This window comes from Symphalangus syndactylus, chromosome 10 (genome assembly GCF_028878055.3).
Source record: "Symphalangus syndactylus isolate Jambi chromosome 10, NHGRI_mSymSyn1-v2.1_pri, whole genome shotgun sequence".
In the NCBI taxonomy this organism is placed as follows: domain Eukaryota; kingdom Metazoa; phylum Chordata; class Mammalia; order Primates; family Hylobatidae; genus Symphalangus; species Symphalangus syndactylus.
Genome location: NC_072432.2, coordinates 38,160,252 through 38,232,340, shown reverse-complemented (window position 1 = coordinate 38,232,340; position 72,089 = coordinate 38,160,252). Strand labels below are relative to the sequence as shown.

At 39.1% G+C, this 72,089-nt stretch overlaps 1 long non-coding RNA gene across 2 annotated transcripts; it reads right to left on the bottom strand.

The window, feature by feature from the left end:
- Positions 1–13,369: 13,369 nt before the first annotated feature.
- LOC129492071 (uncharacterized) lies at positions 13,370–24,607 on the bottom strand. 2 transcript variants are annotated; one of them, XR_008660719.2, is made up of 3 exons: positions 22,921–24,607; positions 17,985–18,380; positions 13,370–13,483 (listed from the first exon to the last, which is right to left on the bottom strand). It is a non-coding gene; the product is annotated as an uncharacterized lncRNA (long non-coding RNA). The 2 variants fall into 2 exon arrangements; XR_008660720.2 differs by having other exon boundaries at positions 17,985–18,377.
- Positions 24,608–72,089: the final 47,482 nt, after the last annotated feature.

The window sequence follows — 72,089 nt, the reverse complement described above, 5'->3', positions numbered from 1 at the left end:
TAAAAAAATCTAGCTCTCCTCTCCACTGCCAAGTACAAAAATCCCAGGAAAGTCTACGCTTTAAGGGAAAATGGGATGTATGGGTGAAGGAAGCGTTTGGCTGTAGTCCTTTAGTCAGGGGAGGCCTCAACATGAGTTTCCTTCTTAAAACTCCCACCAGCAAAATTGCAGACCTGCTGGCTCCTTTACTAGATGTTTTAGTTCATTTTGTGCTGCCATGACAGAATACACAGGCTGGGTAATTTATAATGAACAGAAATTTCAGAAATTTTTTATGGTCCTGGAGTCTGGGAAGTTCAAGATAGAGGGGCCAGCAACTTGTGAGGACCTTCTTGCTGTGCCATCCAATGGCAGAAGGTGTAAGGGCAAGAGAGAGCAAGAGGGGGCTGAAGTTTTCGTTCACAAGGGCACCGACCCCACCCACAAGGGTGGAACTCTCATGGCTTCTTAAAAGTGTCACTTCTTAATTTGGTCATATTGGCAAATAATTTCAAAATGAGTTTTGGAGGGGATAAAAATTCAAACCATAGTACTGGCTAACCTATAATGTAAGCAACAGCTTCTAAGAGAAAGTATTAATGTTATTCTCAGAAATGGTAAAGTCTAAACTGATATTGAAGTAAGAACATTTTCTTTATTAGTGAGAAACCTGCCCAGAGCAGCTCTAGGCATTCATAACCACCAGAGTAGTACAGAATGACAGTTTTTTGTTACTCTGGGATGGGTGCAGCCTAGGTTATAGTCTATACTTAGCAATGGGGTTTTGTCTGATTAAAGGCTGTGAGTGTGGGGACAGGGTTCCTCTGCTAATTCCTCCAGCCACATAAAGATGAAGTCCATGGCCCTCTACTCCCAGCCTAATGAGAAGTCAAGTAAACACCTCAACACAATCCAATGGACTATGTAATGTTAGGCAGAAGTGCCATAGGAGGTACAGAAGAAATCTCATCATCCCTGGGGTTATTAGATGGACAGCCTCAAGAACAGCCTTGGGTGGAAGTGACATTTAAGCTCAGTCCTTAAGGATAGTCATTAAGGTAGATATTTGTCAGAAAACAAAAGGGTGATTGGGAAAAATGATACAGAGGCATGGAGAAGAAAAGTCTTAGATAGTTTTCTCAGTTTATTAGAATTTATTTTATTCGGACAAATGTCTTCAGTGGCTTTGAATATGGTATTAAAATATAATAAAATATCAGAGGATAATCCATTTATCACATTCTTTTTTCATTGTTTGCCTCTATACTTTCTTCTTCAATTTCCAAAAAAAAAATTATGACATACCTGTTATGAATGAAACTACAAACTATGTGTACTGGAGTTGAAACAAAGATCAATAATGAAATAAACTTCTGACTTTAAGCAGCTTACCTCAGGTGAGGCAAAGGCAAATGCATTGAAATATAGACAAGTTAGAAAGTCAGCTCTATTAGAAGCTAAATATTGGCAAGAGGCTAGGGGATTTCAGGAGAAACAAGGATAGTGGGAGATCAAGAAAGTCTTTATAGAGAAGGTACCATTTAAGTTGAGACTTGAAGGCTGTATATGGGATTCAGAAATGCAGAGGTGGGGACAGGCAGAAGGAAGAGAATAGGGAAGCAGGGAGCGTAATGATTCAGAACATTGCCCTGGAGCTAAACTTGTCTGGGATCACAGCCAGGCTTTCCTACATACTGTGGGACCTTAAGCAAGGTGCCTCAAGTTCTTCATTTCTAAAACAGGGATAATAGTGATAGCCACCTGACAATGTTTTTGTAAAGATTAAATGAGTTAACACATGTAAAGCACTTAGAAGAGGGGCTGGCATATAATGAAGACTCTTTGTGGGTTGGTTATTATCATTATGATCAAAGATTGCACATATTAGGGAATAACAAATTGATTTGCCTAGAATACTGACTGTGATGGGTTGGGAAGAAAGGGCTGAAAGGGTAGGAAGGTGAAAGATTATGACTAGCCTTAAATATCAGCCTCAGAAATATGGACTATTATTTTACAGATATTAAGGGATCACTGGAAGTTTTGAGCAGATAAGAAACATGATCAGTCTATTTATATATTTAAATAAATTATCACATGAATAAACTACCATAATTCTACCATTCTCTCCAACAAATTACTTACTGAAGATACAATTGATGGCAAGAAATCCAGAAGTGTTAATTTATTTTGGAATTGGGATAGGTAGGTTGGTTTTGTTTATATCCACAGGATTGTATAGCTGTTGCTTTTGCAACAAATGCAGAATTTGTGGTTTATGTTTTAGAACTGGGCAACTCAGAGCAGGCCATTAATCAGTGTTGAAAGCATACCTCCATAGTTATTGTCCAGGTCTATAATAAATAGTCAATACATTTTTAAATACATACGAACATGAATACTTATTTTGGTTGCTTTTGATGCAGAAAATAAACCAAGAGAAAACACAGTCCTCACTGTTCTAAAGCGTATAATCCACTGGGCATTACAGACAAATGTATATCACTTTCATAACATAGTATGGTAAATGATTACTGACTAGATACCTGGATTTAGAGAGATACGAAAGCTGAGATGTGATAGATGGTTGAGAATTTGCTAGGCAGAAGCAGGCTGCAGGTTTCAGACAGAGGGACAGAATGTGTAGAGACCTGAAGGCAAGAGAAAACATGGACAGGGTTTTACAAATATGTATATATGAGCGGGAATATCATTTATCAGTGTGAATATTTTCACTTATTGTTTCTGAAGTTGTATTGTGGACAGCGTCACAAAGCCAGGTGGGCTGCATGAAGTCTGTTGGCCGTGAGTTGCTTATCAATACATTAGATGAAAGACACTTGAGAAATAAGTCAGTGAAAACCCAAGGAGGTAGCTTGAGTTAATAATCTGAAACTCAAGTGAGGAGGAAGAGTATCCATAACACATATCAAAATTTGGATGTGGAAGGAGAAGAGCTCAAGAAATCTTATGATTCATGCTTACCAATTTGCTGGTAGAAGATTTTGTATGTAATTTATATATACATAGTGTATGTTGCCAGACACAGTGAGTTTCAAACATAGGGCATTCTAGTGTGTTTGGTTTTACAGTATTAGGTTAGCATAGTGTTCCTTAGTGTTTTATTTTGATGGCTCTGCTTGGCATATAGTAAGCACTCAATAAATATTTGCTATGACTCTATTATCATTTCATCATTATTAAGGACAATGTGATTCAAGATAATTTAACAAAGAAGTCGTGTAGAAGCCACAGTTGGAAAACACCACAAATATAGTCAGCTCTTGATTATTTTTTCTCTCTCCCATAGTCATTTTATTTTTCATGGTTTTTTACACAAAAGAAATACAGAAAGATGTGACTCAACTCCAGTAAAAGATTAGTGTTGGGAGTTGTTCAGTTTTGATTCCCTGAACAAGGCCTATTACCATCACCTCTAAACAGAAAGTGCTGGTAAATTACACATCAGGGGATTTTTCAATAAAGCTGCAGATAGAAGACTGTTGAAGTTAGAGGGATGAAATTGTTGTCTATATTGTTAGAATGACATCAGACTGGCTGAAATACTAAAGGAAGGCTGCTACTTTGATTAGAGTATATTTAGGAAATGTATTCAAGGATGACTCAATGCAAAAATTTAAAGACACCTGCAAAGGAGCTTGGGAATAAAGGAGAAAACACCTGGGAAGATTAAAAATAGAAATAAAACTCCCCCACTGCCTCATGCCCAAATTCACTAATATAAGCAACCACTCCATATCCCTCTTCCCCAAAAAAGCTTCAGAGTTTCCAGATTATGGACAAGAAAATATTCATATTTTTATTTTGTATACAATCATAATTTAGGCAAGCTAAATGGAAAAAAAAACCTTTGTAATTAGTCACACATCTTATACATCTTATATTTATCACAAATATGTTTTTGTTTACCTTCTAACTTTTATTTTAGGTTGAAGGGGATATGTGCACAGGTTTGTTACATGGTTATGAGTAAATGGCATGTCACTAGAGTTTGGTGTACAAATGATTTTTTCACCCTCCTCCCACCTTCCACTCTCAAGTAGGCCCCAGTGTCTGTTGTTGCCATCTTTATGTCCATGAGCACCCAATGTTTGGCTCCTATTTATAAGTGAGAACATGCAGTATTTGGTTTTCTGTTCCTAAATTAATTTGCTTAGGATAATGGCTTCCAGCTCCATCCATGTTGCTGCAAAGTACATAATTTCATTCTTTTTTATGGCTGCATAGTATTCCATGATGTATATATACCACATTTTCTCTATCCAATCTACTGTTAGTAAGCATCTAGGTTGATTCCATGTCTTTGCTATTGTGAATAGTGCTGCAGTGAATGCATGTATACAGGTGTCTTTATGGCAGAATGATTTATAGTCCTTTGGGTATATATCAAGTAATGGGATTGCTGGGTCCAGTGATATTTTTAAGTTCTTTGAGATGTCTCCAAACTGCTTTCCACAGTGACAGAACTAATTTACATTCCCATCAGCGTGTATAAACATTCCTTTTCTCTGCAACCTCACCAGTCTCTGTTATTTTTTGAATTTTTTTAATAATAGCTATTCTGACTAGTGTGAAATGGTGTCTCATGCAGTTTTGATTTGCATTTCTCTAATGATTAGTGATGTTGAGCATTTTTTCATATGCTTGCTAGCCACATTTATGTCTTCTTTTGAGAAGTTTCTGTTCATGTCTTTTGCCCCAAAAATACTTTTTTTGGGGGAACTTTGCACCATGTTTGTAAAGCAGACTTTTAAATGGTATTAACTTGTTTAACTCATATTTACTGGACACCTTCTAAGCACCAGGTATTAAGCAAAGTGCTAGAGATACAGTAGTGAATAAGACTGACTTACTGCCTGAAGGAGGAGATAATCATTAATCAACTAACCATACAAGTAAATGTCAAACTATAACAGTGATAAGTACTACAAACAAGAAGGGTATGCTCCCTGAGACTGTATAGTGGGGCATTCGACCTAGTTTGAGGTAAAGGAAGGTTTTCCTCTGAAGGTGTTGTTTTGAGTCAGATCTGAAGGATAGATGGGGTTTATTAATAGATAGATAAGGAGGGTAGGCCACGGGAGAAGAGTGGCTCAGACAACAAAAGAGAACATACAAAGACTCTCTGTTGTAAGGGAGCCTGATCTAATCAAGGCACTGGGAGCAGGCCAGTGTGGCAGAGCTCAAAGAGTGGGGGGTGAGCACAGTGAGATGAGGCTACTGAGGTACACAGGGGTCAGCAATACAATACCTAATTTTAAGCTGGCACATGACTACTTGGAAAAAAGACTACATTTCTCAACTTCCTGCAGCTGGGTTTGGCCACATGGTTAAGTTTTGGCCAATGAGGTGTAAAATGAAGTACAGGTTGCAATTTCAAGCAAGTGTCTTTAAAGTGAGAAGGCATGTCCTTTCCCCCTACTTCATCCTTCCTATTGACAGAAATTTGGATTACATGGTTGGCGCTCAAGTAGCTCTTTTGAAACACGAGGTGATCTTGGGATAGAAACTCTGCATGGCAGAACCACAAGGTGAGACAGGAACCTGGGTCCTAACACTTAGAGTGCCATGGTGGTTGTGGCCTGACTACACGACTTTTTAGGGAGGGGAATTAAAGTGTCCTTCTCTCTTGTTTATGCCACTATTAATCCTGATTTTTTTTTCTGTTACAGAAAATGCAGACTAAAATTAGCCCAGCTAAATCCACTGAATTTACTCTACTGCCACTTTTTTTTTAATTTGTCAATGATTGTAGAGTGGAGAAGATTACTAGCTTTGTTAGTCAGTTTTTGTATCACTATAAAGAAGTACTTGAGAGTATTCTGCTTCTGGTGAGGGCCCCCCAAATCTCATGACCTTTTCACATTTTGAAATACAGTCATACATTCATGATAGTTCCCCCAATTCTTAATTCAGTCCAGCCTAACTAAAAAGTCCCAGCCTAACTAAAAAGTCCCAGCCTAACTAAAAAGTTGAAATAGCTCTTTCAACTATGTGCCTATCAGATAAAAAATAAGTTATGTACTTCCAAGATACAATGGTGGTAGAGGCATTGGGTATACATTCCAAAAGGAAGAAATTGGCCAAAAGAAGGGATAACGGGCCCTAACCAAGTCAGAAACTCAGCAGTGCAGGCATTACATTTTAGAGCTTTAACATAATTCTTGACTTCATGTCCCACATCTTCTTGTGAGGCTTGGGATCTCAAGGTTCTGGGAAGCCCCACTGCTGTGGTTTTGCAGGGTGCAGGCTATGTGGCTGCTCTCACAGGTTGGAGTTGAGAGAGTGTAGCTTTTCTAGGTAAAGGGTGCAAGCTGCCAGTGAATCTACCATTCTGCAACTCCACTAGGCTTCCTTCCTGCAACTCCACTAGGCAGTGCGCTGGTGGAGATGCTGTGTGGGGGCTCCAAACCCGCATTTCCTCTTAGTATTGCCCTAATAGTGCTTCTCTATGAGGGCTCCACTCCTATGGCAGTCTTCTGCCGGGCACCCAGGCTTTTCCATACATCTTCTGAAATCTAGGTGGAAGCCACCAAGCCTCCTTCATTCTTGCATTGTGAGCATCTTCAGGCTTAACATCATATGGCAGCCACCAAGGCTTATGGCTTGCACCCTCCAGAATGGTGGTCCAAGCTGGACCTGGGCCTTTTTGAGCTGAAGCTGAAACTGGACTAGTCAGAATGTGGGGTGCAGTGTCCCAAGGCTGCTCAGGGGACACTGCACCCAGGAGGGCCCTGGGCCTGGCCACCAACATCATGCTTTCCTCCTAGGCCTCTGGGCCTCTGAGGGGAGGCTGCCCTGAAAACTTCTGAAATGCCTTCAAAGCCCTTCATCCATTGTCTTGGATATTATTAGCACTTGGCCTCCCTTTTAGTCATGCGAATCTCTACAACATAGCCTGCTTGGATTCCTTTCCTGAAAATGCTTTTGCTTTCTTTACCACATGGCCAGGAGGCAAACTTTTCCATTTTTTTGCTCTGCTTCCCTTTTCATTATAAATTCCAACTTTAAGTCATTTCTTCACTCCTGTATCTAATCGTAGGTTGTTGGAAGCATCCAGGTCACATCTTGGACCACTTTGCTGCTTATAAATTTCTTCTGCCAAATATCTTAGGTCATCACTCTTAAATTCAAACTTCCACAGATCTCTAGGTCATGAATCCAACCCAACCACATTCTTTGCTAGGGTCTAACATGGGTGACCTTAACTCCAGTTCCCAATAAGTTCCTCACTCCCATCTTCCTTACTTCATCAGGCTCATTTTCACTCCGTATTTCGATCACCATTTTGGTCACAACCACTTAACTTTCTAAGACGTTCCAAACTTTCCTTCATCTTCCTGTCTACTGAGTCCTTCAAACTCTTCCAACCTCTGCCCATTACTAAAAGCCACTTTCACATTTTCAGGTATCTTTTTTTTTATATTATTATTATACTTTAAGTTTTAGGGTACATGTGTACAATGTGCAGGTTTGTTACATATGTACACATGTGCCATGTTGGTGTGCTGCACCCACCAACTCGTCATTTAGCATTAGGTATATCTCCTAATGCTATCCCTCCCCCCTCCCCCCCCACAACAGTCCCTGGTGTGTGATGTTCCCCTTCCTGTGTCCATATGTTCTCATTGTTCAATTCCCACCTATGAGTGAGAACATGCGGTGTTTGGTTTTTTGTCCTTGAGATAGTTTATTGAGAATGATGGTTTCCAGTTTCATCCATGTCCCTACAAAGGACATGAACTCATCATTTTTTATGGCTGCATAGTATTCCATGGTGTATATGTGCCACATTTCATTTTCAGGTATCTTTATAGCAACATCCCTCTGCTCAGTACTAATTTTCTGTGTTAGTCAGTTTCTGCATTGCTATAAAGGAGTATCTGAAACTAGGTAACTTGTAAAGAAAAGAGGTTTAATTGGCTCACAGTTCTGCAGGCTGTACAAGCATGGCTCCAGAATCTACTTCTAGCGAGGGTCTTAGGAAGCTTATAATCACGGCAGAAGGCAAAGGGAGAGCAGATGATGTCACATGGTGAGAGTGGGAGCAAGAGAGAGAGAAGGGGGAGGTCCCAGAGTCTTTTAAACAATCACATCTCACATGAACCAACTGAGCAAGAACTCACTCATCACCAAGGGGATGGTGCTAAACCACTCATGAAGCATCTGCTCCCATGATCCAATCTCTTCCCACCAGGCCCCACCTCCAACATTGGGCATTATTTCAACATGAGATTTGGAGGGGACAAACATCCAAGCCCTATCACCAGCTAACAGGAAGTTCTATTTGTCTGCCTCCTTGACTTTATTTTAGCACAGCTGTGAAGCAACTGTAGCATGTTACACAGGGTAGGGATTCTTCAAAAAATATTTAGGCAAAGTGTGAAAACATGAACGATTGTATAATGAGTTAAAAAAAACTCAGATAATCAATATGTATTTTTCAGTTAAGTAAAGTCTCCTTCCTTGAGGAATGGCTCTCAATTAAAGGGAGACAGGAATCCAGGAGGAAGGAGAAAACATTCTATGTCCTTGTTTAGTCTATGTACATCCTGATGAACTAATGGCTGTACTTTGAAACGTAGAAGGCCCTGGATAAAACATTCTCTACGTTAGTGTAATTTCACATTTCCTAGGCTACATCAACTTAGGGCAGTGGTTTTCAAATTTTCTCAGTTGCAAAACAGTTTCTTAGGCAAAAGCTTACATGGAAGCTATAATATAGAAAGTTGGAGGGCATATAGCTGCTCTGATTAACAGAGATATCAGGGACAAAGAACCCTGCCTGAGTCTCCTCCAGCCCCCCTCCAGCTGTGTGTGGCTCCCGCACAGGTTTTAGTGACACATCTTAGGGTTCCAAATAGTATAGTTTGAAAAACAATTTTGGGGATTTTAAAGGCACAAAGTAATGGTTGCAAAATGGCATTTTTTTTCTGGCTTTACACTGACCTCTTAAAAAGTCCAACGCCCCTAAGATTCTTCTCAAATTTTTCTGGGTATTTCTGGATGGAATCAGCTAAAATGTCACCTACTCTTGCCTAATAATCCTGTCTCGAGTTGCATCCCTCAATTATGTTTTAAATATTGGTAAATGTTTCTATTTAAAATTTTTAAATTTCAATAGCCTTTGGGGTATAGGCGGTTTTTGGTTATGTGGATGAATTGCATAGTGCTGAAGTCTGAGATTTTAGTGCACCTGTCACCTGAGTAATGTATATTGTACCCAATATGTAGGTTTTTTTTATTCCTCACCCTCCTCCCACCCTTTCCGTTCTGAGTCTCCAGAGTTCCTTATTCCACTCTGTATACCTTCGTGTGCCCATAGTTTAGCTCTCACTTATAAGTGAGAACATACAGTTTTTGGTTTTCTATTCCCGAGTTACTTCACTTAGAATAGTGGCTTCCAGTTCCATCCAAGTTGCTGCAAAAGACATTGTTTTGTTCTTTTTTAATGGCTGAGTAGTATTCCATGGTGTATTTATACCACATATTCTTTATCCTTTCATAAGTTGATGGGCACTTAGGTTGGTTTTCTATCTTTGCAATCATGAATTGTGCTGCAATAAACATGCTTGCAAGTGTTTTTTGTTTCTTTGTTTGTTTTGTTTTGTTTTTTTGAGATGGAGTCGCACTCTGTCACCCAGGCTGGAGTGCAGTGGTGCGATCTCGGCTCACTGCAAGCTCCGCCTCCCAGGTTCACATCATTCTCCTGCCTCAACCTCCCGAGTAGCTGGGACTACAGGCGCCCACCACTACGTCCGGCTAATTTATTTTTGTATTTTTAGTAGAGACAGGGTTTCACTGTATTAGCCAGGATGGTCTCGATCTCCTGACTTCGTGATCCGCCCGCCTCGGCCTCCCAAAGTGCTGGGATTACAGGCGTGAGCCACAGCGCCTGGCCAAGTGTTTTTTGGATATAATGACTTCTTTTCCTTTGAGTAGATACCCAGTAGTGGGATTTCTTGATTGAGTGGTAGATCTACTTTTAGTTCTTTAAGAAATCTCAATTCTGTTTTCTATAGAGGTTGATCTAATTTACATTCCCACCAGCAGTGTAAACGTGCTCTCTTTTCACCACATTCACACCAGCATCTATTGTTCTTTGACTTTTTAATAGTGGCCAGTCTGGCAGGGGTAAGGTGGTATTTCATTGTGGTTTTAATTTGTGTTTCCCTGATGATTAGTGATATTGAACAGTTTTTCATGTTTGTTGGCCATCTATATGTCTTCTTTTAAGAAATATCTATTCTGGACATTAATCCTTTGTCTGATGCAAAGTTTGCAAATATTTTCTCCCATTCTGTGAGCTGTCTGTTTACTCTGATGATTATGTGTTTTGCTGTGCAGAAGATTTTTAGTTTAATTAGGTCCCTTTTATTTTTGTTGTTGTTGCTTTTGCTTTTGTGGTCATAAGATCTTTGCCTAGGTCAGTATCCAGAAGAAAGTTTTTCCTAGGTTTTCTTCTAGAATTTTTATGGTTTCAAGTCTTAGATTTAAGTCTTTGATCTATCTTGAGTTGATTTTTTATACAGTGAGAGAGACGGATCCAGTTTCATTCATTCTTCTAAATGTGGCTATTCAGTTTTCCCAGCACCATTTATTACATAGGATGTCCTTTCTTCAATTTATGTTTTTGTATGCTTTGTCAAAGATCAGTTGGTTGCAAGTATTTGTCTTTCTTTCTTTCTGGGTTCACTATTCTGTTCCATTGTTCTATGTATCTACTTTTATACCAATACATGCTATTTGGTAACTATAACTTTGTAGTATAGCTTGAAGTCAGGTAATGTGATGCCTTCAAATTTGTTCTTTTTGTTTAGAATTGCTTTGGATATTAGGGCTCTTTTTTGGTTGAATATGAATTTTAGGTTTTTTAAAATTCTGTGAGAAATGATGCTGATATTTTGATAGAAACTGCATTGAATCTGTATATTGCTTTGGGCAGTATGGTCATTTTCATGATATTGGTTCTTCCATTCTGTGAACATGTGTTTCCATTTATTTGTGTCATCCATGATTCCTTTCAGCAGTGTTTTGTAGTTCTCCTTGTATTAGGAGGTCTTTCACCTCCTTGGTTAAGTATATTCCTAGTTTTTTTTTTTTTTTTTTTTTTTTTTTTTTTTTTTGCAGCTATTGTAAAAGAGATTGAGTTCTTAATTTTATTTTCACCTTGGTCTTTGTTGGGGTATGGCAGTGCTACTGATTTCTGTACATTGATTTTGTAACCTGAAACTTTGCTGAATTCATTTATCAAATTTAGGTGTCTTTTGGAGGGGTCTTTACAGTTTTCTAGGTATATGATCTTTACCACAGGGCCATGTTTGACATATTTATTTGCAGGACTTTTCACTCTCAAAAAAATTTTTTTTTGTTTGTCTGTTTGGCAGTGTATAATCTCTTTTTTCTTTGTAAAATAAGCTCCATGAGAGTAGGGCCTTTGTTTGGTTTACTGATGTATCACTGGTGTCTGGCATGGAGAAGGTGTTCAGTCCATTTCTTTGAAAGTGTATTCATTTCTTAGGGCTGCCTTAAAAATTATCATAAACTGGGTGATGGAAAACAACAGAAATTTATTCTCCTCTAGTTCTGGAGGCCAGAAGTCAAGCTGAGGTGTTGGCAGGCCAATGTCCCCTCCACAGACTATTAAAGAAAAATCCTTTCCTGCCTCTTCCAGCTTCTGGTGGCTCCAGGCATTCCTTGGTTTGCGGCTGTGTAATTCCAATACTTGCTTTAGTCTCTATATGTCTTTCATATCTGTCTCTCTATATCTCACCCCTGTACCGTTCTCTTTTTTCTCTCTTGTGGCCCAGGCTGGAGGGCAATGGCGTGATGTTGGCTCACCGCAACCTCCACCTCCCAGATTCAAACGGTTCTCTTGCCTCAGCTTCCTGAGTAGCTGGGATTACAGGCATGCACCACAACGGCAGACTAATTTTGTATTTTTAATAGAGAAGGGGTTTCTCCATGTTGGTCAGGCTGATCCCTGTGTCTTTCATAAGGATATTTGTCATTGAGTTTAGGGGTCACCTGGATAATCCAGAATGATCTCATCTCAAGACCTTTAATTTAATGACATCAGCAAAATCCCTTTTTCCAAATAAGATCATGTTCGTGGGTTCCAAGAGATTGGACATAGACATATCTTTCTGAGGTGTAACCATTGAACCCACTACAGAAAGCATGCTTAAAAGATTCATGAATGACAAGCTAGCCCTTGGAAACCTGTGCTGTCTGCCATTTTCCTTTTCTATCCTGGCTGCCTGGGGTGATGTTTCCTGTCACAGCTAATGCCAAAAGTGATAGCTCTACCTCCAGTGACCACTAAGGCAGGGCAGTCAGCAGGGAAGCCAGAGATACTGTTATAGAAGAATTTTAGACAAATTCATTTAACAGACTTTATTTGATCAAAGAACAACTCATGAATTGAGCAACACTCAGAACCAGAACAGGTTTTAGGGAGCTCCACCCAGCAGTGTGAGCAGTAAGCTTTTATAGGGTGAACACAGAAGAAAAAAAGAAAAAATCAGCTGATTGACTTCGGCTAGGCATTTGCCTTTCTGGGCCATGGCGTGTTGAGGCATCTGCCTTATTTGAGCATGATCTGATCAGTTGGCTCCCTGTGATTGGCTTGAGTGTCAGCTGTTTGTGATTGGTTAAAACTTAGCTACTTGCAAAGAAGAAAATATACTCCTAAGTTAGGTTTTGGCTTGTTTATGTACTAGATTAGGTTGCGGTTTGTTATGTAGGACCTCAAAGTATGAGACAGCCCCAGGCCAATTGTCTCCTGCTTATTTAATTTAACAACACCAAGATTGCAAATCTCTGAAAGTATGCCTAGGGTGCTGTCTCTAGGTTATGCTGAAGCTGCTGGTGCCTCATCTGTTAGTGGATGTCAAGCGTGGTGTTGCACCGTCTTCTCTAATTGCCAGAAGAGGAGTTAGCTTTGGCCTCATCATTGCAAGGAAAGAACTGAGGCTTGGAGGGCTGAATTGAAGATTAATCTGAATGACTAAAACTATGTTGTTTCCAAAATCACCCCGTTCCGCTTTGAAACAAACTTGTGTTTTCTCAGTTTCTCCCCAAAAGGAAAAGTTTCTCACCAGGAGTGTCGTGGTGCTTTGTGTATATAAATCCCTGCTGGGTCCATATCTATTCTCCACACATGCCTGGAGTCGAGGCTGAATCATTTATTATTTATTCCCCAGCATGATATAGCTTTATTGCTTATGTTCACTGGGGTTTGGGAAATAAAGACTCAGGAAGCAGAAACACACCAGCTACAAGAGTCTGACATTTGTTTATGAGCAGGACAGCCTTGACTTATTATTCTACTTCTTCTCTTGCGTCTCTGGGAACAGATCTAAGAAGTGGGCCCTTGTATGCAGTCACTGAGACAGCTGTTCCCATGAAAATCAGGGCTCATGGAGGACATGCAAATGCTTCTCTGTCAGTCTTCAGCCTGCTTGCTCTGCCTTCTGCTTTCCTGGTGAGGATTAAAAGAGGATTTCAGAGCTCTCTTCCAATTTGATGCCATCATTTTGATGTCTATGCCACCCATAATTCCAATTTCTAAACTTGAGAGCTGTACAGGCCTGTTACAAAGTGGTTACCTTCTAACCACTAACTTCCGAGAAAAAACTTGGATCACTGAGAGAACGAAGACAAATATAATTGAAGCCCAGGTAATTTTCCTGAGGCCTCATGATTTCTTTTTGCAGAGAAACCTATGATAGCTGGTGGCCACTAGGGGTCCCCAGCAGGCTTTTTTAATGAACCAGAGGCACCCGTGCTCCTCACCCCTCCCTTTCCTTCCCACAGATGCCAGGGGTAAAAACAACTTTAAGCTCTGACGTCAGCCAGCCAGGGGAGCCACCCTGTTGTGCCCATAGGTATAGCTAAGCTTCTGAGAACTGGGGCCTGGTGCTTTCCCTGCCAGCCCAATTTTCAGCTTAAATCATTGCCTTAATGTTATTTTAATGTGCTTGGGGTCCCTGGGGGACGGAGTGGGTGGCAGGGGAACAGCGGTTAATTTCCTTTGGAGTTTGGAATGTGCCTGACACCTCTCAAGTACTCGGGTGAATATGAGAGTCTGTAATCCTTGCAAGAGCAAGCAACTTTGGGGGCTTTCTTATTTGGCAAACTTCAAGGCAAAGTTAAATTTTTGATAGGGGAGAGGAAAAAAAAGGAAAAATTTATTAGAAGTCTGATATATGCCATGGGCTTTACATTTATTATATTATTTAATCTTAAAAATAACCTCATCAAGTTGGAGTTATTGTTCTAAGTGCTCATATTAGGAAGGAGACATTCAGATTAAACAATTTGCCTACTGTTTACAGCTGATAAATGACCCAGGTAAGACCACAGCAGTGGTCAATTCGGATCCGCAATCCAGGCTATGCTCTCGGTATCCTTCAGCCTTCTGGTTTTACTGTGAGGGCTCTAGCAAAGGAATCTACTCATTGTTTTACCTGAAGCTTTTAAAGTACATAACCAAATCCAAATCTATAAAGGTGAAATAGCACTTTTCTAGATAACAAAATTAAAGCCTGAATGTAATCAAGCAAATGCTTATTAGGGATATTTTGTCCACCAGGTGCGATGTCTAATGCAGGTTCTGTTGAGGGCCTCGTGCTTAATTCAGAGTAAGAACAAACAAACAAACAAAAAACACTATTGTTAGGGCAAACGTATTATTTTGACCAGAATGACATAGATTGGCTGTGTCCACATCAATTAAAGTGAGCAATTATCTGATGAATTGCTGCTGAAGAGAAACACGTGATTCTTTACCACATTACCAAAAGGGTAGATTGACAAATAAAGAAGAATGTATCAGGCTTGAAGGTTGGCCAAAAATTGCCAGTCAATACCCTGGAAGTTTAGCAATAGGGAAATATCATAAGGGTTTATTTTAATCAGCCCTGTCACAGTGCCCAACCCAGTGCCTGGTGTAGTGTAGGCTCTCCGTAAAGGCAGAACCAAGTTGAATGATGTTTTTAAAAATGTTTATAGGCCCACTGTGAACATCCCAGTCTCCCTTCAGCTGAAGTCATTTTATGTTGACTCAAAACAATCTGCCCTCCAAACGAAAGTGTAAAATAAGAAACCAAGGCTTAGACGCTTCAAACACCAAAGCACCCTCTTCTCCTATACCTCCTAATTGTGAGTAGAGTAAGGTGTTTGGCTATTATTAGTCTCCCAGTGCTTATGTATTTGCAGGAAATATGCCTCATCCTCAAGTATTACACCTTCTGCATAATCTAGTTTTATCATGTAGAAATTCCAAGGATTTATGAAGGTGAAATGACTCTGAAGTCCCTTGGATGAGGCTTATTAAGTGGCCCATTTCTTCTGAAATTCAGGGAGCTGAACTACAGGAAGAAGGATGGATGGTCAAAATACATAGTATGTAATTTTAAGTCACTTGCACATGACTAAAACCTTAACCATGGTCAACGTAGGAGAAAATGATAATGATGTAATTTATTTGTGCTCACGTTACCATCTTTCCACCCAACAGTGCCTTAAAATAGATACAACGGATAAACTAGTAGGATCCTTTGTAAAAACGTCAATGGCCACTTTCAAAGGAAAACAGAGTAAGGAAAGGAAAAAGAAGATCTGAAAAGGAACATTCAAAGGTGGGATCTTAATTTCATCTGTGCTTATGGGAGACAGGGTGTCATCATTTGGTAGAGAAGATGTCTGAAAATTCAGACTCTTGAAAAGAACAATGTCAATCTATTCTCACTTTTAAAATTTGGAAAAGAGGAATGGTAATAACAACATTTACCATTTATTGAGCCCTTCTTATGTGCCAGGTTCTAACCTGAACTGAACTCTAAAATAATTTCTCTTGATCATTAGAAGTTTGATGTTATTATCCCGATGTGTATGAGGAAAAAACTTAAAGAAGTTAGTATCTGCCTACCCTCCTACAGCTCATGAGTTTTGATGGTTTCTTGAGTTGTTGGGAAGATTTGCTAATGCTGGTGGTCTTACTGTGCTTTTTCATTTTGGCATGTGGTTGTGGGTTAAAAAGTGGTGGCCCTGGCTTAGGGTTAACAAAAGTAATATTAATAATAGTTGCAAGTTATTGAGTGTCCACTGTGAGCCAGTCTCTTCACACTTATCATCTCTTAATTTTCACCAAATTATCTGCAAGGTAAGTTTTATCTTTTCATTTTCACAGAGGAAAGATTCACTTGACTGAGGAAACCGAGGTTTATGTTGCAAGAAAGTGATGAAACCAGGATCAAAGCTGGCTTTGCCTGTGTTCTTTCCACCTTCCAGGCCCCGCTGTCCTGTGAGGATAATTAGCAAACGCAGACGTGCTCGCTCGCACAGAACACGCTCCCTCTGGTGGAAGTCAGAGAGGTACACAATGAGGCCCTTGTATGAGTCAACCCTTTCTGGGTTTCAGGAGAATCTGACCTTGTTTCTTACTTTGTCATCTCCTGTTCCTTAGCTAGAGACCTGAAATATGCATCTTCTATTTGTGACTCTGTTTTTCTGTTTTGCTTATTATTATTAAAAATAGCTGACAAAACAAACAGTAGGGCAACTTACAAAATATGAATGAATGACACATACCCACAGTCTCTCCTTTTTTTGTTTTATTTTGTTTTCTTTCCCATTTTAGACACTTTGGGTGGTTAGCAAAATCTACCAGAATATATCTTACTTGTTTTCAAGATCTGTCAGAAAATTGTTATGTTGTCTTGGATCCTGAGCCTGCTGTTTAGCCCACACCCTTGTTTGGCATGAGGTGAGACTAGGAATAAGAGAATAAACAGTTGCTTGTATAACATTTTCATAGAGAGGAAGTTATTATATGACACCCAAGCAGAGAAACTCTTCTTCTTAATCCAGGATGACTGAGGAGGCCAGAGCTCTCCTTTCTGCTCTGGAACCATGAGCCTGCATTCCCTCGCTGCCTTTGGCACCTTGGCTTTCTACCTTCATGTTCTGAATATGTTGTTTTTCTCTCCCATTATGCTGTAAACTTTGCAATAGTGGGGACTGAGTTCCCTAACTGTTTTTATCCTGTTTCTAGTAGTAACCGGTTTTCAGTCAGGCTTGGTGGAAACAAATATAAAGAAGATAAATAGATTGGATATGAGTTCAAGTACCTGACAAGGAATTTGGACATTATTTTATAGTCCAGTAGTTCTTAACCTTTTTTTTTCCCTAGGCCAGCGCCTGGGGATGTGATACACTATGGCCAGTGATTATTATCCTCTTTTCTTGAGTGCATGTGAGTGTGTTTTCGGGGGAGGGGAGAAGGACAGACACAGGCAGCCATCTAGTAAGAACTTCCAAAGAGAGGCATCTAGTTTTTGAAAAAAAAAAAAAGAAAAAAAAATCCCTTCATGGCATGTGAAAACCATCCTTCCAGCCCCAACCAGGGCAGTGGAGAGTGAAGAGCCACTGAAGTTTTTGAGTGGGAACATATTTTTGATGCCATTGTTCAGGTGTACTGGGCTGGGAGTAGGCATGAACTCAGAGATAGGAGGAAACTGTAGTCCCTTTATTTTAACACTGTGAAAATCTGAGCTATATTGTGGATAAGGAGCTGAAGAGGAGAGGTGAATGTGAGACATACAATGAAGGAATAGTTGATAAGAGGAAGAAAGGAAGAATCATTACTACCTTTAGAGAATCTGAGCTTCTCTGATGGGGAAAGAAAGATTCCATTAACAGTTACAGGGTAGTAAAATGGAAAAGCCAGAGCAGAAAACATTTTCACTTTCTTAAGTTGACATCAGTTAGAATTAACTCTTGTTTAACTTTCATATTTGTAAATAGTTTTGTAGTCAAGTATTCCTCCTTACAAATATTTATTTTGTTGGAGGATGTTTAGTTTGCTAGGTACAAATAATTTGATGGCACAACTGTTTTTGCATGTTTCATCCTCTCTGAATTAAGACTATTTTTCATGAAATCTTTATTGATGCTAACATGTGAGAGTGAATACTTACAGAAATATGTGTAAGTGATGACAGTTTGAACAGATGGAATTTGTCAAATTCTCTTAAGTTCAGATTCATGTCTATAGATCAATTTCTACAATCCAGATCATAGTCCTTTCTTTCATGGGGAAAATATCCCATGGCTTAATGGGGCAGATACTCTTCAGAGATAGCTGTCAAATCCTCTCCTTTCTTTATGCGTGTGCAGCTTTTTTCTAACAGGAGGTGGGTTCTATCTCTCTTTTTCAGAATCTTGACAGGCTTTGTGACAGGCTTTAACCAATAGGAGGTGGCAGAAGTGAAGCTCTGCTGCTTCAGGGCCTTGCCATTAAGAGGCTTGGCAGTGTCTGCTTTTGCTGTCTTGGATCTCGGCCTCGATGCTGTAAGGAACTCTAGGCCATCCTGCTGAAGAGGAAGGTCATGAGGTAAAGCTCTTGAAGATGAGAAATCATGTAGAAACAGAAGGCATGTGAGGGAGAATCACAATGCCCCAGCTAAGAGCCAACACCACAACTGGAGACACGCTCAGCCCCTCCACCTGCTGAGTGTACCACACAGAGCAGACACGATCCAAGCAATAATAAATCACTGTTTGCATCATTAAGTGTTAGACTGGTTTGTACATATTGGTTAACTTACTTACTTATCTACTTAAAATTCCTTTTTATCATGTAATGATTAAAAGAAAAAAATAAATGTAGGTTACAATGCATGATAATAAAACAAGCACTTATGTGAACTCCCCAAGTGAGAACTAGAATATTTACAAAACTATTGAAGCTAAACCTGTGGCCCAATCAGAGATAATCATCATCTTCAATTTGGCTATCCCCTTGCTTAAAAAAAAAGCATCGTCATTTATCTGTCACCAAATAACATAGCAATTAATTGAAGCAGGAATCTTTGGAGAAAGCTGTGTTCTGAGCCCTATCTCTTTGCTAATCTCTGAAAGGGAGGATATATGGGGATTATAGGTCAACTTCAAGGCTTGAAAAAGAGATTTCAAGTGGATGACTCAGAGAGCTCTGCGTGTGCCCCCTGCCTCTGGGAGTTGAGTGGACGGAGATGGACTGGCTAACTGCTTTATTGCTGGCTAACTGCTTTCTTTGGTGGCTAACTGCTTTCTTTGGTGGCATAGCCAGGAAAGTTTCTGTTGCTGAGGGATTAGCCTGCATTCCCAAGGTTTATCAAAGAAAATTAGTGCCAGAGTTTTTCATGGACCAGGGACATTGAGAGAGAGAGAGAGAGAGAAGTTTTTAGTCGTGACCAGTATGAGCATCCAGAGAGCCAAAGAGACCCCAACAGCAAGAAACCAAGTTCTGAGGTTCTCAAGGGTTGGTGAAGGAAAATCAAATAATAACCCAGAAGAGAGACTCACAAGCTTAGTTAGGGTAACTGCAGGACAGAGGGCCCCAATGATACAAATCTCTGAAAAGCCCAGGAAAGCCCCCACAAGATAGTTTTCTTTAAACACCTGCCACGTCCAGAAGGCCCAAAGACAACTCACGATCATACTAGTCCAAGTCACACATTTCTTACACTCTTTCATCTCCTCTCTCTGTTCAAAGAGAGAGGAGATGAGCAGACCCTCTTTCTGCTCAAAGTGTGGTACTAGGACCAGTAGTAAGAGCATCACTTTAGGGCTTGTTAGAAATGCTGAAACACAGGTCCCACCCAGATCTATTGAATCATCTGCATTTTAACAAGATCTCCAAGTGATCTGAATATGCATTAGGGTCTGAGAAGTATGGAAAACCCAAGTTGGTGTTCACAAATTGATAGAGGTGCGGTGGGGAAAGCTTCCTGGGAATGAGGAAAATCAACTGCCCTCTCCCACTTGAAATAGATGAAAGCCTTTCTCATTAAACAAATCTTAGAGAGAAAGTGGGCAGTGAAAGTAAAGTTGCATTTCATTTATATCCCTCGTGTTGTGTGTGTTTTAAATATCAAGCACAGGCATTTGATAAAGGCTAGTTTATTTCTTCCCTTTTCGACTTTTATAATAGTTGTTTCTCAAACTGTAGTCTGCTTCAGAATCTCCTGGGCTGCCTGAGCTTCAGAGCTAATGACTCGGACTTTGGACTCCACCTGTTTTGGTTTATTTTTGTTTTTTTTTTTTTGTAGCGAAAGAGTCATGCTCTGTCACCTAGGCTGGTATGTAGTGGCATGATCTTGGCTCACTGCAGCCTTAAACTCCTGGGTTTAAGCAATCCTCCTGCCTAGGCCTCTCAAAGTGCTGGGATTATAGGCATGATCTGCTACTCCAGGCCTCATCTGCACTTTCTATAAGCATCCTAGGTAATTCTTATATACACCAACACTTAAGATGACTGATCTAGCACTTGCTGGGTCCTTAGACTTTGCCCTGTGGCTACCATTTCTTTCTCACCCCAGTGTTCCTGTATTATTACTCTAAAGCTTGTCATATCAAAACCATGGGGGAGGGGAGAACCAGCAATGAGAGGAAGGGAGGGTTAATTCCATACTGTTGCTGAATGAAGACCATTACCCTCAATCTTTTCCCGGCTTCTGCTCTCTTGCTTTGTGTATACATAATCCCATCTTTCTGTCCTAGCCCACCTGATTTCCCTGTCTCCTAACCCTCTGATAGCCTTAACACACACTAGGAAGCACAACCTGAAAATGGGGTAAATCCACTTGCCCTGCAGCACTTCTGGGGAGTGGGAGGACCAGCTCTCCCTGCCAGGGCTGTATTTGTAGGTGGAGGTTTGCTCTGAAGCCCAGGTTGGAATGCCAAATGAATTTTGTTACAGAACGTAATGGAGGGTCCTTACTTACACTTTAGATCAGAACTGTGGACTGATCTGAGAAAAAGGCCAATATTAGCAAGGGTTTTTAGTGAAAAATCTATCAATTTGACTTACAAATTTGGGAGACTTTAACCCATTTTCAAACAGGCGACTGCTTCTGATACTGTGCCAAAGCTTGCAGAAGTTAAGGTGAATCTGTTCATTCACAGCCTCCTTGGGACATGATAACGTCTTTCTAAACAAAAGAAGCTTAGAGACATCTCAGTAACACCTGCAGATGCCTCAGTCATTGGCACATGGCCACTCTGAATATGATATGGCATTAAATTCACCAGAAAGACCAGCTTGTCATAAAAAGTATATTTGTGGTTCTGAATGCAACTATCATTTGTAAAAAGGGTTCCAGAATCAAATGTCTAATCATTTCTTTTTGTTTAAGATAGGCTTTGTGATATTTCTTAGGCTGTAGGGGAGGTGGAAGGCTGAAGGCTGCAGGAAGGTAATGGGCATGTGGAGAGCCCTGCTGGGGCTCTGTCTGAGCTCCTCCTGGGAGTAGCTTCCCTAGAGAATGGAACTCCATGGCCTCCACATTTCTGAGGGATTACCACAAACCTGGTTGCTGTCAGGAACAAAGCAAAAGGCAGAGTGATCCCAAAGCCCTCTTGCCCAGAATGTCCTGTTGCTGACATGAAATGCAACTTACAGAGGAGGGAAATGTCATTTTCACACACTTAACCACAGGTGTACAGAGGGCTCCTTGGTGTCTTTCTTATCTTTTCCGTGAGCACCTCACATCCACAGGGAGAGAAGCCAATTCTCTCTAACAGCCTTGGAAAAATACTTGCTCACCAGTGAAGGTTATGTGAGTCCTACATACAGTTTTATATAGAATTTGGAAAGAAGCAATTTGGAAGACTTGATCTGGGAAACTAATGTTTCTCATATAAAATAGAGTCATGTATATTGCATTTTGATAAAATAATGTGTTATGTGGATAAATGTAACATATTATGCTTGAATATTTATAAAATATTTCTTCTCTGAAGCAATGTGGTTTAGTGAAAGAAACACGCATGTTAGAATGAGTCAGAGATAGGTACAAATTCTGATTTGCTTACTAGGGAGTTCAGTGTTTTGGGGCAAATCATTTGCAGTCTATCAGAAGATTTCATCTACAAAATAGAAATAGTAATAGCAATCTCACAGGGCCATTGTGGGATTAAATAATATAACAACATTTAGCATATACCTGCACATAACAAAGACCCAATAATATTTAAGACATTTCCAGTCAAATTCCATTTTCATATATACAGTAAGTTAAAAGCATCTTCTTGTTAACAAAATCAATTAATTGTGATCAAAGTATTAGCAATGTTTAAAGTACAGAATTTTATTTCATTTTTTAAAAAATGGAGTCAGGGTCTCACTCTGTTGCCCAGGCTGGGGTGAAGTGGCACAATCATAGCTCACTGCAGCCTCCAGTTCCTGATCTCAAGCAATCCTCCCACCGCAGCCTCCAGAGTAGCTGGAACTACAAGAGTTCACCACCAAGTCTGGCTAATTTTAAAATTCTTTTTATAGAGATAAGGTCTCACTAAGGTTCCCAGGTTGCCCTTGAATTCCTGGACTCAAGTGATCCTCCCACTTCAATCTCCCAAACTGTTGGAATTACAAGTGTAAGCTGTCACATCCAGCCCAGAATTTATTTATGATGGTTACCTATTCTATGGGCTAATGGAATGTATTTATTTTATATTTTGTATTTAATTAGGTTTCTTGATTGATTACCCATCATGGATTGAAAAGTTATGTCAAGACCTAAAGGAATAAGGAAATCTCCATGAACCGTATATGAGTCTAAAAAATAATGTAATGATAGTGAAGAGTAAAAGATACTAGGTTGAATGAAAAGTTGATTACTTGATTGCTTCCAAGCTTCCTTTTTTTCCTGAACCTCAAATAAAGCTAAATTTCATTGTTTTTCATTTAAAGTTCTCAGGAAAATAGGAAAAAAATTCACAACATGAGGGAAATTGTAAGACATGGGAAATGATAGAGTGCTTTATACCCAGGCCTGCGAAGCCTGACTCCCCTGATGAGATGGTAAGTAAGTAGAAACCTCATTGTATTTTCCCCTCTACTTTTAGTTTTGAGGGTATTTTGAAACTTACCAAATGTTCTTATGTCTCTATTTTGTCAACGGATGACCACCTTTGATAATGATTCTTCACTCTGGTCATACTTCAGAAGATGCCAACAGGACAACAAAGCAGCAGGTGCCCTGCCTCAGGTGGACAGCCTCCAGTCTTGGTGATGAGTATACATTGTGTCATCTTCCACATATCCATATAAATCTCATACATATTCATTTTTACTTTAAAATATTTATATTTGTATGTTGAAATATGTTTACTTAAGAAGAACATATTAAGTGCCTATGTGTGGCTTTGTATTATGCCAGCTTCACTAAACTGGAAGTATGTTTTCCAGAATTCACTTTCCTGTATGTTTCAGGGTAAGGGTTGTCCACAAGAAAAATTCTCATAAGATTTGGGAAACAGAAAAGAAGCACAGCCATTTTTGTATGCTCTGAAATTTGGTGCATGGTGCCAGTCATGATGGCAGCCTGTGCATGCTGTCACTGATCTGCTTGGCCTACCTGGGTGGCCAGGTGGATAGCACCTGGGTCTGCAGCTTCTCCAGTTCTTGCTGCATTGTCTGCTCTGGCCACTCTGTTTCCTAGCTCTATGTCAATGGGGATTAGCTTCTCTTGCAGGTTACCTGTGTTGTCGAGGTTGGAGGTAGTGAGAGACAGATATTGGTTCCAGTCTATCCTTGCTCTCTCCCACTTTGCATCCAGCTGTTCTTCCCAACTAGTGTTCCAGCTTGCATATTGCAATCTCAGGCCCCACCTCAGACGCAGAGGAAAGATCTAGCTACTTTATTTTACATTACTCATAGTAGTACTACTTCTCTGGTTGACCCCTGACTGATACAGCCTATATATGTCAGACACTGTGCTGGGTTTGGAGATAGCAATGGTGAGCCAGTTCAGTATTGACCTTTTTTATAGAGCTTAAAGTCTAACTTAGGATATTATTATTACAATACAAAAGAAATAACACATGTTATTTTTAATTTTCAGTCAAGCTGAGGGTATTTAATAATGCTTTCATTTTTATAGCCCTTTTTTACTCTTCAAAGAGCTTTCTTGTTATTTACTCACTGTCACATCCTTACAGCTGTGGAGAAGACTAAGCAGAGATTTAAGAACACTCCTATCCCAAGGTCGCACAATTTTAAGTGGCAGGAATGTAGTCTTCTGATTCATATTCCAGTGCTTGTCTTAACGTGAAAGTTATGAAAATAAATCAAATTTCATACTTCCATGGAGCAAATGTTACTATCAGATCAGTTGTGTCTACATTTCACCAAAATATTTACCAATCCAGAAAAAAAAAAAAGCCAATATGAGATACTTGGCACCACGTAGGAAACCACATTGGATTTCTCAGTTTTCAAACAATTATCCTGACGTCAGAAGATGTGACCCTAGAAATATGAAAAAAATAAAATGTCAGTTGTCTCCGTGACCTTTCCTTTGATGCTAAGCTTCATATAATAGGCATCTACAGGTTTCACTTTTAGACTGCGTTCTTCCACAGAGTGGCAGGAGAGATGCTGAAATTTGTGCCAATATTTCGCTGGAGGTGATCATTTTCAATCTATGTACATAGGGACACAGCTGGAGTGACAGACACTTCTGCCAATTATGCCACCTAGATGGATTTTGACAAAAAAATGACAGTCATGACAGCATTTCCTCCAGAGCCTAAAAACTGTGAGTGGGTCAGAAGAGTTATCCAGTTGGCTCTAGATTCTGTCTCCTAAGCAACCAAAGGCAGGGTTGTTCCCCTCTGTGATGTCATTCCCTGAGAGTCAGAGTATGTGTCTATCATCCTTAATGTGGTTTTAAAGACATTTTATTATAAAGTTAATATATGCTGGTTTGTAAAATTAAACCCTGTATAAGGTTGTGGAGAAAAAAGTATCTCCTGTGTCCCCTCCCCTATTTCTACTTCCCAGAGTTAGTCATTCTCAAAAATGTATGTATATATATATACACACACACATTTCCAGACATTTTAAAGCCTATTTATTCATTCAACAAGCATTTACAGAGTGCCTACTAACTACCGGGCAGTACTCGTGGTATTGGAGTTATAGCAGAGAGAACAAAACAGACAAAAGTTTATTTGGTTCCTGGCAACATGTACATATTCGTTTTCATTTAGTCCCTGGCAACACATACATGTTTGTTAGCCAATATAACTCAACACCTATAACAAATAGACCCCAACTATTTAATAGCTCCAAATTATAGAAATTTATTTCTTGTGAATGTAACATGATTGGGCCGTGAACAGTCAAGCAGGAACTCAGGAAGATAGAGGCACTATATCATCTTTAAGAGATGGATTCCAAGCTTTTGGAATAGTGATGTCTATTTTGGTCAGATGAGAGGGGTTGTGGAGGAGAACATGGGGGAGAATTTTTATGAGCTAGATTTGGGGGTTAGAACACCACACATTCACTCCACATTTAATTGGCTAGAACTCCATGATCTCAATACACCATTTATATTTGACCTTGGGCAAACTATTGAATATTTCTGTGCCTTAGATTACTCATCTGTAAAGTGCAGATAATAAGAATTTGTTCTTTGTAGGGCTGTTATACGGATTAAATGATATAATACATATAAAGCCTTTTGAACAGCTCCTACCACAATGTAAAAACAATGAACATTGACTGGGGAATGTAGTCTTCTATTTGTGTGCTGGGAAAAAGAAGGGAAGATCATTTAAGGAAAAGGTAGTTGTTTCTGCTCAATAGATCTAAACTTATTCCTTTGCACAAGTAGGATCAAATTTTAACTACTCTTCTGAAACAGTGTTTAATATATTTCAAATAATTTTCTATGTTGGAACTATAACTCAACCTATCATTTTTAACAACTATTTAGTATTTGCTTCCATTCTGTATGGATGTAACATAATATATTTAACTGTATTGATTGACATTTAGGTAGTTTCTAGTTTTTATATTACAAACAAAGCTTTAATTATTCTCATTCACAGACAGTGGTGCATATCTACACTGTATGCTGAAAATTCTTGGAAGTGAAATTCCTAACTTGCACTATTGTTAAAACTTTAGAGCAATTAAATTTAGCAGAGTTTATTGAGCAAAGAACAATTCTCAAACTGGGCAGCACTGAGAACCAGAAGTTCAGAGAACTCTGCTCAGCAAGGAGGCCAGGGAACATTTATAGAAAGAAAAAGAAGGTACCCAAACAGCTTGCTTAGCTGCACCTGGGTGCTTGCCTTATTTGGACATGGTCTGATGCGCTGGTAGCCTATTACTGGCTGAAGCTCAGCTACTGTGATTGGCTGAGATTCAGTCTCTTGTTACTTGTAATAATTCCTGAGTTAGACTTTCAGTTTGTTTAGGTGCTAAGTTAGGTAGCAGTTTGTTCTGTAGGAACTTAAGGTACTAGGCATTCTCACACCAAATTTGTTTAACTTAACACCATATGACAATTAATAAAAACATTTGGCTACCAAATGCAGGAAAATTACTCTAGTCTTTTGTGAGGTCTTATTGATGAATTACAAGTCCAGACTTATCATTATTACATTATCTATTTTAAGGCAAAATGGGGGAATATTAAAACTGTTTAAAATTTTTGTATCAGGGCAAAATAGTTCAATTTCTAAGGGAATAATATTAATAATAGCTGTCATTTATTGAATGCCCATTGTATTTCTAATTCTTTTAGAAATCTCCTAAAAGATTTAACAGATAATAAAACTAAGGATCTTAGAATTTAAGTAGAGTGTCTCAAGTCACATACGAAGTTTATGGTAGAGTTGCTAGTTGGATGTAGTTGTGCCTAATTCCAAAAGCCTTTTTCTATGTGAGTCAGTCTCCTAAAGAGAAAACTAATGCTCCTCAGGACTCATTCTGCCATGAAATGGGAATACAGCTTGAATTGGCCAGGTTTTAACTGCAGTTCCACCCCCACCTCGCACCTAGGTGTGGAAAGTTCCTACCTATCCCTCAGTCTTCCATTCACCTTACCTTACGAGTTCACCCAGAGCTGGGAGGACCCCTGCTCGGTCAGCACCCAGCACCTGCGTACTGACCCGCTTGCAGCATCTTCCCCACCCTACTCAGATTGCCACTTCCTTAGTTTCATCCACGCAGGCTTCTCTAGGTGTGGTCTGTAGAGAACCATATGGAAATCATCTGGTATACTGGTTTAAAATATGCTCTGGGAGTTGGATTCAGTAATCTGCATTTTAAATAAGCTCCCCAGGTATTTTTATGTACAATGATTTCAGAACCATTTTCCTTAGCTTTTCAAGGGAGACTGTCTTATTCATTGTTATTTCCAGGGGTTCTGATATTTTATGTGCTCATTAAATATTTCTTTAGAAAAACTAATGAACCAGGATGTAGTTCCTGAACAAAATCTGGCCTATCTCAGTAGCCTTGGCTCTGAGCACATGCTTCGTACATCGTAGGAATTCAATAAGTGTTTGATAAAAGAAGTTTTAAATGGATGAATAAATGGCAAGGAATTATTCATGGACTGATTCTGTTACTTTGAGCAATTCATAAAACCTCTCTGAACCTGAATTTCCACATTAAATAGATGAGATAATAAGACTCATTCCCATATCTCACAACTCATTGTGGATACCAAATCCTTAAATGAAATTATTTGTATAAACCACTTAACATGATGACTGGCATAGAGCAACTGCTGAATTAAATGGTGTCCATTATAACAATAATAATGCCTGTAAAAATGCTCCATAAAGCTCCATGCAGATATCAAGCACTACAAACACTATGATTATTTCCATTGTGTACTTTAATCAAGCTGACAATTGTGCTTTGCTTGCCTATTAAATAGGTGGTTTCTAGGAATACCAGCAGGAGGTGTTTGATATGCAAAGGGTTCAGAGAAATGCAGGAGGTAAGTTGCAGCCCCTACTACTTGCTTTCTGTGTGGTCCAGCAGAAAATTTGGGCCAGGATAATATCTAGACTGATTGACTGACTCACAGAGGCGATGGCATCCTTCCTTGAGGAAGCGGCTGTCTTCTTAGCCAGCTCCTCTAGAGGACCATAAAAGGCACTCCTGGTCAGGTTGGGAAGAGAAGGAGCTGATGAGAGCACACAGGCCTGATGAGTAATCTCCAAGTATTTCTTGCCCTACCGTGAAAATAAAACAGAAATTTCACATGAAGAAGTCAATTTCAGGCCCTGGTTTTTGATATTTTGCCAGCATAAGGGTTTTATCATCCTTCCACTGACAAATCACATTTTGATCCACTTCAAAAGGCTTTTCCATTAAAGTGACAAATAGCCAGAGCTTAAGGGAGCCCTCCTGTCTGCCACACATTTGCAAAGCTGCTCTATGGGTCTCCACGGAAGATCTCAGGTTTAATGGATTTTTTTTAGTAAACTACATGTTTTGAGGCTAGTGCTTAGAAGTTTTGGATGATGACAAAATTGTCTGAAGGAAGGAATTGGCAGTGGACATATTTCAGCTGTAAGTGGAATCCTGTAGTTGAGCAGACACTTCCCAAGAAAATTCATGGGAAAAAAATGACCATCTAAAGGAAGAAAATCAATCACAAAACTAAGCATGTTCTGTAAATCATACAACATGACTATCAAAGAAGCAAATACTAGTTAATGTATCATATGTATTTCAGGACACCCACTAATCCACACAATTTTCAGGGGAAATTTTTTCTGTAAAATCTCTACAGTTTACTGTCATGTTCTATGTTGAGTGACACTGTTCCACAGGTTAAGTGTAATTGGAGGAGAAATGGGCACCATGTTCCAGAAAGCTGTTTGTGTAGGCTGACCAGGGATCTACTACAGGTGTGGACTGGCTCAAGGTGATGAGCTAGTCAGTTGGATGTGCAAATAGAAGGAAGTTGCAACTGGCGTTCAGCACAGCAAATTAATCTGAGCATGGTGTGGCCATGTTGGCCACATGCAACTCCAGGCAGAAGACGCCTGGCTGCTAGGAGAACTTGAAGCAGGTATGCAGGGAGGTCACAGTGACCCCAAGAAGCTGACAGAGAGTAACCTTTGTTCCTTATGGCTTCCCACTTCTGGATCTTGGAGGCTAGTCTGTTCTTTGCCCTTGTTCTGAGGTTGCTCCAAGATTCCACTCTGTATAAAATTCCCTCTTGCTTGTTCAGATAAGTTTTTGTTCTTCTCAACCAAAAGAAATCTAATGAGAGCTCTTCAATCTCACTGACTTCCCTAACCCCACCTCATGCTTTTCTTCCCTTTGCTCTCTGTCCTTTTTCTGTGTTTGGAACAAGTTGAGCTCTTGCTTTCTTCCAGTCATTTGCGTTTTTATTCTCAATACCTGGAATACCTTTCTGCCAGCTCTTTGTACATGGGATTCATTCTTCTCCCTGCATCTCAGCTCTAACCTCCCCTCCTCAGAGAGGCCTTGCCTGACCACTCACTGTACAAGGTTATTCCCCAGTTATATTCAGTCTCCTCATGCTGTTTATTTCCCTCAGCCTGAATCACAATGGCTCTAATTTGTTCTTTCCCATGGTCTGTCTCACTAGCATGTAAGCTCTACAAAGACAGGGTGCTTGTCTGGCTGCAATTTCTTCTCTAATCAAGATGTTGTTAAGGGTGTCATTCATTGCATTATACAAAGCCTTCTTTATTTCTTTCTGGATTTTTTTTTTTTTTTTTGACGGAGTTTCGCTCTTGTCACCCAGGTTGGAGTGCAATGGTGAGATCTTGGCTCACTGCAACCGCCACCTCCCGGGTTCAAGTGATCTCCTGCCTCAGCCTCCTGAGTAGCTGGGATTACAGGCACCCACCACCACACCCGGCTAATTTTTGTATTTTTAATAGAGATGAGGTTTCACCATGTTGACCAGACTGGTCTTGAACTCCTGACCTCAGGTGACCCACCCGGCTCGGGCTTCCAGAGTGCTGGGATTACAGATGAGAGCCACCATGCCTGGCCCATTCACTGCAATTTCTTAGTGCTTGTCAGAAGCATTCAATAAATATTTGTTGAATAAATTGTTGAATGAATGGGATCCTGATAAATTTCTTAGTTCCAGATGCTGCTGAGGATAGGCCTTGCTTGGTACTTGTGTACTGTGGGATAATTCTGTGCCCTTGTATTGAACCCCTTCTTCTAAGCAAGTTTGAATGGGAGTTCTATAAAATCAAACATGTTTTGATAATTTTTCCCACTAATTTATATATAACTATGAGAGAAACGTTTAATAAATATATAAATATTTGCCCAAATGAACACTGTTGCATATACAAAGATATGGCACTATCAAATACAGCCATTGGAGGCAGGCAATTTTCCCAAGTGGAAGCTAACAATTGCTCATTGGATGATATACGAAATTCCTAATTAGGCATATGAAAAATGGTGCTGTTGTTTCAACCTTCAGTTTGTTTGAAAGTTCAGTGCACAAAGTCATATACCCCCAAGGCTGTGTATGTCAAGTTAACCTGACAGAGAGCTATTCTGTTTATGCCAATTTTATGCTTGAATTTCCTCTAAACAGCAGTGATTTGTCTAGAAAACATCTCCTATCTGTATGTATGCAGAAAAGCTGTACTCACTGAGATGTCTAGATTTATTGTTGATGCATTATTATGGTCTTGAACTCCTGGGCTCAAGTGATCCTCCTACCTCGGCCTCCCAAAGTGCTGAGATTACAGGCATGAGCCACCATGCCTGGGCAATTTTTTTTTTTTTTTTTTTGCTTATGAATTCACCTTATTTTATATATAAGGCAAATGATACAATTTTGCACTTCATGTTTTAACAATCTATTTATTTACTGTATTGAATTTGAGCTGGACATATGGGATTGCCCATTTTACAAGTAAAGCTCAAGAAGCTAAATGCTTTCCAGAGTTTACAATGAGTGAGGGGCAAACACTGGGATGAGGGCCTCCAACCATCCAACCATCCAACCATCTCATCAAAAGAGTAATTAAAAATTATTCATGCAGGATTTGCAAAGAAAATAGAAAAACTGGGTTCTGCGCCCTTAATCCAACATTTTCCTAAAGGATGTAAAAGAGTTGAGGTTGAAGAAAGAGAATGAGAAAGTATCTTTGTGGAAAGTTGTTGGAGGCCTGTGGCATTTTCCTTCCCCTTCCCTTCAGGGATGTAGGTAGCGAAGTGCTTTCTTTTCACCTCAAGTCTAATGAGAATACTTTTGAAGGGGCTGAATTCAAGTTTGCTACGTGTCTCCTAGAATTTGAGGATACACAGGAGACTGGTGGTTGACTTGCACTGAAGAAAAACAAAGGCAGATATATCAGGAATTGCTTATGATGGCAGAGTGAGGACAGTGGGCAGCGCTGGAGCGTGGATTGATGTGGGAAGAATGTATGAGCTCCTGCTGGCCAGGTGGCTGCCACAGAAGGCAGCCAGGTGAAAGCTATATGAAAAACTCTTCCCAAGAGGGAAGCCTGCCAGGATGGGACACCAAAGCAGTAGGAAGCTATGGGTCTACACTAGGGCAAGGAGGTAGGAAGTAGAGGATACAGAAAGGTTAGCTGGAGGTTGTATCACCCTCGAGGAAATGGTGCAGTTTAGTGTTCAGCTCTAATGATCCACTGTGGTCAGAAAGCACCAATGTTAGACCACAACAGAACTACTCTAGCAAGACCTTTGTTTCTTTTTTGTCTTCACTTCCTTGCCAGCCTGCCCCAGTGGGTGGGGTTACTGTGGTAAAGGTTAGATGGGGTGAAAGAATTAGAAATGTGGCAAGGGACTTGAGGAAAGAACTGGTACCATGGAAACAGAGAAGGTTGGCCGGACATCCCAATCCCTTCCCTGCTGCAGATTTCTGCCTGAAATAAGTCTGAACCAACAAACAGAAGTAAGAGTATTACATTAAATGGGACTGCTATTATGTCTAAAAGTAACTGAAAAAACTATGTGACCCACTCAAGTTCTTATCCAGGGACAAGAAGAAAGGTAAGAGGGTTTGCAGCAGGTATTTGTGATAAAGAATAGACCTGGAGTTTCCATGCTTTTGAATTCTATTTGTTCAGCATAATAGTTACATAAACAATTAAATACAACATGATAATTACATATAAAATTTAAGCAATAATACGTATAGTTTAATAATACATATTTTTAGTTTCTGGCTTGGGGACCACACTGTGAATCCCATTCACCTAGACCCCAGTCTAACTTCCTCCCCAGACCATGGAATTCTGCTTGTCACCAGTGACATTTCAGGTGTCATTAGTTTTAAAGACTATTTCTGCTTGTGCCACTTATGACCAACCTTAGCATTTCCTTTGCTAATACTCCTATGACGTCTTAGAATCTTGTGGGTTTTGATTGCTTTTCCTACCCAAAAAGAAAGATGTAATATTTTTTAGCTGAATTTTTCTTTTGGGCTAAGTAGGTTTTATGGTGTTAGCAAACAATACTTATTGAAGACTTTTTCATTAATAAAACAAAATAAAGCAAAATAATACAAAGATCCTTCTACTTATACCTCAGGTTACCTTCCAGAAGCTACCTTGTAGCAAAAGAATCACCTGGCTGTGTCTGCAACTACCACTTCCCATGGAGTGGCTAATTGTAATTTTTGATGTTGTTCATTTAATTTTCTCTGCCAACCATATTTACATGTAAAACAGTAAAAAGAATTTTTCCTCTTTTGGAAGGAAAAAGTTACTTTTTCAGTAAATGCTTCCTTTATAGAAGCGTAGGCACACATATTAAAGATTTTCCTGTCAAACAAGGATACCATAGACTCAAATCTCAATTAGGTTTTAAAATATTCCAGATTGTACAACTTCTATGTCTGCATATTTTATATCACAAAGTCAGGTGTCTCATTTTGCTCAATTTCTTTACTTACTTGAACCATCATTCCAACTCCAAGTGGTACATCCTTGTGCAGTATTATGCTTTCTAACAGATGATAGAGTCATCACTCTGTTTAAGGCTTGCATAGTTTTGGTGTATGTTATCGACATGTAGAGATTATACGCAGATGGCAGATTGTGGCCATCTTGCAAATATATTTCTATAATCATTTTTACAGATGGGAAATGCAATGATAAAAAAAGAAAGAATTGATTCTAAAGCACAGAAAATATGTTCAAACAGCTTCCTTCCCCAAAACAAACTTGACCAACTTTGCATCTGATCTTGGCATGTGCTCTTATGTTTAAGGCAGTGTTTGATTTTCAGGTTTTCCATGGCTTTTTTCATGCCCACATTTCTTTTCTGATTTTGGCAGTCCTCATTAGGTATTTAAATTAATAGTCAACAAATCATACAAATAGGAAGTAACTTTAGTGAAATTATGAGAATTAAGTTGAAGATGATTTGACTGCGTATAGCCAATATATATCTGTCCCTACAGCTTTTTCTTTTTCTCCTTCTGTCCTGATACAATTGGCCATCAAGATTTTAAGTGTAGCCACTCTGGAAGATTCCCAGATGTCCCAGTATAAGAAAATGTGTATCCAGCATTTGAAGAACCCTGTTTTGAGACTTAATCCATTTGCACACTTGGTTAGCTCTGTTAATTCAATTACCTTAAAAAGTAGCAAAGATAAAATTCACCAGAATCTAATTTCATTTCATTTCCTTTTTCTCTTTCCTGAGTCATATTATTGCTTTATTTGCAGTTGGTTGGAATTTTAGAGAAATTTCTTCGTTTAGAGAATCTTCTTCATTAAGTGCAAGTCCCACAAAGTTTACATTTAAAACAACAAAAAGAATTTTTATCACAAATGCTACTCAATAAGGAGTCATAAAAATTTAGAGATACCTTTTTCTAGAAACCTTATTTTCTTTTCACTTCACATAAATCAGTTATTCTTTCTTTTAAGTTACTTCCTGAATAACAGAAACCTCTGTTAAATATACTTTTCTAAAGGTCCAAAATACAACCACGAAAAGTCTTTGAGAGCCCTTTCTTTCAGGCTGAGTCAACATGAAATAAAACTTTATAGTAGACTGAGAGTCTCTTGGCCTCTGCATATCTATCTTTGATGTCTCCCCTCTTATCCTCCAGTGATATATCAGGACAACTCACAGGTCTCACAGCTCCTCCAGGACACCCAGCTAATATATTTGCACAGAAAATATTACCTAAAAGAAAAAGAAATTCATCTCCTTATCTCTAAGAGGGGCTATGTAATAAAATATTAAATAGGTTTACATACATACCATCCTCCCCTCAGTAGAAATTCCAACACTAGAAAACACTGGCAGATGGAAATTATATGGATAGTTTCGTGCTGCCATTAAATTTCTTGGAAACTTCTAGAATGGCTACTGGGGCAGTCAAAGATAGTTTCCTCTGAAGTCTTGGATGAGAGCAGTTTTTTGATCAAATAATTCACTTTCCTTTTTACTTTTAGCATGCAATGTCTTTAACACCCTTGCTTCTATAATGAAAAAAAATATTAACAATGTGTTTTAAGACATCTGCTACAGCAATAGCTGATTGGCCTAGAAATAGATAACTGACCCCAAGGCCAGTAGGCCATGGGCTGCTCAGCAGCCTGTCAGGGCTGGCTGTAACATATGAGCCCAACCAGTCAGATTCTCTCTGGTGATAGTTTTGTATTAAGAAGCCCAGAGACAACTGAAGACAGCTACAGGAGTTGAGCAGAAAAGTCACATGAACTGTTGTTGGAACCATTGTTTTGGAGCCATATAAAAGATAATTAAACAAAGAAAGCAGATCAAGAGACTGAAGAATGAAGCCGACTCACAGAAAAAAGGAGATGAGAGAAATGATAAAGTCCTGGGATGGGAAGAGTGAGCTAGGACCTTGAGTTTCCTGGTGCTCGTATTCCAAGAAGCCCAGCTTGCCTTGCTTCTTGAGATCCATGAAATCCATGAAATCCCTGTATTCTCCTTTTTTTTTCTAAACTCAAATTAATTTGAGAAGGTTTCTGTTCTTATATAGTAGGGTAATATTTTGACATAGTAACTGAGATTTTATTTTTGCTCCAGACTTCCTGTTCTTCTTTCCCCCTATTTAGGTAGCAGGGAGGGCCTTCTATGTTCATATCCATGGGTAGGGGTTTTAATCTCAGAAATAGAAATTAAGAAAAAGATTCAAGGCTTAACACTTGAATTTATCAAGTAGATGTTCACAAATGCATGGCAAAGACAATCACTTTGACAGGAAAGACTTTTCAAGGATCAAGGACCAAGACCTTGGCATCCTTGGACCACCGAGGAGGACTGGAGGAAGGAAGAAACCCTGAAAGACTAAGATTTGCCAAGATCCTGATTAAACCAAGACATCAATGAATATGTCTGAGTATTACCTAGAAATGAATGAATCAAGTTTTCCGCCATCAGGGGAAAATTGAGGCTTATGAGGAAAATAAATCTATTTATTGAAAATTTTAAATTTGAAGTCAAAAAGATATCAATTTTTCTGAGTTTATAGCCTGTTAAAATCATACCCAGAATATCAAGCCATAAGGAAACACAGAAATTTCAGGAGGGAAGTTATACAAAGAATTAAGGCCAGGCACGGTGACTCACACCTGTAATCCCAGCACTTTGGGGGGCCAAGGCAAGCAGATCACTGGAGGTCAGATGTTTGAGACCAGCCTGGCCAATATGGTGAAACTCCATCTGTACTAAAAATACAAAAATTAGCTGGGCATGGTGGCACACACCTACAATCTCAGCTACTCAGGAGGCTGAGGCTGAGGCAGGAGAATTGCTTGAACCTGGGAAGCGGACATTGCAGTGAGCCAAGATTACACCACTGCACTCCAGCCTGGGTGACAGAGCTAGACTTCATCTCAAAAAAAAAAAAAAAAAAAAGTATTAAAAATATTTCCTCCTCCAAACATGTACACATAACAGGTTGGGATGGGCATTCTTGCATAAAATACTGTGGGAATCCCCATCTATCATAGATCAGAATAATAGCTGACATTTACTGAATGCTTGCTACTATTGAGTTCTGAAATAAGAATTTTACTCTAATATCTCATTTAATCTATATCTATCACATGGCAGTAGGCTAATTAGCATCCCAATTTTATAGATGAGAAAACTGAAGCCTAAAGACATCAATGCCTGTGGTTTCAAAGCCATCAAGCTAAGTTCTATTAAAATTATATTCCAGCTGCCTACCCTAAGACCATAAGCTCCTTTCACAAGGTCTGAGTCCTAGCACAATCCAAGATCTATCTTTGCAGTCATTTGTGAAGCACTTTGGCATTATGAAAAAATTATGGACTTTGGACTCAAATTTGAGTTTTAAATTTGGCTCCATTAAATCAAAGCATGAGAACTTTAGAAAGTTAATAAGTCTCTTTGAGACTCACTTTTCTCAAATATAAAAAGTATTACGCTTCACTTGTAACAATGTGAGAATTAAATCATCTAGTGTATGTAATCAGTACATAGTATGTGTTTGTTTTTGTTTTTGTTTTCTGAGATGGGAGTTTCACTCTTGTGGCCCGAGCAGGAGTGCAATGGCACCATCTCGGCTCACTGCAAACTCTGCCTCCTGGGTTCAAGTGATTCTCCCACCTCAGCCTCTGTAGTATGTGTTTTGATGGGAGCTGCAATGGATTGAATGTTTATGTCCTCCCAAAATTCAATTGCTGAAATCCTGACTTCCAAGGTAATAGTATTAGGAGGTAGGGCACTGGGAGGTGATTAGGTTATGAGGATGGAGCCCTCATGAATGACATTAGTGCCCTTATGATAAGGGAGGAGACCACCCCTCATATTGTCTTATGCCCAATTTCTGCCTCCAAAGAAGAAAAAGTAAAAACTAAAAGGCAGAAATGAAATCCACAAGTAGACAGCCTGGCACCACATCCTGGGCCTGGTAGTTAAAGATCGACCCCTGACTTAATCGGTTATGTTACCTATAGATTATAGCCATTGTATAGAAAAGCACTGTGAAAATCCCTATCTTGTTTTGTTCCGACCTAATTACCGGTGCATGCAGCCCCCAGTCACATACCCACTGCTTGCTCAATCTATCACCACTCTCTCATGTGCACCCCCTTAGAGTTATGAGCCCTTAAAAGGGCCAGGAATTGCTCGCTGGGGGAGCTCGGCTCTTGAGACAGGAGTCTTGCCAATGCCCCTGGCCGAATAAACCCCTTCCTTCTTTAACTCGGTGTCTGAGGAGTTTTGTTTGCGGCTGGTCCTGCTACAATAAAAAAGACTCTAGAGAGAACCCCTAACTCTCTACCAGGTGAGAAAACAGCAGGAAGGTGCCATCTATGAGTAGGCCCTCACCAAACACCAAATCTGCTGGCACTTTCCTCTTGGACTGCCCAGTCTCCACAACTGTAAAGAATACATTTCTGTTGTTTAAAATCTACTGAGTTTACAGTATTTTGTTCTAGCAACCTTAATGGACTAAGACAGGAGCTATTATACACCTGATATCTACTTTATAGGGGACACTCAACAAACGTTTGTTGAATAAATGAGTGCATAAAAACCACCCATACCCAAGCATTCAGAACACAATATTTATTTTATAAAATAAAGATTTTGAACTGAGAAAATAATATTTTTAGAGACAGCATTATCCTTTAACTGAATTGGAAGAAAAAGGAACATTTCAACTGTTTACTGTCTCTTGATTCCTACCCATATTTTATTTAGAAAATATGCCCATACGAAAGATACCCTGGTGGTAAAGCATTAACAAATTAAACCAAATGTCATTAAGTCTGTCTCATTTCTCAATCATGTGGAACTTCAGTAGCTCCCACAAGTGGGCATACTAATTCACTGTGCTCTGTATTTTTCCATTTGTCAATTGCTTTCTATTTTGCTCTGCTTTTTAAATTAAGGATTGGCTACTTAGGCTGCAGAAGAATCCTTTTTTGCTGCCTTCTATTTTCCAAAGTTTAACGGGAGGTGTCTCATTTGTATTTTTCAGACACCCATGACTTGTCTTATTCATATTCATGAACCCTCCTGGTTGTTCTTTTTCTCTGTGAATTGCTCTTAACAGACAAAATTTTCCCTCAAACCCTTTGCATTCACACAAAGCTGCTTCCAAAACCAAAAGGAACATTAGCAGCAGGTGAAATCTCCATTAATGGTGGTTAGAAAAGAATGCTAATTGATTTAAAATATTAAACATAATTTCCCCTAAACGTTTGCCCTAAATATTTTACCTACAGATATTCAAATTCAGGTCTTTTCTTAAGATAAGAATGTTTCTATCTGAATAGGAGCCTTACAGTAGTAAGATAATTGTGATGGATTACTTATGTTGGGACTCAGAAAACGACACCTTAAAGTATGCTGCTTTGGCATGCTGAGTACTTTGAACTCAAGAAGATTGGAAGGCCTCAGAAGCAGATTCAGAAGCAAGTTCTCTCTGACCTCCTGCCCTCCTGTCTCCTGCCCATCCTTCTCCCACAAAGTGAGTCACAGACACCAGAATTCCTCTTCCCTACTGTGGGTTATAGAAACAAGAATCTCTCTCCCCCAAAAGCAAACCATAACACTTAGAAATATTACTCTAACCTTCCCCTGACTTTCTGTCTAGGAGCTGGTCACAAAGAAATTTTCTGACCTACTTTGTCTAATAGTTGGTCATAGACACTCATTCCAGAGGGACATAAGATCCTCATTCCAGTTGGTCATAAGACCCCATACCTGGTAGGAAGAAATGCTACACAGAGAGGCCAAGAAGTCTCTGGACAGGCTTTGCTGGGTATCCCCCCACCCCCAATCTATAATCATTAGACTATATCTTTCATGCACGTCAGTGTGAAGAGACCACCAAATAGGCTTTGTGTGAGCAATATGGCTGTTTATTTCACCTGGGTGCAGGCGGGCTGAGTCCGAAAAGAGTCAGCAAAGGGAGATAGGAGTGGGACCATTTTATAGGATTTGGGTAGGTAAAGGAAAATTACAGTCAAAGGGGGGTTGTTCTCTGGCGGGCAGAGTGGGGGTCACAAGGTTCTCAGTAGGGGAGCTTTTGAGCCAGGATGAGCCAGGAGAAGGAATTTCACAAGATAATGTCATCAGTTAAGGCAGGAACAGGCCATTTTCACTTCTTTTGTGGTGGAATGTCATCAGTTAAGGCAGGAACCGGCCATGTGGATGTGTACGTGCAGGCCACAGGGGATATGATGGCTTAGCTTGGGCTCAGAGGCCTGACATTCCCGTCTTCTTATATTAATAAGAAAAATAAAATGAAATAGTGGTAAAGTGTTGAGATGGTGAAAATTTTGGGGGATGGTAGGGAGAGATAATGGGAGATGTTTCTCAGGGCTGCTTCGAGCGGGTTAGGGGCAGCATGGGAACCTAGAGTGGGAGAGATTAAGCTGAAGGAAGATTTTGTGGCAAGGGGTGATATTGTGGGACTGTTAGAAGAAACATTTGTCATTTAGAATTATTGATGATGGCCTGCATACAGTTTTGTATGAATTGAAAAACTAAATGGAATAAGAGAAGGAGAAAAACAGGTATTAAAGGTCTAAGAATTGGGAGGACTTAGGACATCTAATTAGAGTGCCTAAGGAAATTCAGCATAGTCCTGTCAGCAAAGATTATTTATTTAATTCAACAGTTAAGAGTGGCAGTTTAGGGATAGCACCAGGAGATATCAGCTGTGATGGCTTGGAGAAACAGTGTAAACTGGCAGTGTAAACAAGAGCAGGGCATGTATGAGTAGTTGAGAACAGTGAATAGGAGTATGACTAAACAGAAGATAGTAGTGATGATAAGTTTTTTAGGGGCACAGTCTAAGTTAGTCTGGTGTCTGGAATGAGACTGGGGCCTAATAAAAAGGAGCATCTATACAGGAGCTCAAATGGGCTGTACTCTGTAGCATTCTGAGGACAGGTCTGCCTTCTGAGAAGGGAAAGTGGTAAAAGTATTGTCCAGTCCTTTTTAAGTTGGTGGCTGAGCTTGGTGAGGTGTGTTTTTAAAAGACCTTTAGTCTGTCACTGAATACTAAGAGCCTGAAAAAATGCTTGGCTGATTTGACTAATAAAGGCTCATCTGTTATCAGACGGTATAGAGGTGGGAAGGCTAAACTGAGGAATTATGTCTGACAGAAGGGAAGAAATGACTGCGGTGGCCTTCTCAGACCCTGTAGGAAAGGACTCTACTATCCAGTGAAAGTGTCTACCTAGACTAAGAAGTATTTTAGTTATCTTACTCAGGGCATGTTGAGTAAAGCTAATTTGCCAGTCCTGGGTGGGGGCAAATCCTTGAGCTTGATGTGTAGGGAAGGGAGGGGGCCTGAATAATCCATGAGGAGTAGTAGAATAGCAGATGGAACACTGAGAAGTTATTTCTTTGAGGATAGATTTCCATGATGGAAAGGAAATGAGAGGTTCTAAGAGGTGGGCTAGTGGCTTGTACTATAGCATAGCCTGCCTTTGCTGGTGTGTGGCGATTAGGCCTGGTGGAACTGCCATCAATAAACTAAGTGTGATCAGGGTGAGAAACAGGGAAGAAGGAAATGTGGGGAAATAGGGTGAACATCAGGTGGATCAGAGAGATGCAGTCATGAGGGTCAGGTGTGGTATCTGGAATAATGTGGGAGGCTGGATTGAAGTCCGGGGCAAGAACGATGGTAATTGTGGAGACTTAACAGAGTGAGTACAGCTGAAGGAGCCGGGGAGCAGAAAGTATATGCATCAGGTGTGAGTAAGAAAATAGATTTTGGAAATTATGAGAGCTGCAGAGAGTGAGTTGAGCATAGTTTGTGATTTTTAGGGCCTCTAAAAGTATTAAAGCAGTGGCAGCCACTGCACGCAGTCATGAGGGCTAGGCTAAATCAGTAAGGTCAAGTTGTTTGGGCAGAAAGGCTACAGGGCGTGGTCCTGGCTCTCGTGTAAGAATTCTGACTGCACTAACCATGCCTAGGAAGGAAAGGAGTTGTTGTTTTGTAAGGGATTGAGGTTTGGGAGATTAAATGGACACGATCAGCAGGGAGAGCACGTGTGTTTTTATGAGAATTATGCTGAGATAGGTAACAGATGAGGATGAAATTTGGGCTTGACTGAAGTAATGGGAGCTGTCTGTGAAGCCTTGCAGCAGTACAGCCCAGGTAATTTGCTGAGCCTAATGGGTGTCAGGGTCAGTCTAAGTGAAAGCAAAGAGAGGCTGGGACGAGGGGTGCAGGGGAATAGTGAAAAAAGCATCTTTAAGATCGAGAATGGAATAGTGAGTTGTGGAGGAAGGTATTGACGACAAAAGAGTGTACGGGTTGGGAACCACAGGGTGGATAGGCAAAACAATTTGGTTGATAAGGTGCAGATCCTGAACTAATCTGTAAGACTTGTCCAGTTTTTGGACAGGTAAAGTGGGGGAATTGTAAGGAGAGTTACAGGTTTTAGAAGCCCATGCTGTAGCAGGCAAATGATAACAGGCTTTAATCCTTTTAAAGCCTGCTGTGGGATGGGATATTGGCGTTGAGCGGGGTAAGGGTGATTAGGTTTTAATGGTATGGTAATGGGCATGTGATCGGTTGCCAGGGAAGGAGTAGAGATTTCCCATACTTGTGGGTTAAGGTCGGGGGATGCTAGAGGAAGACACGAAGGAGGCTTTGGGTTGGGGAGAAGGGCAGCAATGAGATGCGGCTGTAGTCCAGAAATAGTCAGGGAAGCAGATAATTTGATTAAAATATCTTGGCCTAATAAGGGAACTGGGCAGGTGGGGATAACTAAAAAAGAGTGCATAAAAGAGTGTTGTCCAAGTTGGCACCAGAATGCGGGAGTTTTCAGGAGTTTAGAAGCCTGGCCATCAATACCCATAACAGTTACGGAGGCAAGGGAAATAGGCCCTTGGAAAGAAGGTAATGTGGAGTGGGTAGCCTCCGTATTGACTAAGGGGGCGGACTTACCTTCCACTGTGAGAGTTACCTGAAGCTCGGCATCCATGATTGTCTATGGGGCTTCCAAGGTGATCAGGCAGCATCAGTCTTCAGCCGCTAAGCCGAGAAGGAGTCAGTCAGAGAGCCTTGGGCCAGAGTTCCAGGGGCTCTGGGAGTGGCTGCCAGGTGAGTTGAACAGTCTAATTTCCAGTGGGGTCCCGCAGAGATGGAACACGGCTTAGGAGGAATCCTGGGCTGCAGGCATTCCTTGGCCTGGTGGTCATATTTCTGGCACTTGTAGCAAGCTCCTGGGGAAGGAGGTTCTGGAGGAAAGCCTGGCCGCTGCGGTTCAGGCGTTTGGAAGTTCTTGTGTGCTGGAGACGTGGCTGGGGTTTGTCTCACAGTGGAGGCAAGGAATTGCAACTTTTTTCTATTATTGTACACCTTGAAGGCAAGGTTAATTAAATCCTGTTGTGGAGTTTGAGGGCCGGAATTTAATTTTTGGAGTTTTATTTAATGTCGGGAGCAGATTGGGTAATAAAATATATTTTGAGAATAAGACGGCCTTTTGACTTTTTAGGGTCTAGGGCTGTAAAGTGTCTCAGGGTTGCTGCCAAACGAGTCATGAACTGGGCTGGATTTTTATATTTGATGAAAAAGAGCCTAAACGCTATCTGATTTGGGATAAAGAAAAAGGAGCATTAACCTTGACTATGCGCTTTAGCTCCAGCCACCTTTTTAAGAGTAAATTGCTGGGCAGGTGGGGGAGGGCTAGTCACGAAACGAAACTGTAAGCTGGACTTGGTGTGAGGAGGGGAGGTGATAGAAAGATTATAGAGTGGAGGAGCAGAGGCTGAGGAAGAATTGGGACCTAGCTCGGCCTGGCGAGGAGCAGCCTGGGGAGGAGAGGAGAGGTCAGATGGGTCTGTAGAAAAGGAGGATTAGAAAGACTCAGTGATGTTTGGGGTTAGGACAGAGGGGACAGGCAGGAGGGAAAGAAGGAGGATGTGGGATGGGTTGCATTGGGCACAGAGACTAGGAAGGGACCGATGTGTAAAAGAATGCCTGGACGTCAGGCACCTCAGACCGTTTGCCCATTTTATGACAAGAACTATTTAGATCTTGCAGGATGGAAAAATTGAAAGTGCCATTTTCTGGCTATTTGGAACTACTGTTGAATTTGTATTGGGGTCAAGTGGCATTGCAGGAGAAAATAAGGCATTTAGGTTTTAGGTCGGGTGTGACTTGAAGAGGTTTTAAGTTTTTGAGAACACAGGCCAAAGGAGAAGAAGGAGGAATGGAGGGTGGAAGGTTGCCCATAGTGAAGGAAGCAAGCCTAGAGAAAAGAGAGAGTAGAGACATGGAGGGAAGGGGTTCGGGGGTTCTTACCTTCCAGAAAAGCAGGAAAGGGTTTGGGGTATGGATATAAGGGGTTGGGGTGCAGAGATAAGTGGTCGGGGTGTGGAAATAAGGGATCGGGGCACAGAGATAAGAGGTTGGGGCACAGAAATATGGGATTGGGGTGCAGAGATATGAGGGGGTGCAGAAATAAGGGATTGGGGCACAGAGATATGAGGTTGGGGTACTGCCCCTCCTCTAGAAAAGTGGGACTTGCCACTCAGGGTGAAGGGGAAGGGGTTGGGCGTTTCTTGCTCCCCAGAAAGGCAGAGAAGGGGTAAAGACACGGAGAGAAGGGGTTGGGGTACTTGCCCCTTTCCCAGAAAAGCGGGACTTGCCACTAAGGGTGAAGGACCAAGGCAGGTGTCCCTGCATGGTCTGACACCTCTGAAACCTGGGTGAATAATCAGAGAGGTGTCCTTGCAATAATTAAACACCAAGGGAAGGCTGCCTTCCTAGTCCATGACTGGCACCGGAGTTTTGGGTCCACAGATAAAATGTGTCTCCTTTGTCTCTACCAGAAAATGAAAGGAAATGAAATTAAAAGAAGGGAGAGATTGAAGTGTGGCACCAAGATTGAAAGGAGAAAGAGGTTGAGAGATAGTGTGGGAGGTTGGAGAAGAGCATAAAAATGGGCCACTTACTGGATTTGAAATTGGTGAGATGTTTCTTGGGCTGGTTGGTCTGAGGACCTGAGGTTGTAGGTGGATATTTCTCACGGAGCAAACAGCTGGAGGACAGGGGATTGATCTCCCAAGGGAGGTCTCCCAATCCGAGTCACGGCACCAAATTTCATGTGCGTCCATGCGAAGAGACCACCAAACAGGCTTTGTGTGAGCAACATGGCTGTTTATTTCACCTGGGTGCAGGCGGGCTGAGTCCGAAAAGAGAGTCAGCGAAGGGAGATGGGGGGGGGGCATTTTATAGGATTTGGGTAGGTAAAGGAAAATTACAGTCAAAGGAGTGTTGTTCTCTGGCGGGCAGAGTGGGGGTCACAAGGTGCTCAGTAGGGGAGCATTTGAGCCAGGAGAAGGAATTTCACAAGACAATGTCATCAGTTAAGGCAGGAACAGGCCATTTTCACTTCTTTTTGTGGTGGAATGTCATCAGTTAAGGCAGGAACCGGCCATGTGGATGTGTACGTGTAGGCCACAGGGGATATGATGGCTTAGCTTGGGCTCAGAGGCCTGACAATATCTTTTTGTCCAAGCATACTTTTATACAGCTATCCATTCGTCATTGAACTTAAGCAAAAAAAAAAAAAAAAAAAAGTTTTCAATGTGTCTTTGGATCTTCATTTCTGAAAGCTCCCATATCACATAAAACTTTGATTAAATAAATTTGTTATGCTGCTCTCTTGTTAACCTGTCTATTGTTATGAATGTGTCAGCCAAGACCCTTATGATAGGCGAGGAAAAGTATCACACCTTTTTCACCCCTAAACTTAGTGAGCCAAAAAATAACCCCCAGATTACTGTAGGATTGATACCAGCCTAACTGTGACAAAGATTCTTTTCTCAAGTAAACTTTAGTCAGGCTTCTAGACCCATCTGTGTGCTTTTGTAAAATCAGAATTTAGCATGAACTTTCCACCCTCAATATCTGATCACCCTGTTTTTTGTTTTGTTTTGTTTTTAAACCAGGTTCTCACTCTGTCATCCAGGTCAGAGTGCAGTGGTGTGATCACACCAGGATAATATTTTTATTTTTAATTATAAGTTAATTCTTCTTCTTCTTTTTTTTTTTTTTTTTGTAGAAATAAGGGGATCTCGCTGTGTTGCCCAGGCTGGTGTCAAACCCCTGTGCTCAAGCGATCCTCCCACCTCAGTTTCCCAAAGTGCTGGGATTGCAGGCAAGAGCCATCATGCCCAGCTGTGATCACTCTTGACATCTGATTTGGTGCCTCTCTTCTGCCAATCCCAGTTGCTGTTTGATCAGCCAGGCTTCTCTTCAGCAAGAGTCTTGTAAGGTCAGTTTAGTAAGAATCCTCCTTACTTCTAATGTTTCCTCTTAGTAATTTTCCATCCACTGACCCCAAGCCTGCTTCTTGACCTTCTTGACTATAAATTTCCACTTGCCCATGCTGTATTTGGAGTTGAGCCCAATCTCTCTCCTTCACTACAAAATCCCGTAGCAGGGTCCCTATGCTTATTGCGATGGTCCGGAATAAACTCTGCCTTACTGTGCTTTAACACGCATCACTGGGTAATGTTTTCTTTAATAACTGAGAAAAAAGACCTTTCTCCTCCTTCTTCACTCCTAATTTTTCTAGTTCATCCTGTGCTTGTAATTTATGTTTCCTGGGCCATAGCAGTGCTATTTAGGAAGATGATTAGAATTCAAAGTCTTTTAGCATAGGTCTTAGAGATCATAGTCTTGTATTTGTGTTTGTGCTTTTGTGAAACTTCCTCAAATTTAAGTATTAAACAAATGGAGATTCAGGAAAGAGATTTGACTAACACTGCATGTTGTGGCCTAAATGTTTGTGTCCCCCTCAAATTCGTATGTTGAAATTGTAACCCATAAGGTAATGGCACTTGAAGGAGGGGCGTTGGAGAGGTGATTAGGTCATGAGGTTAGAATCCTTATAAAAGAGACCCCAGAACTCTAGCTACCCACTTCCATGTTGTGAGAAGCCAGAAGAGGGTTGTCTGTGAGGAAGCAGGCCTTTACCAGGCACTAAATCTTCTGATGCCTTGATCTTGATCTTCCAGCTTTCAGAACTGTGAGAAATAAATTTTTGTTGTTTATAAGCCACTTGGTCTATGGTATTTTGTTATAGCAGCTCTAGGACTAAGACAGCCATACTTCTAGTTAGTGTCAGAGCTTGCTATAACACCCAAGTCTCCAAACTCTTTTACTAACTACAACACGGAGTGTAGTCTTCATGAAGTCAGGGACAAGTCTAATGGGAACCATTCAGCGGGCTTAAATTGTATTTAACACACAAGCAGTTCCTGAATTAACTTCACCCACGCATTTTATATTTCCTTTTGAATGAGCACTTGGGACAACTTCTTGCTGCAACAGGGGCTTATCTCTTGGCAGCATCTCAGACTGGGAACTCCCTCTCAGGGGCCTGAGATACCCTCTCTCCTGTTTGCCTTTTTCCTGCTAACTTTTCTGACAATGTGTTAGCATTTTCCCTACAATGGAGAATTCCCTCTCAAGAGCCCGAGATCCCTCTTTCCTGTTTGTCTTTTTCCTGCTAACTTTTCTCCCAATATTTTGGCATTTTCTCTGTAACAAATTGGCTCAGAACAGGGAAATATCTCCTCTAATTGCTCAAGAGGGGGCCAGCTGGGCACAGGCAGGATCCACATTCAGCTTTAGGGCTGCCAAGCTGGTGGGGTATTGATATCTCCAGTTGGAGCTCAGGATACATTGTTTCAAAACGTGACTACAGTGGGGAAGTTGGAGGGAGTACTGTGTAGTGGTTAAAATTATGAGTTTTTGAAGTCAGAAGGCCTGTCATGAGTCGTTTCACCAACAATTAACAGATTGAGATTGAACTTCAGTTTTCCCAACTATATATTAGAGATGATGATGATAAATTACTTCTAATTTATTAGGTATAATTTATTTGTTGTGGTTAAGATTAAATAACTGGAAAATATTAAATGTTTAAAACATGCTAGTTTTTTTTTTCTTTTAGTTTTATGATATACTAGTAACACATCCAGGTTCAAAGTGAGTTTAAGAAGCCTTTTGTGGATTTGCCTAGAAATCAGCATATATTTTATAAGGTTATTTTTATGAGAAACATTCTGATTTCTGAAAAGATTTTGAAAACTTGCCTGTTTGTAAAGTAGGGCTGCCCATTTTCTCTCTCTCTTTCCTCCTTCATGTGTCTTCAATTGGATATTATGACTGGAATATCCTGGGCCATTTTGCAGATTTTATTTCTCTCATAAATCTGTTTTTACAAAGATACTCTGCACCTCTGTACATATACAAAATTAAGCAAAAATCTGGTTTTGCTCTTTCCAGAGCCCAAATGGATGGGGTGGCCAGTTCTGTCATTCACTTTGCCCTGTAGATGCAACTCGAGTGCATTCACCCACTCCCTCCCCCCATGCATGTGTACTTGACATCTGCTGGCATGGCATGAGGGTGAGGGCTAGTGCCCTGGAGGAACCAAGGGAAGGGAGTTCTGATTCGTGTACTGGGACCCAAAGCCCACTTTAAACACCCTGAGCAGTTTTAAAGGCTGTTTTTGAGAGGCTAATTTTGAATGATAGAATGTTTGTTATTTTTTCTTAGAGACGGGGGTCTCACTATGTTGCCCAGACTGGTGTCTAACTCCTGGGCTCAAGTAATCCTGCCACTTCAGCCTCCCAAAGTGCTAGGATTACAGGCGCCAGCCAACACACCCGGCCATAGAATGTTTTAATACTACAATTTTCAAGGGAAAAAGAGGTCCAGTGATAATGAATGTTTTGTTATCTCCTTTCATTGTATGTCTGACCCCTCTTGTGATACAATTTTGCCTAGAAAACATGATTTACTCTATATATAATTCAAAAAGTACAAAGATCTATAACCAAGAGTTTTTGTTGTTTGTTTGTTTTGGTTTGTTTTTGTACATACAGAAAAGTATGAGACTCCACAGCTGTACATATGGCATGGGCATAGATAGCAGGTTCCCAGAAGAAATGTAAAAGAGAGTGGTAACTGTTAATAGTAACTCATAGAGAATCCCTTTGCTTAATGTGTTGTGGAGCAAATTAGGTGTGTTTTATTAGTGCAGATTTCATAAATGTCTGGTGTTATAGGAAGCAATAAATTTAAGTAGAACCATATGGAATTACAGTTGTTTCTTCTTATCTATGGGGATATTTTCCAAGACCACAAGGGGATGCCCGACACCATGGCTAGGACCAAGCCCTATTGCTGTCAGTTGGAACCCATTTCTGTTCCTGTCTTTCACCTACAAATGTAATGCTTTTTTCATTATAACTAAGCACGTATCAAGCCATAACATTTGCAGTTTGAGGTGCAACAACAAAACTAGCATCAATTTCTTTCCTTACTCACAATTTCACAAATAGGAGATTTGTTGTTGCCAAAGATCTTAGTAACCTCAGTGTATAATTTCTTTCCTTAAGTCAATAACTTCTTTCACCCTTTCACTTAAAGGAAGCACTTTACAGCTTTTTTTCAGCATATCTAAATTGCCAGCATCACTAATCTTGAGCTGTGGAGCCATTATTAAGTAAAATAAGGGCTACTGGAACACAATCATTTCCATACTGTGACAGTCAGCTTAATGGCCCAGCCAGCTACTAACTAGTGGGTAGTGTCTACAGCATGGATTTGCTGGACAAAGAAATGGTTCATATTCCCCACTGGAACAGGAGGGCATGAGATTTCACCATGCTACTCAGAATGACACACAATTTAAAACCAATGAAATTTAGAGCTGGCCTTAAGTGAAATAATAAATAAAAGAAAAAAATAACATGACAAATTGCTTATTTCTGGAACTTTCCATTTTATATTTTTAGACTGCAATTGACAGCAGGTAACTAAAGGCATGGAAAGTGAAACTGTGGAAAAAGGAGGACTACAGTACTTGAATTCTTCCTATGTTTTCTAAAGGTTTTGGATTTTAAGGAGGCCCTAGATGAATGTTAAAAAATATTTAGAATTCAGAAAAAAATTTTTTAAATATATATTTTTTAAACCGGAAGACGGAACACTGAACAGAAATCAAGTGGCACTTTGGCACTTCCCAAGACCCAAGAAAAATAGTAACTTTCAGCAAAGGTGCCCAGAGTAAAGGATACAGGTGGAGGAGCTGACTGCATGCTCACATCCTCATTTCTCCTGTCCCCTACACACAGCAGGCCAATTCCAGGGCCGAGAACACGATACCGGCTTAGAAAGTATTTGAATGCTGGAGTTGTAAGACGGGGCTCAATGGTGGCTTAATGGAAAGAAAAATTGACCTGTCAATCTTATTCCACATTTGAGCAATTTGAATCATTAAGTTTCCTCATAATATTGAGATCAAATCTGCCGATGTGCATTTTTATTCACTGCATCTAATTCTGCCTTCTTATACAAAGTATTGGCACATTTCCTACAATTAATTGTGGTATAGAATAAATTGTATGCTTCTTTTAAATGACAGCTCTTCAAATATTTAAAGACAGCCAGGTTGCATCTCTGTGCACTTTATTTTTACCCTATCCCAAGCCATTTTAAATTTGATTTATGTAATTAAATATCACTAGTCTCTTCACCTATTCTTTATATGATCTGTTTTATAGACACTTTTTTTCTCCTGGCTTCTGGAGGCATTAGTCAATGGGCCTCATTCTCAGCCAACTATCACAAGGACAAAAAACCAAACAACGCATGTTCTTACTCATAGGTGGGAATTGAACAATGAGAACACATGGACACAGGAAGGGGAACATCACACACCGGGGACTGTTGTGGGGTGGGGGGAGGGGGAAAGGATAGCATTAGGAGATATACCTAATGCTAAATGATGAGTTGGTGGGTGCAGCACACCAACATGGCACATGTGTACATATGTAACAAACCTGCACGTTGTGCACATGTACCCTAAAACTTAAAGTATAATAATAATAATAAAAGAAAAACGCTATTGAGAAGAAATCAATAAAATTTGACATGTTGATGAAAAACAAAACAAAAACACAAAACGTTGGACTGAACAAAATACTTCTGATTGAGGGTGGCCATTTAAGAACACCAAGGGACTATTCTTGTCCTGGGCTCTGTACTTCTATTAATGGAAACTAACTTCCCATTGGAGTTTCTTATAGCCACATCTCACCATAGGCTCAATCTAAACTTTCACTCAATAAAAATCCTGTCTTTTTCATGGTGCATTCAGTAAATCTCCTGTATCCCTCTTTTCTGAGGTTAATTGAAAAGTATTATCTTGGAATGTTATTCTTATCCATATATGGTTTGGCTCTGTGTCCTTACCCAAATCTCATGTTGAGTTGTAATCCCTAGTGTTGGAGGTGGGGCCTGATGGGAGGTGATTGGATCATGGGGACTGACTTCCCCCTTGCTGTTCTCATAATATTGAGTGAGTTCTCACGATATTGAGTGAGTTCTCACAAGATCTGGTTGTTTAAAAGTGCATAGCACTTCCTCTCTTAGTTCTCCCTCTCTTGCTCTCCTGCTGGTTATGTGAATATGTGCCCAATTACCATTTGTCTTCCACCATGATTGTAAGCTTCCTGAGGCCTCCCAGAAGCAGAAGCCTGTACAGCCTGCAGAACCATGAGTTGATTGAACCTCTTTTCTTTATAAATTACCCAGTCTCTGGTAGTTCTTTATAGCAATGTAAGAATGAGCTAATACACACCACTATTAAAATTTATTTTATTTTATTTGCTTCACCCTATTCCAGCATGATCTCTTCTTTTTGAATTTTGATTTTTGCCATCAGCGGCATGTGTTCTGTAAAGGGGCATCAGTACCTCTTCCTTTTTATTTTTTACCCTATTAGAGGTTGTCTTAGGTTGAGTTCCTTGGAGACAGATTCCAATATGGAATTACATGCAAAGGTTTAACAGGCAGTGCTCTCAGCAACAACACTTGTACTGCTGTGAGGGAAGCAGGACTGAGAAGAGGTAGAAGTTGAACCGCAATGCAATTGTCACAGAGACCTCAGCCAATCCTATGGGCATCTCTGAAGCTGGGATGGCCATTCAGTTATGTTCTGTATTCAAGCAAGGGAACCAGGCTTTGTACACTGGTTTTGATCAGTCACTGGATGTGGGCTTCTCTGGCAGGAAACATAATTTTGGATGAGACAGCTCCCTTTGACTGAAAGAATTGCTAGCTGGAACTCTCCAATTCATCTGAAGGAGCCATCAGCAGACATTATCAGCAGTTGGGAGAATGAGTACCTCTGTCCTGAGTGGGGAAATCTAGGTGATGCACCCTAGCATCTATTACAGAAGGGCACCAGTGCACTCCTGCCTTTTGCTGCAATTATGGTGTTTTTTCTTAAAATGAAAAAATAATTCTATGTTTCACCTCACAATCCTTCCCTTCTTTGTCCCCACATTTACAGATTCCCACAGTCAAGGCACCCTGATTCAAATATAATTCTATAAGAAGCTGGACTAAGGACATATATTCATTCATTCAATATTCATGTGTGTGTGTGTTAGAGACAGGATCTTGCTCTGTTTTCCAGGTTGGAGTGAAATGGCACAATTATAGCTCACTGCAACCTCAAACTCTTGGGCTCAAGTGATCCTCCTACCTCTGCCTTCCAAGTAGCTAGGACTACAGGTATGCACCACCACACCCAGCTAACAATATTCATATTTATTGAGCACCTACTATTGTGTCAGGCATTCTTTTACATGCTGGGAATGCCACAGGGAGCAAAACTTCCCTTTCTCATAGATCTTATATTCTAGGTGACAGACTCTCGGCCATACTTAAATTTTTAGGTCTCCTGTCATGACTTAGGTTTTGTCATTGAGCCAAGTTAACTGATACTCTTTACTTTTAAGCTAAGTCTACAACCTTTAAGAAGTGCCTTAGTCACACATGGGTATAGAGTCCCGGCTACTTCCTCAACTATTACATTTTCCAACTTTCCCAGAAAAGTTTGAATCTTAGCTGTGGAGTCAACTTTTAGCAAAAGTAAAGAAGTGAATGATAAATTAAAAAGCAAACTAAAATAATTGTTTGATATTGTGCAGACATAATAGCCAAGTGACTGATAATTATTCCATTCCCCAGCGCTTTTATGGATATTTAGACACAACTGTCAGAAAACCTCAGGTGATGTTGTTCTTGAATAAACACAGGACTCTAAAATGTCTGTCTTTAATTCTTCCTGCTTGGCACTTCTAGATAAATATGATTTGCTTTAAGATCTCAGTCTTAAAATGAAATTGAGAAAGTGGCTTTATACTAAGATCAATCTTAAAAAATGGAGGAAGATTAAGATCAATGAGATAATTTCTTAAAGTGGTACAATCCCACATTTTAGACAGTAAGGCTACATTATTTCAGATGGAATGAAGAAATAACTGCCCTAGCTATACAAAATAAAATCTATTGGAAAGAAACAAAAGCTGGTGGTTAGAATAGGAATGGCTCACCATTTTCCAGACTTTTTTCCTCCAGACTTAATGAGTAGTTATCCATATAAACCATACAACATGTTTTGAAGCTTACAATCATTTTTTCTTGATATCATTGTTAATTAAAAATTTGGTGACTAAATTCAACTTTTAAATAAGTAACATCGCCATTTTTATTCTTTCATATGAAGGTGGGAAAGGATAATTGGTATAACTAATAGACATAATTATGTTTACTATTATTCCTGCTTTCACAGTTAGAATCTCATTAAGCTTTCTGTGAATATTGTGAAAATGACTGAGGTAGTTCTCAACTTCTTCATACATTTATAGCAATTTTCTCTTTAAAAACAAAGCAAAAGTTAATTATGCAGATTTATATTCTGACCCATTCTTGTTGATACTGAATAAAAGCTCCACATAAACAAGAAACAAGAAACATAGTCACAAATCAGATACTGTTTCTTCTTTTTAGTGGAAAATTGTGCTTCCACACTGGTGAAAATCTAAGGCTGAGAATGTTGCCATGAAATATTAAAATAATTAATCATTAAAAATTACCTAGCCGATTACACAAATTTGTCAAAGTAAATCTCCTAGCTAATCCTCGCACTTAAGTCACAGTTCAAGTTAAGTTCACTGAACAACATTTTACAGAATAAGTAACTTTACATGCAAGACTACTTGGTATAAAGCTGGTAATGGGGTCATTGTTACATGAAGGAATTTGTTCATTTCATTCCTGAACTTGTCTGTACTTTTTTAGATACTAATGAAAGATACCTCAAGAAAAATATACCATAGAGATTTAAGTTTTTAGTCAACTACATAATCACCATCATAATCTTTATCTCACCATCATCATCAGCAGCAGCAGCATCATCAATTTTACAAAAGTATTGCATAACTCTCCATTAGTAAAGGTGATATTTTGTGATTTTTCCCACTATAAATAAGTCATTTCTTGTGTTACATTAATTAGTTCCAAATCACTTAGAATGAAAGATTTTAGTTATGAAAGATCCTTTTTTATATTATCTTATTTTAAAACAGTTTATGATTAAGATGTCATTGAAAAGAACAGTGTTGTTTTTGGTGTAGATGAAAAATAATATTAACTGGAGGAATACTTCTTCAAACATTTATTTAGGAACTGGTTCAGTCAAGTTTCCAGGTATATTAGTCAGAACTTTCCAAAGAAACAGGACTATCCTATATGGATATTTAAATATTTATTATAAGGAATATGCTCGCATGATTATTAAAGCTGAAAAGTCCAAAGTCTGCAGAGCTGATATTCCAGTTTGAGTCTGAAAGCCAGTGCTGCTATAGAACCAGAAGAGCTGACATCTGATTTTGAAGGCCATCAGTTGGGAAAATTCTGTCTTACTTGAGGGATGCAGGGTCAGCCTTTTGTTCTATTCAGGCCCTTACCTGCTTAAATGTGTCCCACCCATATTAGAAAGAACAATCTGCTTTACTCGGTCTACTGATTAAAATGTTAATGTCATCTAAGAAACACATTCACAGAAACACCCAGAATAATGTTTGAGCAAATAGCTGGATACCTCATGGATCAGTCAAGTTGACACATAAAATTAACCATCACACCTGGTAAGCAGAGGGTATCAGGTAGGTTTAGGGGAATTTAAGTCCTGTTTCAAAAGAGATGAATGGCAGAGATTGAATTGCATAACTGAATCTAGTAGGGGACTTAATTTACAAATCGACCTTCAGATGATTATGTGATAGATGTTGATGTCTGGCTATGCACATTATACTTTAGGCCATTAAATAGAAAAGGTGTGGTAATTTGCTTTAAGGTCTCAGTCATACATGCCTTATTTGCATAATTATTTTAAATATTTTTTTGTAGTCTCCTCTGACCTTCACACATACAAAAAAAATTTGTAGAAGATGAACCCCATGCTACTGCAATGATTAGAAGGAAGGAATCATAATTTTTCCCACTGAGAATATTTTCTTTAGCCTGAATTTATGGTATAAGCTATTTTTGGTCAAAGTGATGGTTTATAAGTAAAAAGTCTATGGGGAAAATCGAGTGCCAGTCAGTAATTTATAATTAATTAACTTTCACTCTTGAAATATATTTTCACCACATGCAGAATTTTATGGTGACAGTATTTCATTCCTTTCAGTACTTTTAAGGTGTCATTCCATTTTCTTCAGCCTTGCTTAATTTCCAATGTCTGCTGTTATTCTAATCTTTGTTCCGTATGTACAGTGACTTTTTTACACTAACTGTCCTCGGGATTTTCTCTTTATTTTTGTTTTTCAGAGGTTTTAAAATTTTTGTACTTTTTAATTTTTGTGAGTACATAGTAAGCACACATATATAGGAAAAAGATTGAGTATGATGTGTCTAGTGTTTTTGCTTTTTTGTTTGTTGTTATTTTGGTTTATCTTAATGTTTTCTGAGCTTCTTGAGTATGTGATTTTAGAAATCTTTTATTAACTTTGAAAAAGTTTTTGCCATTATATCTGCAAATATTTCTTCTGCCCTGTTCTCTCTTCTTTTTCCAGGGTCCAGTTACACAATTGTTTTGTTTGATATTTTCCCCCAGCTTTTGGATTCTGTATTTTTTTTTTTTTTATTATACTTTAGGGTTTTAGGGTACGTGTGCACAATGTGCAGGTTTGTTACATATGTATCCATGTGCCATGTTGATTTCCTGCACCCATTAATTCATCATTTAGCCTTAGGTGTATCTCCTAATGCTGTCCCTCCCCCCTCCCCCCACCCCACAACAGTCCCCGGAGCGTGATGTTCCCCTTCCTGTGTCCATGAGTTCTCATTGTTCAATTCCCACCTATGAGTGAGAACATGCGGTGTTTGGTTTTTTGTAATTCTATTTTTTTTCTGTTTGGGTTTTGGTTTGAGTAATTTTTATTGACATGCTTGTAAGTTTGCTATTTTTTTTGTCAGCTGCATTGCATTTATGGATGAGTCAATCCAAGATATTCATTATCTCTGTTGAAGTATTTTTTATTTCCAGCATTTCTATTTGACTCTTTCATATGCTGTCTATATATCTGCCGAATTTGTCCATCTGATCATATATGTTATTCATGTTTTTTGTTAGAGCCTTTAGTGTAATAATGTTATTTTAGATTTCCTGTCTGATACTTTCTATACCAATGTGTCATAGCTAAATTTGATCCTGCATTATTTCTTGATAATGAATCATTTTCCTTTGCTTCTTTGTGTATCTTGCCATTTTTGGTTGAAAACCAAACATCTTATATAGAAGAGTACAGTCTAAAATAAATAGTACTTACGTTTGGGAATGGGAATACCACATTTTTCACTAGGCTTTCATGTGTGGCAAGTTGCGTTAATCTAGTTAGAAGCTGACTTGATTTGGGATTTTGTTGTTGCTTTGGTTACTTTCAGTGCACTATTGGCTTCAAATTTCTTTAGTATTACTTTGAGTTTAGGATGGAGGCAGTTTGCCAGGGTTTCTTTTTTTCTTGATACCTGCTTCATCCTGAGTTTAAGTCGTCCCTTTGTGCTTGTACCTCAGAGAAAGTATCTTTCTGTTGTTTTGAATCATCTCCGTTGTGAACTGCTGTTTTTTAATGCATGTTCATCTCATGGTGGTAGGCAGGGGCCATTCTAGCTGTTTTTGTTTAGGCTTAGTCATAGGCAGGCATTGATCCCTTGGTCTTCTTAAGAATGTTACTCCTTTGCCTACATTTGGAGATATTTAATTGCAGGCTTGCACCTTTACCAGAGATTGGTCGTTTTTTCATCGGTGGTGGTGATAGTGTTCTCTTCCCCCAGCTGTAATGGGTATTGACTTGTGCCTTAGGGGTGATAAGATTTATTGTCTTTCTCCTAGTGCTTCAAGGCTTTTGCTCCCATAGGGAAGAGAGGGGAGAAGGACCCAAGCTAGCTTTTGTGCCTTTCTGGCAGCACCTTCTTTTCTCTCTCCCAGCATGAATCTAAGAGTGAATTTCTCAGGTCTCTCAATATGCCCCCAATCTGTCTTGTGAGCACCGAGTTAGGTTCATTTGAAGAGCCTGTAATTCCACACATCCCTGCAGCTTCCAGGTTATAATAATTTTATGCTAGCCTACAATTGGCCTAAGTAGTTAATTCAAAAATCTAGCTGAGCCAGGGGCAGTGGCTCACACCCGCAAACCCAGTGCTTTGGGAGGCCAAGGCGGGCTGATAACCTGAGATCAGGAGTTCGAGACAAGCCTGGCAAACAAGGTGAAACCCCGTCTCTATTAAAAATACCAAAATTAGCTGGGTGTGGTGGCGAGTGCCTGTAATCCCAGCTACTCAGGAGGCTGAGGCAGGAGAATCGCCTGAACCCTGGAGGTGGAAGTTGCAGTCAGCTGAGATCATGCTACTGCACTCCAGCCTGGGCAACAAGAGTGGGTCTTAAAAAAAAAAAACAAAACTAGCTGAATTCTTACTGTCCTTAATAATGCCTTTTTCCCCCGATTGTGCTGTGCCACAGAAAACGTATGCTGGTTTTCCATCTGTCCTTGGAGTCAGGTGTCTTACTTTAAACTTCAGGTTATTTGGTAGCCACAGTGAGGATCTAAGTTATTTGGTAAGTTCAAGAAAAGTTGTGATTTTGCAGATATCTAACAATTTTTTTGATAGAATTTGGAATTAATGACCTTTCCAGCTTTCTACATCATAAGTTGAAGATGGAAATCTAGTAATTTATTCCTAAAGGTAAGGTGATTAAGTGTGAACTGGGTTTCTCAGATGAGGCTAAGATGAACAGGCTCTAATCATCTTGGGAGATGAATAGAAGTTATTATAAATTGGTAATTTTCTATGACAAAAAAATGACTTAAACTTCGTATGGCAGCTTGTAAAGAAACTCATATTAGGGATAACCTTATAAATATTAAAACTAATTTAGACTTTTAGTTATTCAATATCAGAAAATTATCAAATGCCAAAATGAGCAAAACTCAGGAAGTAAAGTGACAGGAAAAACTAGAATAGATCTAGCCAAGATATAGATGGAAGCTGCACATCTTTTGTTCCGGGAAAAAAATAATAGAAGAAACCTAAGATCAGACAAGAGACATCTTCATTATTTTCTCCCCTCTAATCAGGGCTCTTTCTGGTAGCTATTTAGCACAACAAATTTTTGTAGGTTTATATTGTGCCTGTCCTATCCCATACCTGGAGTCGGCTATTGCTCAAAAAAGCCTTGGCTTCTCTTAGTTGTAAATGGTATTTACTTGAGCACAAGTACAAGATGTGCTCATTGCTACTGGTTCAGTCATTGTTTCTAGATCTCTTAGACGTCAGAGATACACACACAAACACACAAACACCATACATGCACACGAACACCCATACTATAATACTTTAGCAATTCAATAACATTTAGAGCTATAGAATTTTTTACTTAGTCTCAGTTTATATATCTCCTCTCTTCTACAATAAAATCCTCAATTCTTGAAAACACATAGAATAATAGAATTTGAATGTCACTAACTTTATTTCATATGGCAGTCTCAAAAACAATAATAATATTACCATAGAAATATAATAACTATGAACTGTCAATTTTTTTAACGTTTTTCCCATTTTACATTCTTTTTTGGAGTTATAGTATGTCTACATTTTCTAAACATATGATCATTATGTTCAGTATTCTCTTCCTTTTTGCCTTCATTTTTGTCTTAGTTATACAAATAGTTCTGTTTAATCATCCCCACCAGTTCTGATGTTGATGTTTCTTTAGTCATCTTAGTCTTTTGAGGCCTGTTTTCTAGTAGATTTCTTGGGAAGGATGCATGAGGACAATGTTGCCTGAGTTCTTGAATGTTGATAATAGTTTACCTGTATCATTTATACTTGAAAGTCCATTTTCTCTGGATGTAAAATCTTTGCCTCACATTTTCTTTTCTTGATTATCTGAAATATGTTACTCCATTTTTTTTTTTTTCTGGCAAAAGTGTTGCTTTTGAAAAAAAAAGAATTTTCTTTTAGCTTATAAATCACTTGCTCATTTCGCAGAGATGCCAAAAAATTGTTTCTTTCCCTTTCTCTTTAAATGTCTTGTAATTTTATTAAAATATGTCTTGGGGTTCATTGTTTCAGGTTGATATTCTCAAGTACACGGTATGTGCTTGCAAAACAGTTTCAAATCTTTATTCCTGGGATGTGTTCTTGAATTACAGTCTTTTGTATTATTTTGTCCCGTTGTTTTTTTCCCCTAGAGAATCCAATTATCCATATGAGATTTTTTTGGTCTATTCTCAATATTTGTACCTTTCTCTTAAATCCTTTTTATTTCTTTTGTTGTATCTTTTGATTTTAATTTTTTTCTGCTTTCATCCTCTATTACTTTTAATACATTTGCTGCTATATACATTCATTCCTATAATCCTTATTAGTCTTTATTTCTGAAAAATGTTTTATTTTAGATTATTTTCCTCAGCTTTATCTGAGCTCTTCTACTTCTGATTTGCGTTGTTCTTTCATATTTAGAATCATTGTTATAAGATAGCAGAGGTATGTTAAATTCTTCAGGAAACATCCATTGTTTGGTCTGGATGCCATCCTCCAACCACCTTTTCTGGGATTCTAATCCCTCTTCTGGGAATTAACTCTACAACCATCTCCATGGCTTTTGATCTTGCCCTTGAGCTCAAATTCCTTCCTTCCTTCCTTCCTTCCTTCCTTCCTTCCTTCCTTCCTTCCTTCCTTCCTTCCTTCCTTTTTCTTTCTTTTTCTTTTCTTTCTTTCTTTTTTCTTTCTTTTCTTTCTTTCTTTCTCTCTCTCTCTTTCTTTCCCTCCCTCCCTCCCTTCCTTCTTTCCTTTCTTTCTTCTTTCTTTATACATTTTAATTTAAGTTCTGGGATATATATGCAGAATGTGCAGATTTGTTACATAGGTATACATGTACCATGGTGGTTTTCTGTACCTATCAACCTGTCGTCTAGGTTTTAAGACCCTCATGCATTAGGTATTTGTCCTAATGGTCTCCCTCCCCTTGTCCCCCATCCCCCGACAGGCCCCGGTGTGTGATGTTCCCCTCCTTGTGTCCATGTGTTCTCATTGTTCAACTCCCACTTATGAGTGAGAACATGTGGTGTTTGGTTTTCTGTTCCTGTGTTACTTTGCTGAGAATGATGGTTTCCAGCTTCATCCATGTCCCCACAAAGGGCATGAACTCATCCTTTTTTATGGCTGCATAGTATTCCATGGTGTATATGTGCCACATTTTCTTTATCCATTCTATCATTGATGGGCATTTGATTGGTTCCAAGTCTTTGCTATTGCGAACAGTGCTGCAATAAACATACGTGTGCATGTGTCTTTATAGTAGAATGGTTTATAATCCTTTGGGTATATACTCAGTAATGGGATTGCTGGGTCAAATAGTGTTTCTGGTTCTAGATCCTTGAGGAATCACCACACTGTCTTCCACAATGATTGAACTAATTTACATTCCCACCAACAGTGTAAAAGGTGCCTATTTCTCGACATCCTCTCCAGCGTCTGTTGTTCCCTGACTTTTTAATGATCGCCATTCTAACTGGCCTGAGATGGTACCTCATTGTGGTTTTTATTTGCATTTCTCTAATGACCAGTGATGATGGAGCTCAAATTCTTTCTTGGGACTTTCGGCAGCTAAGTTTTTTGCTATGTGAAGAAAGTTATTCTGTACTCTGTGAGAAGCATGATGAGAAATGCTGAGATGCAACAAGGAGGGTGGAGGAAGTTTCTAACTTCATCTGGACTTCATTTGGCCTACAGTTATTCCTGAGGCCTCATTGTTTCCATGACCTTCCCCAGCTTGGTTGTTCTGCCTGATGCCTAAGTATCCTTTCATAAAATCTTTCTATTTGCATAAGCATATTTGAGTAGGGGTCTGTTAACAGAAAGAATATATCTTAAATGTCTTTATATTGCTTCTCACCCAAATAATAATTGAGCCTGAATGTGGTAAACTGTTTCAAGCTCTGTAAGAACTATACTTTTCTTCATTTCTGCCATACTTTTGGTAGTGGCTTAATATTAACTTGGTGCAAAAGTAATTGCGGTTTTTGCCATTAAAAGTAACACCAAAAACTGCAATTACTTTTGCACCAACCTAATATTTCTCTTCGGAGTAGTATCATTTAAATGTATTTCATTCAGAGAATTCACATTTGTGCTTCACAGACACCTTCAAGTCTTAGAGTGGGTACACTTTCCCTCTCTGTATCTGTTTTATTCTTTGCTGTGTTGTCTCTGCATTTTCCTTCTATGTTTTACATGGGTTTTTCAAATTTGTCATTCTGCATAATTTTCTTAATTCTCTGCAGTGTCCATTCTGACTTTTACTGTACCAAAAGAAGATTTTCATTATACTATTATATTATTTTCTTATTTCAGCCAATATTCTTCATATCTCTGTATTTAATTCAGCCTTTTTCTTTCATAAGGATGCCTGCTCCTGCTTTTTAGAGGCTCCTAGATCTTCATCAGGAATTGGAGTCTTGGAAAATTCTTATATAATTTTGAAGAAAAGAATTTTCAGAGCGATGAACTCCCACTTAGTCTTTAAGGAACTCTCTCCTTCTCTAACCATCCCCTCGCCAATGTTTTCCTTCTCATATATTAGTAGGCTCCATCGTTTATTTCCTGGATGCACTGCCTGACTGGGGAAGAACTGTTTAGCATTGCATTTTTCTACAAAGTGTGGTCTCCTCAGTTCTCTTTTTCTGTTCATTTGGGCTCAGGCAACTTTTCTCTTTCACATCTAAACCTGAAAGCCAGGATGTAGCCTTTTACTTTTATTCTGTTGGCATTCATCAAATGTGGCTGTGCCAGTACTAAATGGAATCTTGTGCTTTCAGTCGTGCTAAGGAGCCAATTGAACTTCTTTGAACAGTGTCGTACGTGAACGAGTACACCCGTTTCAGCACTCGCAGCTCTCCTGTGTCTAATTTATTTTTTTTTCAAATACAAAACATCCTAGGATACTAATTTAGTACTCATCTCTACTTTATACTAGTGGAATAGAAAAATAAAAAATGAAAAGACTTGATAGAAGTGATATAAGGAGAGGACAAGACTGACTGCTTCGAAAATAACAGTTTTTTTAAGGTTTCAGACACTATTCTGTCATTAGATGTATAAAAAGGAAATGAGCCTTTTTCTTTGGTGCACGTGTGTGTGTGTGTGTGTGTGTGTGTGTGAAAATCTTTTGGTTCTGAGTCAGAGGATATGGTATAGAGTGTGGTAATTTGCTTTTCAATCTGTCCTCACTGACAATGCATTTAGAGAAAATTGCCTGGAAAATTTGGTACATCTTTTTTCTTTTTCTTTGCTATTGTCAGTTTTTGTCTCTTTTTTATCTTCATGGATATTTTATGGGAGACAGCAGACCAGACATCTAATCTGTATTCCTGTTCCTCATTAAATCTCATTTGATTTTGGAGAATTGTACTAGTAGTGTTTGTGAAAATAAAAAATATTAGTAAATTTAACAGAAATATGTTTGTATTTTTATTGCAAAAGAAAAACAGAGATAGCTCCTGTTCCCATAGCCCAGGCTCAGTTTCCGGAGCACAGTCTCCGTAGCACAGTGATTAATAGCATGTACTTTGAAGTCAAACAGACCTGGATCTAAATGTAGGTAACAGTACTTTCTGTAACACTGGGCTACTTGCTCAATCAGACTGAGCCTCAGTTTTCTCATACGTAAAATGGAGATAATAGTATCTACCTTATAGGGTTGTCATGAGGAATGCACTTAGTATTGTATCTGGCGTATCATAAATACTCAATGGATGGCAGCCAGAACTAATTATTACAAGTATGACAGGAGATCATTTCTTTGAATTTCTTGAGTGCATGTGAAATTCCTAAGGCTGGTAAACAAGATGGTCTTATTGAATACTTTTAGAAAATTATATTTATGATAAAGATATATGCCATTGTATGCACTAACATATAATTATTTTAACAATATGCCATAAATAATTTTCCTGTCCTATTCACCTTACCCATATAAGTTTTCATGCAAACATGTTCCTAGGCAAATTGTATAGGAACTGATTACAGGTATTTAGTTATTTGCGTATGTAAGTGGCAATTAGAGTACATTTTTAAAATAAAATTATTAACCTGCTTTCCCTAGAAGCACAATATGATAATGGTCTCTTAAGAAAACAAAAAGTCTCCCACACAGGAAAGAAACAAAAAGTCCTCAACAAAAATACTAAACAATTTTGCGCTAGTCATATGGCGTTCCCTTGAATACCAGCCAAGGAAGACAGGACACCGGAATGCATCAATGGAATAGTCCAGCAGATGCTTGGCTCACAGTTGTTGGGTTCCAAGGTCTTAAGGCTTTGTCCTGCCACAGAAAGGTAGGCATTATTGATCAAAGAACATGATTTGCATTAAAACTGGCATAATGCTGAAAAGAGAATATACATACATTATTGGTAACTTTATCAAATCATTTCATGTGCCAACAAAATTTCTAACCATATCCACTTAGAACCAATTCTTGATTTACAGGACTTAAAGACATAGTTTATAGCTTATGTAGCTATTTTTTTGCTTATCCTTATTTTCATCTCCCTCTGCTGCCTATTTCCTTTCAGTTTCACTGTTTGAAATTTTACTCTTTCTTCTAACTACTCATATAAGAGATTTTTATAAAGTGAAATTTGAAACTATCGTTTATAACAAGGTCTTGAAATATGTGAATTTCATTTGTTTTAAACTATTATCCTTATAAAATTGACACAGTATATTTGAAAATATATCCATCTTTGAATAGTGTATCTAAAAGAAGGAGGAGGAGAAAAAAGTTGAGCAAATGCTAGGCTGTAAAATAGACATGGACCATCAATTAGTTTTTCTGTTGTGGGAAATTGTTGCCTTTTTAATTTTATTATTTCAAGTTCTGGGGTACATGTGCAGAATGTGCAGGTTTGTTACACAGGTAAAGGTGTGCCATGGTGGTTTGCTGCACCTATCAACCCATCACCTAGGTATTGAGTCCAGCATGCATTAGCTGTTTTCCCTAATGCTCTCCCCTCTAATCCCCGCCCTGCCCTGACAGGCCCCGGTGTGTGTTGGGCCATCAATTTAAAAAGGGCAGTTGGATCAGAGAAAAGAAGACTTACACAGTAAAGGCATTCAGATACAATGGAAGGAGAACTGCACAATTCACATGTAGGTCAATACAGATGTATGTCTTTAAGAAGTTCTAACTGTCACTTGCTAGGTGTGTGGCTTTAGGCAAGTTCTTTTTTACTATCCTTGAATTTCAGCATGGTTAATTGTGAAATGTGATATAAATATGAACTCCATTGTGTTTCCTTCTAATCAGGAGTGTGAGAAAATGCAGGGGTTTAAAGTTTAAAACAGCACAGGAAATGAGACTTGCTTGGAGAAATTAAATATAGCGTCTTGAAGAATAGAGGATATTCTGAGTGAGGGGCAAAGCAGCATAATATAATGGATGTGAGCATGAACTCTGGAGCCAGACTGCCTGGATTTGAATCCCAGCTCTGCCACTTATCTGATATGTTATCTTAAACAAGTTACTCACCTTTCTGTTCTTCAGTAGCCTCTTCTATAATACAGCCACGATAATTGTGTTAGGCTGTTTTTGCATTATTGTAAAGGAATACTGCAGTCTGGGTAATTTACATGGAAAAGAGGTTTAATTGGGTCACAGTTCTGCAGGCTGTACAGGAAGCATGGTAACGGCATCTGCTCCTAGTGAGGGCCTCAAGAAACTTACAATCATGGTAGAAGGGAAAGTGGGTGCAGTTGTGTCATATGGCAAGAGTGGAAGAAAGAGAGAGTGGGGGAGATGCCATACTCTTTTAAACAGCCAGATCTCACACAAACTAACAGAGTAAGAACTCATCCATTACATGAGGATTGCACCAAGACATTCATAAGGGATCCACCCCTATGACCCAAACACTTTCCACCAGGCCCCACCTCCAACATTGGGGGTTACAATTCAACATGAGATTTGGACGGTACAAACATCCAAACCATACCACTAATGGTAGTACTTACTTTATAGTGTTGTCATAAAGATTAAACAAGTTAATCTGTGTAAAACGCTTAGCATCTGGCATATACTGCATGCTATGGAAATAAATATATTTTGAGGAGAGAAAAATCAACTCATTTCTTTTTAATTATACTTTAAGTTCTAGGGTACATGTACACAACATGCAGGCTTGTTACATAGGTGGTATACATGTGCCATGCTGGCCCGCTGCACCCATCAACCCATCATTTACATTAGGTATTTCTCCCAATGCTAACCCTTCCCCCACCCCCCACCCCACAATAGGCCCAGGTGTGTGACGTTCCCCACCCTGTGTCCAAGTGTTCTCGTTGTTCAATTCCCACCTATGAGTGAGAACATGTGGTATTTGGTTTTCTGTCCTTGTGATAGTTTGCTCAGAATGATGGTTTCCAGCTTCATCCATGTCCCTGCAAATGACATAAACTCATCCTTTTTTATGGCTGCATGGTATTCCATGGTATATCCAATCTATCATTGATGAATATTTGGGTTGGTTCCAAGTCTTTGATATTGTGAATAGTGCCGCAATAAACATACGTGTGCGTGTGTCTTTAGAGTAGCATGATTTATAATCCTTTGGGTGTATACCCAGTAATGGGACTGCTGCTGGCAACCTACAGAATGGGAGAAAATTTTTGCAATCTACCCATCTGACAAAGGGCTAATATCCAGAATCTACAAAGAACTTAAACAAATTTACAAGAAAAAAACAACGCCATCAAAAAGTAGGCAAAGGATACGAACAGACACTTCTCAAAAGAAGACATTTATGCAGCCAACAGACACATGAAAAAAATGCTCATCATTACTGGTCATCAGAGAAATGTAAATCAAAACCACAATGAGATACCATCTCACACCAGTTAGAATGGTGATCATTAAAAAGTTAGGAAACAACAGATGCTGGAGAGGATGTGGAGAAATAGGAACACTTTTACACTGTTGGTGGGAGTGTAAACTAGTTCAACAATTGTGAAAGACAGTGTGGCGATTCCTCAAAATCAACTCTTAAACAAATAGTCATGATGACAGATTTATGTTAAGGGCTTATACTTCATACGTGAGTGCTTATTATGTGAGTGTTTATTACTCTAATGTGAATATTATGTGGTTTGAAGAATAAAATTAAAATTTTCTGTTTTCAATTTGCATATAGGATTTTTAAAAAATAAAGTGAACAATGGCAAATTGAAAGTAGTGGTTCTTAGGGTATTACTACCGTTGAATTTTTGCCCTAATCATAGGACATCTAGATTGTTTCAGCAACCCACCTGAATTTGAATGGCCACAAACTTCCCTAAAGTCCCAGAGATGGATACTAGTGCAAAAGATATTTGGAGAAAGAAGCTGTTGGTTCCCCAAAGTAGCACTAAAAGCATTCAGGAAGTATTAAAAATGGCTGCACCCAGTTCTACAAGAGAAAGCTATGTAGGAAAGGGTCATGTCTAGCTTTAGCTCCTACTGTGTCTGAAGAATTCTTGGGGGTGGATGGGAGATATCACTGCAGCATAGTATTGTGATAGGCTGGATTATTCTCAATTATTTGTTCTCTATGACACCCTTTGGCCAATGATATGTGAGTGTATATCAGCTGTCCCATCCAATATTAGCTTCAATGCACCTGGGTGCTTCTTAGGACTCCTGCCTCCTGCCCTTTACCATGAGAACAGCAGGTCTCAGATAGTGGCTACTCCTTCAACTTAGGTTTTGGAATGAGAAGACACAAGAGGTCTGATGAGCCCAACTGAGTTCACAGGACCCAGCCTAGTCCCACAGTCTTTGAGTAACAAGAGGAATTAATGGGTGCTTGTTGTAAGCTGCTGAGCTATTACACTGTTTGTTCTGCAGCAAAAGCTATCATGCACTATATTACTTAGTACAGATTCTTCAATTTCCCTTCTTGGGGACATGGCCAAAGTGGTCAAGGGAAATTTGTAGTGCTGAAAAAGCACTTTGGCACATTAGTCTAATTTAAATGTCCTTAGTGTCATCATTAGAGTACCTTAGTCTTTATCTTGTAAAGACAGTAAATCTTCAGTTTGTAAGTAAGTATTCTATTTTTTTGTTTATGTTTTTGAGAGATTAGTAATAGCTTTGAGGAACAAGGGCATATTTTCTTTCTCTAGTGCTATTGCAAAGTACCACATACATTGGTGGCACTACCTGAATTGTTACAGTTTATTTGAAGTAAGTGAAATGATAATAATACTCTGACATTACATTTCCAGACCTGCTTTTGTCTAAAGCATTCAAAGAACTCTTGAAACTCTGCCTCAGGATTCTTACAATTTTACAAGCAGTGAAGTAGCTCTAATTATTGTTACAACGTTTATTAATAATATGAATAATCATTGTGCAATGTTCACAAGGTGGAAATATGTAAACAATAACTTTGGAAAATAAAATGCCTGGGTGTTTGAGATTACGTAACAAGTATCAATGGCCAATTAAATTTGAAATAATTTCTATGATAAATTCCTACATATAGTATACTATTTTGGGACTATGACTTTAAAAAGTTCTGCTTTTTAGTGTAATAGAGCAGGAACAAGCTAGATAAGTAACGTCAAATATAAGATGAAGCATCTGTTTTCACCACTAGTATGAATATTCTGACAAATTTTCCTATCTTACAATTTCTTTATTTTCCATATAAAGTGATATAATTGCTGCAAACTTGGCTTTAGGTTCAAAATTTGACTTCTTAGTGACTCGAAATGACCCCCTGTGATTAGTTTTTAGTCTCCATCTGACATGTCTTGGCTCTGTGTCCCCACTCACATCTCATCTCAAATTGTAATCCCCATGTGTCAAGGGAGGGACCTGGTGGGGAGTGATTGGATCTTGGAGGAGGTTCCCCTGTGCTGTTCTCATGGTAGTAAGTGAGCTCTCCTGAGATCTGATGGCTTAATAGTGGCACTGCTCCCTTCGCTCTCTCTCTTTCCTGCCACCTTGTGAAGAAGGTACTTACTTCCCCTTCGCCTTCCACCATGATTGTAAGATTTCTGAGACCTCCCCAGCCATGCAGAACTGTGAGTCAATTAAACCTCCTTTTCTTAAAAATTACCCAGTCTCAGGTAGTATCTATATTGCAGTGTGAGAACAGATTGATACACTATCTTTAACTACTCAGCCGCATTTTATTTATTTATTTATTTATTTATTGAGATGGAGTTTCCCTCTTGTTGCTCAGGCTGGAGTGCAATGGCACGATCTCGGCTCACTGCAACCTCTGCCTCCCGGGTTTAAGCGATTTTCCTGCCTCAGCCTCCCGGGTAGCTGGGATTACAGGCATGCACTACCAAGTCTGGCTAATTTTGTATTTTTAGTAAAGGCAGGGTTCCTCCATGTTGGTCAGGCTGGTTTCAAACTCCCGATCTCAGGTGATCCGCCCACCTCATCCTCCCAAAGTGCTGGGATTACAGGTGTGAGCCACCATGCCTGGCCTTTAGTGGCATTTTAAAACAATAAATTGCTCCTTCCTTGAAATATTTCATTTAGCTTCTGGGGCACTTCACTCTCCTAATTTTCCTTTTACCTCTGTGACAGCTCCTATTTAGCCTCCTTGATGGCTCTTCTCTTTCTCTGGTCTAAATGTTGGAGAGCCCCAGGGCTCAGGACTAGGCCTGTTGCTCTTCTCCATATGCAAGCTTTCTCTGATTTTCTTAACCAAGGCTTTCATAATGGTTTATACATTGACAACTCCCAAAGTAGCCTCTCCAGGCTTGGCTTCTCCTCTGAACTATAGGCTGCATATCCAGCTTTCTACTTGATATTACTACTTAGCTGTCTGATGGGCATTTCTAACAGAACTCTTGATTTTCTGTTCACATCTGCTGCTCTCTCAGTCTTTCCCATCACTGGGACACTAACATTTAACTAATTATCTGTGCCACAAACTTAAAAATTATCTTTAATTCCTCTCTTTCCCTCATATCTCACATCAATCTATGATCTTTAAACTATAACCTGAATCCAGTCGGTTCTTAATCCTTTCACTGCTACCACTCTGATCCAAGCTGCCATCATCTCTCCTTTTTATTAGTACAACAAGCCTCTTAACTTGTCCTCCTTGCTTCCACGTGTGCCTCCGTTCAGCCAGTTCTCTAGAGCATCAGTTGGAGTGATCTTTTTAAAATAAAATCTTAAAATCTTTATTTTGTTATTTCATTAATAAAATAAAAATTTCCTGCAATACTTTGCATGGCCCTGACTACCTCCAACTGCATCTCTTACTCTGTGTTGCTCCATCAGCTTTAGCCATGCCATTCTCACTGGTCTTTGAACATTTCAAACTTGTCCCTGCCTGAGGGTCTTCATGCCTGCTCTTCGTGCCCTCTGTGATGTGTTTTCTCGGACACCCAGTTTGCTTTCTAGCTTCGTTCAGCTCTGCTTAAACAGCACATTTTCCCAGAGGCCCTCCTTCATAATTACATCCTAGTCTTCAGTACTCTTCTCTAGCCTCTTCTCCTGCTTTATTTTGTTGTATTATGTATTCCTTTTTTATTGACTATTATCGCTCACACTAATATGTAAGGTCTATGATTGTGAGAATTTGTCTTTCTTATGAGAATTGGTCTGTTCGCTGACATATCTCTATGAATAATGCTAAGCAGATTTTAGATGCTCGATATAGACTTGTTGAATGAGTATGTACATGAAGTTTTTCCACATTTGGCATATAAACATTGTTATATCATCTTTGCAGATTGTAGATTTTGTAATTTAAAAACCATTATTACTATTACTCGAGAAAGAGTTTTTCTCCGCTGCCCAGGCTGGAGTACAGTGGCGTGATCTCTGCTCATTGCAACCTCTACTTCCCAGGTTCAAACAATTCTCATTCCTCAGCCTCCCGAGTAGCTGAGATTGCAGACATGCACCACCACGCCCGGTTAATTTTTGTATTTTTTGTAGAGATGGGGTTTCACCTTGTTGGCCAAGCTGGTCTCGAGTGCCTGACCTCAGGTGATCCGCCCACCTTGGCCTCCCAAAGTGCTGGGATTACAGGCGTGAGCCACTGTGCCCAGCCTAAAAAATAATTTGTTCCAAATTAATGTCTGGCCTTACATTCTAGCTTGTTTGGTATTCATACTGCTCTTCCTATTTTCTTTTGCTTGCATTACACCACTGTATCTTTGTGCATCCGTTTTTATGTATTAATTTTTATCCATAGTGTTATCCCGTTTCATTCCTGACTTGGTAATCTGTGTCTTCTTTCTTCTTTCATTGTCAATATATCTAGAATTTTGACAGTTTTATTAATCTTTTCAAAGAAACATCTTTTAATTTTGTTGATTTTTACTTGTGTTTATGTTTTCAATTTTACTGATTTTCACTCTTATCTTTATTATGCACTTCCTTCTCCTTGCTTTAGGTTTATCTTGTTCTTTGTTAAAGTAGGAGCTCAAAAAATCAAAAAACTCTGATTTTTTCTGTTTTCTAATATATGCATTTAGTGCTGTAAAGTTTCTTCTCAGCACTACTTTACTTGTGTCCCACAAACTTTGATATCTCATATTTTCATTCCGTTCAGTGTATTTTTAAAATCTCCTCTGAGACTTTCTGTTTGACCCATGCATTATTTAGAATGTATAGCTTAGCTTCCAAGTGTTTGAAAATTTTTGTTATTTTTCTCTTATTAATTTCTATTGTGGCTGGAGAATACACTGTAAGATTTCAATTCTTTTAATTTTATGAGATTTGCTTTATGCCCAAGATACGGCCCATCTTGGTATGTATTCTTTGGGCACTTGAAAGAATGTGTATTCTGCTGCTGTTGGATGGAGTGTTTTATATATGTTGATTACATAGTTAGGGTTGATGCTGTTGTTAAGTTCTATATCTCTGCTGAGCTTTTGTCTAGTTATTTTATCCATTATTGGGAGAGAGGGATGATGAAATCTCCAGATTTATTTGTTTCTCTTTTCAGTTTTGTCAGCTTATGCTTTACCTATTTTGCAGCTCTGTTGTTTGGTACATACATATCTGGAATTGCTATCCTTCTCAGTGAATTGACCTTTTTATCATGATATATTCCTCTCTATCTCTTGTAATTTTCTTAATTCAGTAGTTCACATTTTTGATATTAATATAACCACTCCTGCTTTCCTCTTAATAATGTTCATATAATATATCCTTTTCCATCTACCCTTTTGCTTTCAAACTACATCATTGTCTTTCAAGTGAGTTTCTTATATACAGCACATAGTTGAGTTATATTTTCTAATACATTCTACCAATCTCTTTTAATTTGTGTATTTACACCATTTACATTTAATTTAATTATGAATATGTGAAGGTTTACATCTGCCACTTTGTTTTTTGCTTTTGGTTTTTTTTTTTTTTGTATGGGTTGCTTGAACATTTAAAGTTTTTATATTTTGATTTATATGTAGTGTTTTTGAGTGTACCTCTTTGTATAGTTTTCTTTATGGTTGTCCTAGGTATGACAACATCTGTACATAACTTATCACAGTTTACTGGTGTTGCCATTTTACCACCTTAAGTGAAGTATAGAAAAGTTAACTCCTTTTAGTCTTCCTGTTTATAGCGTAATTGTCTTCTCTCTATGTATTTAGAACCACAGTTCTAGAGTCAAACTGTGTCTTATATTTTGTTTTAACCATCATACATAACTTAGAATTCTCAAGGGAATAAGAAAAGTTTATTGTATTTACCTATATTTTTGCTTATCATGCTTTTTCCTTTTTTCCCTTGTTCCAAGTTTCCTTCTTTAGGCATTTTCTTTCTGTTTAGAGAATTTTCTTTAGCCCTTGTTGACATAAGTGATATAAAAAAATCAGAAGAGACCAACTGGGAATTTGTGTCCTATTTAAATCTTGTTTAAACGTAACACCTTAAGAAACCTTAAGTGCAATACATCTATTTGGAAAGTCTGGGTTTGGCCATCAAATCCTATAAACAGAAGAGCTTCTAAGACACTTCCTTATAGTATTTATTTAGTGAGGAAGAGCACATAAAATCAAGTCTACTGGACATCGAAGCTTGCTTAGCTGAGATTTATAAAATCAATTCAATTTTCTTGAACTTTTATATTTTAGGAAAATTTCTGACTGGGTTCGCAATTTTTCTGTATATTGTGAAGCTGATAAAAAATTAAAATACTCAGGTGAAGTTAAAGTTCTAAGGAAGATTTTCTGTCCCTACTTTTATAGGTAGATTCTCTTTTTTGTAAATCTATCAACTTTTTTAAGGCATGTCCTAAGTATTTACTCATTCATTATCTATTTACTCATTCATTATTTGGTAAGTAACTTCAATGTGCTAAGAACTGTTCTAAGATTTGGGGGAAGATCTGTGAACAAAATCGACCAATTTCCTGCCTTTTTGGAATGTTCATTTTTTAAGGACAACCCACAGTAATTTAAAAGTAAGCAAATAGACATGGAAAATAATGTCAGTTTATTTGCCAAGAACCCAGAGTGTAACTAACCTCATTATTAGAGAATGATAACCTTCTACTTCAAATTATATAATTATTAGACATCCTCTTTAAAAGGTATTTCAGGTATCATTTTGATAAATCACAAAGCTTATTTTTATTTTAAGATAATAACTCTATGAGAGTTATTACTCAGACTGACAGCATCAGATTTTTCTGGAGGTTTCCATTAAACATATAGATTCTTGGATTCCACTCAAGGTGGATTAAATCATAATCTTGAGGGCTGAGGGCTGAGTATGTGTGCATCTGAGTGTTTTCCCTGGGTCGCTGGATATGCAGCCAGGATAGGAATCACTGCAGCTACATTAGAAACAAAAAGGACTTTAGACACACTTATTCTCTTTATTATTAGCACATGGAGAAATTGATTAGGAGT